Source organism: Dendrobates tinctorius, unplaced genomic scaffold (assembly GCF_039654945.1).
Source record: "Dendrobates tinctorius isolate UK_male_01 unplaced genomic scaffold, ASM3965494v1 ptg000039l, whole genome shotgun sequence".
Taxonomy (NCBI): domain Eukaryota; kingdom Metazoa; phylum Chordata; class Amphibia; order Anura; family Dendrobatidae; genus Dendrobates; species Dendrobates tinctorius.
The window spans coordinates 37,328,125-37,400,213 of NW_027361707.1; the positions used below are offsets into that span (position 1 = coordinate 37,328,125).

The 72,089-nt window shown below is 45.0% G+C and overlaps 2 protein-coding genes across 2 annotated transcripts; both read left to right on the top strand.

Moving 5' to 3' along the window:
• The first annotated feature begins 3,698 nt into the window (after positions 1–3,698).
• On the top strand, positions 3,699–30,227 carry LOC141088513 (cytosol aminopeptidase-like). Its single transcript, XM_073574638.1, is given in 9 exon segments — positions 3,699–5,792; positions 10,986–11,150; positions 11,479–11,637; positions 11,905–12,029; positions 25,465–25,538; positions 25,540–25,554; positions 26,965–27,067; positions 28,210–28,289; positions 29,373–30,227. Coding segments are annotated over 9 exon segments (984 nt in total). The 5' UTR covers positions 3,699–5,646; the 3' UTR covers positions 29,490–30,227.
• Positions 30,228–41,139: 10,912 nt separating this feature from the next.
• On the top strand, positions 41,140–56,781 carry LOC141088514 (mediator of RNA polymerase II transcription subunit 28). Its single transcript, XM_073574639.1, has 4 exons — positions 41,140–41,567; positions 47,359–47,425; positions 49,612–49,724; positions 56,493–56,781. The coding sequence occupies exons 1-4, from the start codon at positions 41,415–41,417 to the stop codon at positions 56,688–56,690; spliced, it is 531 nt and encodes a 176-aa protein (XP_073430740.1). The 5' UTR covers positions 41,140–41,414; the 3' UTR covers positions 56,691–56,781.
• Positions 56,782–72,089: the final 15,308 nt, after the last annotated feature.

Consider the following 72,089-nt stretch of genomic DNA (forward strand, 5'->3'; position numbering starts at 1 on the left):
CGTTTTTCGACGGATTACGCCGGATCCGGTTTTTAAAAACACCCCTTGTGGCCTTCCGAACGGGATTGGATACTGGAAAACTATATATAGCGTGTTCCTACAGCCCTTCTTTGACAGGTTGTAGAGGAGAAAGTGCAGGTTGGAGAGAAGAGCAAGTTACTGGCGAAGATGGATGTTGTCATTGGAAATATTTTGAAGAATTTGGCGGATTTTATAGCGGAGGCGAATCGTTTGAGGGTGATTGTTCTGGAGAAGGAGAGAGCGAGACAGCAGCGCATCAGGCATCGTAGACGACGTTTGTGGATCCACCCCATCACAGCCAAGAGAATGACGCGTGGGGTCTATTCTACACTCTGCATGGACCTTCGACGAAACCCGGATAAATTTTTTGGATATGTTCGGATGAAAATGGAGAATTTTGATTACTTGGTGGAGCGCATTGCACACCTCATAAGAAAAGCAGACACCTATTGCCGCTTCTCTGTTTCACCCGCAGAGCGTCTGATGGTGACTTTAAGGTAAGCCACATTTATTGGATGTGATCGCATCAGAGCACACTTTCACTGCAATCTTGTTGGTGGTAGTTTGTATCTCCAAGTGTTATAGCTGAGTTTTGGTATGTAATGCTGTGATTTAAAACTAATTGATTGTTTTTTAATTCTCCACAGATTTCTTGCAATTGGAGAATCCCTTTCGTCACTGCATTTCCAGTACAGACTCGGGATTTCCACCATATCTGGAATAGTGAAGTACACATGCCGTGCACTGTGGGACTCCTTAGCTGAAGAGTTTTTACCAGAGCCAACAACAGAGAGGTGGATTGAAATTTCAGAAAAGTTTCAACAGATATGTCAGTTTCCCAACTGCTTGGGCGCTGTGGACGGGAAACATATCCGCATTGTAAAGCCAGCCGGATCGGGATCGGAATATTTCAATTACAAGAAATATTTTTCAATTGTCCTCATGGCCATCGCTGACGCGGAATACAAATTTATTGCTGTTGATATTGGGGCCTATGGCCGCTCCAATGACTCTCAAGTTTTCAAACTGTCTGCCATGAGGTGTAAACTGTATGGAAACACCTTCCAGTTCCCACCCCCTAGACCGCTGCCGCAAACATCTGGTCCACCTATGCCATTTGTCTGTGTAGGGGATGAAGCCTTCCAGCTGAAAGAACACCTTTTGAAACCGTACGGTAGCAGAGGATTGTCAAGAACAAAACGCATTTTTAATTACCGCCTAACAAGAGCAAGAAGAATGGTTGAATGTACCTTTGGTATTCTGACAGCCAAATGGCGGGTCCTATTGACTGCGATCAACCTCAAGACAGAAACTGTGGACGAGGTGATCAAAGCGTGCGTGGTACTCCACAATTTTGTTATCTGCAAGGAACCCATTTCCATTGAGGACACCTCTGAAGAAACCACCTTGCAAGATTACCATGACATTACCACTAGAAGTTCTGTGACGGTTTCAGTAATGAGGGACAATTTTGCACTATACTTTATGTCACCTCAAGGCAGAGTACACTGGCAGGATGACAGAGTGTGAAAGATTTGTGCCCTTAACCAAAATTGTGTACCTTCTGTACCAACAGTATATACCTTTGCCAACCAAAGTTGGCTATCTTGTCATGGTCTTACTATTTTTAGCTTTAGGCCACAGGTGTGTACCTGGTTGTGTTTTATGCAAAGTATTTCACCTTTTAACAAAAGTTGTGTACATTGTTAGGAAATCGCCAACAATAAACACAACTTTTTAGGTGAAATACTTTGCTTCAAACACAACCAGGAACACAACTGTGGCAAAAAGCTAAAATTTACCCACAGTTATATACCTAGTTTTGAATACCTTTTTACCTTTTAAATACCCTGTATTTAACCTTTTTGGCCGCAGAAAGAAATGACAGATAACCAGTGTAAAATAATTTAACTTTTATTGAAAAATGTTTTTTATAGTAAACTGTTTTTAAATTTTAATAAACTTTTTTAATAAAGCTTTGAAACCATAAAACTGGTCATTTTTATTAAAATACACATATAAATCTGTGTAGTGTGGGGTGGAAATACTGCTGGAGGGGCTGCGAGACACTTCGACACTGGGAGTGTGGAGAGAGGACTGGGATCGTGGTGGGGAAGGAACAGTTAGAGGTGAAGGTGTGGAAAAAGCTACAGAATGGGTGGACATGTGGGAGGCAGAAGAGGTGGTGGGTGGTGGAGTGGAGGGTTGGGCAGGGACTGTAGGAGCAGATGATGTTGATGGCAAGTTGTATGGGGAAGGAGTTTGGTATGGGGCAGGTTGCTGGAAGTGTGGAGGTTGCTGGTACTGGGGAGGTTGCTGGTACTGGGGAGGTGGATGGTATGTAATAGGAGGGGGAGGATGGAAAGTGGCTGGAGGGGGTGCAGGTGGAGGAACTACTGGGGTGGGAGGAGGAGGTTGGGAGGTAACGTGCTGGAGAGCACCGTGGCATGAATGCATTACATGCATCTGCTGGGTAGGAGATAGCGTTTCCATGCGCTCCACAACAGACCTGAAAAAGGTGTGGTTTGGCGAAGATCTTGCTTCTGAATGCATGGTTTGCAGAAGTGTCTTCACCTCCAGAATGCTGGAGTTGATCTGCTGAAAGCCTGAGGAGATTTGCTCTGACAAGACTTTTAGACAGTTCTGGAAAGATTCATTCAGATGCAAGAACTCTGGCGCATAAGTCTTTTCCTGAACCCTCTGCCGCTGCCGCCCAGTACCCGCAGGTGTACTAGAGGTGGCAGGGGCAGAAGGGTGGGGTAAAGGGAAAGCGATCTCCTCACCAGCAGCTTCATGTAATGTAGGCGGCCACGATGCTCCTGTGCTGGTGGATGGGACAGAGGGGTCGAATGTGTTGGAAGGCTGTGAAGGTGCAGATGTACCGGGGCGGTCGAAGTATCCCTCGGTGCCGGTCTCCTCAGGGATCGCCTCAGAAGGGTCCAACCGTGCAGGCTCCCGAGTGCTGCTCACCGTGCTGTGGAATAAAGAGAAAAAAAAACAATTAAAATAGTGACATGGTATGGCCCTGGCTGAAAAAAAATTGTTACATCTAAACATTTTTTTTTCACATGTGGTGTGTAATATTTACCTTCTGGTGACCATTGTATCCTGGAGGAACGACAGGGCTTGTGCGTACTTGTACTTGCTCCTGCGTCCTCCAGATCCACTCGGGGCCCGCATCTCTTTATTGAACTCCTTCTTGAAACGATCCCTCACAGACCGCCACCGCTTCACAATTCTGTCCCCTGAAACGAGAAAGGACAAAGTGGTTAGTATACAACATCAGTGTTTCCCAAACTCCAGTCCTCATGGTCCCCAGGGGTCATGTTTTCAGGATTTCCATAGTAAATAGAAATCCTGAACACATGATCCGTGGGGACCACGAGGACTGTTGTTTGGGAAACACTGGTTTACATCAAGCAACCGGTACTGTATATACTTACGCTCTTTAATCTGGGCCCGAGCATCGAGGTCCTCCCAGCGGTCCACAAGGAGCGAACAGATTTCCTCCCAGAGTCGTCGGGTAACGATCAGGTCAGCGTGGCGTCGGTCAGCCATATTCCAGAGCGGCTCCCTTTCTCTGACGAGATCGATGAGGTGGTCCACATCGATTCCTCCATCCTCACCGTCAGAGTCGGGACCACGCTGTGAAGGCAGTTAAAGAAAAAGACAAAAATAACATAATTGGCCTCCACAAAAGAAATGAAATAAAAAGTGCAAAAAAACAAAGCAAAAATATTTATACTTACACGCTGGTGACCGCCGCGTTGCTGTCGCCGACGACCCTGGGAGGCACTGCGAGGACCTCTTGACCGAGCACCAGATTGGGAAGACTAGAGAAGAAAACAAAAAATGTTATTTCTTAGGATGTAGGCATTTGTTTGCTGTGTGTGGTCTGCAGAACATTGTTTTCTATGTGTTGTGTGTAGTGTGATGTTGTGTTTCTGCGTTTGATGCCAAAAACTTACCAATTGTGAGCCCACTCCAGGTGTCTGTCCACCCCTTCCTTCTTCTTCTGGGAGCTCCTCTTCAGCTTGTGATTCCTGTTTTGAAATAAAAGGCAATGAATACACATATATTCCAGAGATGATGGATTTTGGAAATAAAAACTTACCGTCAAACGCTGACGATGAGAGGGAGGGCTCCCAGAAGATGTGCTGTCTTCCTGCTGGCCAGACTCCATGGCTGTGGGTGGTGTTGCTGCTGCCAGTGCTGCTGCTGCATCTCTTGGGCGGCTGTTGAATAAAGAGAAACAAAGGGCCAATGAATATCTTGATATTCCATGGCCCTAGTTTGGAGGAATGGGGATTTGATAATTACCGTCTCTCATCTGCTGCTGGACTCCCCTCCTCAGCATGTTCCATTTGCTGCTCCATTTGGCGTGGTGGTGGTGCTGATGGTGCTGCTGCAGTGGTCTCCTGCCTTCTCCTGCGCCTGGTTGCTGTCTTGGGTGGCATGTTGGGTGTGGCTGAGGGTCCCACTGTCTTGCTTTTATATATTTGTCTTGTGGGCAGAGCTACTGAGCATGCTCAGACCAAAAAAAACGGATCCGGCCACCGGATCCGGCTGTCGCCGAATCCGGCGCATTGCGGCGCTCATAGGCTTTCATTGTGTGAAAAAGCCGGACGCGCCGGATCCGGCGTGTCCGGCTTTTTCGCCGGAGACAAAAAACGTTACAGTAGCCGTTTTTCCAGACGCCGGATTGAGACACATTGCCAAATCCGGCGAAAACCGGATGAAACGCATGGCCATCCGGCGCGATCCGGCGCAAATGCAAGTCAATGGGGGGAAACCGGATCCGGCATTGCATTTCGCCGGATCCGGTTTTTGTCAAAAGCGCCGGATCGCGCCTGACAGCGAAAACCTGATGTGTGAAAGAGGCCTTAGAGTTTTTTTTGTGCAGCGCATCGTGCCCAATACAAACGCATACAAAAAATGCATGATGTGTTTTTGCATGCGTTTGCGGTTTTTTTGCGCATTCGTTCTCTAGGGGTTAAAACCAGTGTCTACACATATTTACCCCAAAAACGCATGCGCACGAAAACACAGACAAACGCATGTCCATGCACACACCTGCATTCCCATAGACTGTAATGCGTTATTTTGTCACATTCTGTGCGCATGCGTGTTTTTACGCCTTTCGGCAGACCAAAAAATGCAACAGGTTGCGTCGGGCGCGCCTAGGCGCACACGGCGAAAAAACGCGTGTGCACGAAAATGCGTATGAACGCGTGCAAACGCAAGACCATGCGCGCGCCATGTTAAACATAGGTAGGCATGCCCATGGACACGCACGTTGTGCTGCGCAAAAAATGCTAATGTAAAACCAGCATAAAGTGGACTGACCCTGCCAATGTGTGAGAGGTCAGCAGTGAGTCCGTGTACGGGGGTCTATGACAGGTCAGACACCTGTTTAAAAGCATCAACCCTTTTGTTCTCCATGGAGATGAGCTGACGCTGGAGGAGTCCGACAGCGGCCCCCCCATAGAGAACACAGGAACACTCGGCCATGTAGTGAGGGGTCTGGTGCCTTAGCAGTCAGCCGGACATCTATTGCGTGTGGGGGCTTTACCTGCCCTGACTTCTGACTGTTTGTTGCTTTCCCACCCAGCGGGCTGTAGGCACATGCAGGATTTGGAGATTGCACATGTTGACGTTGACCCCTGCAGAGACGCTCAGGCCGCGGCAGAAGGGGCCGTTCTGGGGTTATATGAATATGATGAGCTTAAGGCCAAAAAGAAGAAAAAAGTCTCAACAATGCCATATGGAAGGTAGAGTTTATTTTATTCCACTATATAGCGCCATTAATTCCGCAGCACTTTACAGACATCATCCCTGTCCCCAATGGGGATCACAATCTAGATTCCATATCAGTCTGTCTTTGGAGTGTGGGAGGAAACCCACAAAAACACTGGGAGAACATGCAAGCTCCTTACAGATGTTATTGGCGGGATTCAACCCAGGACCCCAGTGCTGCAAAGCAAGTGTTACACACTGAGCCACAGAAACCTTTCCTGCAAAGGCTCAGTAAGCTCTTCACATCTACAGTGCCTTGCAAAAGTATTCGGCCCCCTGGAACTTTTCAACCTTTTCCCACATATCATGCTTCAAACATAAAGATATCAAATGTAAATTTTTGATGAAGAATCAACAACAAGTGGAACACAATTGTGAAGTTGAATGAAATTTATTGGTTATTTTGAATTTGTGGAAATTCAAAAACTGAAAAGTGGGGCGTGCAATATTATTCGGCCCCTTTACTTTCAGTGCAGCAAACTCACTCCAGAAGTTCATTGTGGATCTCTGAGTGATCCAATGTTGTCCTAAATGACTAATGATGATAAATATAATCCACCTGTGTGTAATCAAGTCTCCGTATAAATGCACCTGCTCTGTGATAGTCTCAGGGTTCTGTTTGAAGCACAGAGAGCATCATGAAGACCAAGGAACACAACAGGCAGGTCCGTGATACTGTTGTGGAGAAGTTTAAAGCCGGATTTGGATACAAAATGATTTTAAAAACTTTAAACATCCCAAGGAGCCCTGTGCAAGCGATCATATTGAAATGGAAGGAGTATCATACCACTGCAAATCTACCAAGACCCGACTGTCTCTCTAGACTTTCATCTCATACAAGGAGAAGACAGATCAGAGATGCAGCCAAGAGGCCCATGATCACTCTGGATGAACTGCAGAGATCTACAGCTGAGGTAGGACAGTCTGTCCATAGGACAACAATCAGTCGTACACTGCATAAATCTGGCCTTTATGGAAGAGTAGCAAGAAAGCCATTTATCAAAGATATCCATAAAGAGTGTCATTTAAAGTTTGCAACAAGCCACCTGGGAGACACACCAAACATGTGGAAGAAGGTGCTCTGGTCAGATGAAACCAAAATCGAACTTTTTTGCAACAATGGCAAACGATATGTTTGGCGTAAAGGCAACACAGCTCATCACCCTGAACACACCATCCCCACTGTCAAACATAGTGGTGGCAGCATCATGGTTTGGGCCTGCTTTTCTTCAGCAGGGACAGGGAGGATGGTTAAAATTGATGGGAAGATGGATGGAGCCAAACACAGGACCATTCTTGAAGAAAACCTGTTTGAGTCTGCAAAAGACCTTAGACTGGGATGGGAGATTTGTCTTCCAACAAGACAATGATCCCAAACATAAAGCAAAATCTACAATGGAATGGTTCACAAATAATCGTATCCAGGTGTTAGAATGGCCAAGTCACAGTCCAGACCTGAATCCAATCGAGAATCTGTGGAAAGAGCTGAAAACTGCTGTTCACAAACGATCTCCATCAAACCTCACTGAGCTCGAGCTGTTTGCCAAGGAAGAATGGGCAAGAATTTCAGTCTTTCGATGTACAAAACTGATAGAGACATACCCCAAGCGAGTTGCAGCTGTAATCGCAGCAAAAGGTGGCGCAACAAAATGTTACATTAAAGGGGCCGAATAATATTGCACGCCCCACTTTTCAGTTTTTGAATTTCCACAAAAATTTAAAATAACCAATACATTTCATTCAACTTCACAATTGTGTCCCACTTGTTGTTGTTTCTTCACCAAAAATTTACATTTGGTATCTTTATGTTTGAAGTATGATATGTGGGAAAAGGCTGAAAAGTTCCAGGGGGCCGAATACTTTCGCAAGGCACTGTATGTTCTCTGGGCGCTCAACACTGCGAGTCAAGTGCAGGAACATCATAATTGTGCTGCAACGTCTGTGCCGCTATAGGAAAAGCACCGGATTAACTGTACCCCACATGGAATGACACTTTTATAGCATTTTGCATAATGTTTCACAAGACGTTTGCAGTAAACGTGTTCCAGAATTAGCTGCATTGTCGAAAATCTATATATATTTATCACAGTATTAAAAGGGAATCTATCAGCAGGCTTTGGTATGTAATCTGAGAGCAGCATACTATAGGGACTGATTCCGGCGATGTGTCACTTGATCAGCTGCTTGCTGTAGTTTCAATACAATCATTGTTTTATCAGCAAAGAGATGATCATTGGGGGACTGGATGTAGCGTGCCAGGCAGTCCAGCTAATCTGTGTAATCTCCACCACTGATTGGCAGCTTTTTGCCTATACACAGTAAGTTGCCAGTCAGGGATGTGGGTGGGATTATACACAGCTCAGGGTTCACAGCGCTATTACATCTGCAGCAGAGACCAGGGATTTTATGAGGTAGTATGCTTATCATATCTTATAAATAAGATATCTAGTACTTCACACGCCTCCTGAGGAAGTACTGGATGAAACGTACGTTGGGGCGGTGGGAACGCTTTAACAAGTAGGACCTTTTATGTAAGTAATGCTTCCATGCTGTAAGCTATTTGGCTTGAACTGTTGGATGTTTTGCCCCTTGTACCGTTGTCTATGCTGCTTTATAAGATACAGTTAGGTCCATATATATTTGGACAGAGACAATATTTTTCTAATTTTGGTTCTAGACATTACCACAATGAATTTCAAACAAAACAATTCAGATGCAGTTGAAGTTCAGACTTTCAGCTTTCATTTGAGGGTATCCACATTAAAATTGGATGAAGGGTTTAGGAGTTTCAGCTCCTTAACATGTGCCACCCTGTTTTTAAAGGGACCAAAAGTAATTGGACAGAATAAATAATTGTAAATAAAATGTTCATTTCTAGTACTTGGTTGAAAACCCTTTGTTGGCAATGACTGCCTGAAGTCTTGAACTCATGGACATCACCAGACGCTGTGTTTCCTCCTCTTTGATGCTCTGCCAGGCCTTCACTGCAGTGGTTTTCAGTTGCTGTTTGTTTGTGGGCCTTTCTGTCTGAAGTTTAGTCTTTAACAAGTGAAATGCATGCGAAATTGGGTTGAGATCAGGTGACTAACTTGGCCATTCAAGAATATTCCACTTCTTTGCTTTAATAAACTCCTGGGTTGCTTTGGCTTTATGTTTTGGGTCATTGTCCATCTGTAGTATGAAACGACGACCAATCAGTTTGGCTGCATTTGGCTGGATCTGAGCACACAGTATGGCTCTGAATACCTCAGAATTCATTCGGCTGCTTCTGTCCTGTGTCACATCATCAATAAACACTAGTGACCCAGTGCCACTGGCAGCCATGCATGCCCAAGCCATCACACTGCCTCCGCCGTGTTTTACAGATGATGTGGCATGCTTTGGATCATGAGCTGTACCACGCCTTCACCATACTTTTCTCTTTCCATCATTCTGGTAGAGGTTGATCTTGTTTTCATCTGTCCAAAGAATGTTCTTCCAGAACTGTGCTGGCTTTTTTAGATGTTTTTTTAGCAAAGTCCAGTCTAGCCTTTTTATTCTTGATGCTTATGAGTGGCTTGCACCGTGCAGTGAACCCTCTGTATTTACTTTCATGCAGTCTTCTCTTTATGGTAGATTTGGATATTGATACGCCTACCTCCTGGAGAGTGTTGGTCACTTGGTTGGCTGTTGTGAAGGGGTTTCTCTTCACCATGGAGATTATTCTGCGATCATCCACCACTGTTGTCTTCCATGGCGCCCAGGTCTTTTTGCATTGATGAGTTCACCAGTGCTTTCTTTCTTTCTTTCAGGATGTACCAAACTGTAGATTTTGCCACTCCTAATGTTGTAGCAATTTCTCGGATGGGTTTTTTCTGTTTTTGCAGCTTAAGGATGGCTTGTTTCACCTGCATGGAGAGCTCCTTTGACCGCTGTTTCCTTCACAGCAAAACCTTCCAAATGCAAGCACCACACCTCAAATCAACTCCAGGCCTTTTATCTGCTTAATTGAGAATGACATAACGAAGGGATTACCCACACCTGTCCATGAAATAGCCTTGGAGTCAATTGTCCAATTACTTTTGGTCCCTTTGAAAACAGGGTGGCACATGTTAAGGAGCTGAAACTCCTAAACCCTTCATCCAATTTTAATGTGGATACCCTCAAATGAAAGCTGAAAGTCTGAACTTCAACTGCATCTGAATTGTTTTGTTTAAAATTCATTGTGGTAATGTCTAGAACCAAAACTAGAAAAATGTTGTCTCTGTCCAAATATATATGGACCTAACTGTATGATAAGCGTACTACCTCATGTCACCGGTACTTTATAGCGTCCCCACTATTGACTGTCCAGTAGTTCCTTTGTTCTTCTTTTGTTGTGTCAATTTTAACATTAATAATAATAATAATAATAATAATTAAACATTTTAAGGCTGGGTGCCCACGTTGCATTTTTGTATGCGTTTCCGCAGCATTTGTGCCGGCTCAGACGCTGCAGAAATGCTTACAAGATGCTTCTAATTCATTTGCATGCATTTTTGGCTTTTTGTGCCAATGCATGTGTTTTTAACCGCTCAGGAATCGCTTAGCGGCTAAAAACGCAGCATGCTCATTAATTCCCGCATTGCTCAGCGTTTTTAGCCATCCCCAATGATCCCAGAAATCGCGTGTCAAAAAACACGTCAAAAACGCGTCAAAAATCGCGGAAAAAGACGCGCGTTTTCTGGGAAAGGGGATCCTTTTCCTGAGCGTTTAAAAACGCTAGCGTGGGCACATAGCCTAAAAGTATATACTCCTTGGTTATTTTCCCGTATTTTTGTTTTTTGTGTGTGCGCAAATGTGATAACATTCAGCAAAATTGTCACATTATTGTACATATGGCACAAATATTGGGATAACAATATAATAAGTATACATTGGAAATTGTCCTAATGTAAAAATAAGGAAATATTGGTGGCAGATTAGTACTTCAGTTGTATAGTATTAGTGGTGATGTGGAGAATGCGGTTGCAATCTTACTCTTACACAGGTACATCTTTTGTTATTGTATCTTTTTTTTTTTTCTTCCCTTTTTTTGCGTATTTGCTGCATATTAGAAAATCTGTGGACGGCTTCCATAAAGTTGGAAAAAAAATCATCTTTGTATCTAGCCTGCAGTGTGTTTACCCAGAATGATTTGTTCTATTTAGTGAAGAACTAGATGCCTGGCAAAAAGGAGTTTCCTACGCGAAGGGGCAGAACTTGGCTCGTTACTTGATGGAATCTCCAGCGAATTATGTGACTCCGTCAAAGTTTGCTGAGATAATTCAACAGAAGACTGGAGCATTGGGGGACGGGGTTAAGGTGCTCACTAGGTAAGACTGCGGACATATCTGCTGTAAATATTGCAGAAAGGATGAGATGTGAGATGAAGTGTTTCGCAAGAAATGCTTCTTCCAGGGGATATTCTAAATGTATTAATACAACCACCCCATCATTCTCTGCAGTATACCTTTCTTGTATGTATTTCATGTTTTGAGTTTTTTCTTTTTTGGGCTTTTTTTGTGCAATTTAGAACTCTTGTAACTAGGACTGAATTTTGGTTATTTGAATACATACAATGTTGCATTTTTTTTAACCAGTAGACTATAGTTACAGCGACTGTATGCCATGCAGTGATATGCTTCCACTTTGGTTTCCTAGATCAAAGTCCTGGATAGAAGAGCAACAAATGGGAGCGTTTTTAAGTGTGGCCAAAGGATCTGATGAGCCGCCGGTGTTCCTGGAAATCCATTATACTGGCAGCCGTGATCCTAACGAGCCTCCTCTTGTGTTTGTGGGGAAAGGAGTTACTTTTGACAGGTCAGAGACACATCACGTACGGTATGACATTGGGTTGCACAACCTTTGAAAACACTTGCTGACTACTATTGGACAGTATGGAGGTTTTTTTACTTGTGTGTACCTAGATGATGGAAGCAATGTATTACTACTAGCACAGTCCCTGCCCCGGGCAGCAACTATCAGCTGGGCGCACATCCTCCTGATGAATATGTGCAGACTAAAACTACAGAGCATTTTGTGCCTTGTTGAAAGTACCACTGACCCCAAAATGTCTCTTTTTCTAAGTGGTGGGATTTCCTTGAAGCCATCATCTGGAATGGATGCAATGAGAGCGGATATGGGTGGTGCAGCGACGGTCTGTTCTGCCATCTTGACTGCTGCGACTCTCAAATTACCCATTAACCTCATTGGTAAGTAAGTGTGGTTATCCCCAAAAATTATCAGATGCACTTTTTAGTAAGAAAAACTTACTACTAAAAAGTGTGTGTCTTAAATTCCGGAGGAAGCTTCCTGTGATGGAGGAGAACGCAAACTCTAGTGGTTCACGAGCGACCCCGTACAAAGAACTGGCTCTGTGAACGAAGAGAGCCAGCATCCCAGTGAGGGCCACCTGAAGTCTCTGAATGGCTCTCACTGGGGGGTAAAATTACAGTGTTTGGTGGCTGAAACCCTGCCAGCAGTTGTATTGGTTGGCTACACGTTTGCGGGGTTTCGGCAGTATAAAGTCCATTTTAAATGTGTGTATGTGTCCTCTAGGGTGATCTCACATTTAATTGGGATCCAAAGGAGCCTGCTCTCTTTGAGCGAAGCCAAATTATCCAGGTCACCCGAAAGAGTCAGACTGCCCATTACTAGACACCGCATCCTTTCCAATCACTGTGTGTCTATAAATGTGCAAATGTAGCGAGCAGTGTGCATCTATAAATGTGCAAATGTAGCAGAGCTGTGTGCATCTATAAACGTGGAAATGTAGCAGAGCTGTGTGCATCTATAAATGTGGAAATGTAGCCGAGCTGTGTGCATCTATAAATGTGCAAATGTAGCAGAGCTGTGTGCATCTATAAATGTGCCCATGTAGCAGAGCTGTGTGCAACTATAAATGTGGAAATGTAGCAGAGCTGTGTGCAACTATAAATGTGCAAATGTAGTGAGCTGTGTGCATCTATAAATGTGCAAATGTAGCAGAGCTGTGTGCAACTATAAATGTGGAAATGTAGCAGAGCTGTGTGCAACTATAAATGTGCAAATGTAGCAAGCTGTGTGCATCTATAAATGTGGAAATGTAGCAGAACTGTGTGCAACTATAAATGTGCAAATGTAGTGAGCTGTGTGCATCAATAAATGAGCAAATGTAGCAGAGCTGTGTGCAACTATAAATGTGGAAATGTAGCAGAGCTGTGTGCAACTATAAATGTGCAAATGTAGCGAGCAGTGTGCATCTATAAATGTGATACGGCACAGACTTGAAAATCCACCAATAATAGAAAACAGCAAAAGAGCAAAAAGGTTTACCCGTCCAGGCATCCAGACAAATGCAGTCAGGATGCAGTGGACCCATATAATTAAGATGGCCAAAATATCAGCTTAGGATTTAGTGTTGGGTACCCGTAAACGTGGAGATTTTTGACGCAGGTTACGGGCTTGCGTATTTTGGCCAAAATGTCAGCCAATGCTCCACATTTTTTAATGTGTTTTTTGCACTTTTTATTCAGGGTGCAGTTGGGCCCATTTGGTCTTGTAAACTGCGGTGTCTGTTCACATGGCATGCATTTTGATAGCGCTGGGCCAGCCCGCCTGAGCTCATAGAAGGGTGTCTCTACTAGGCTGGCCTGGATGCTGTGCATGGCCATAGTGTGAACAGCGCCGCATACAAGTGTTTTGTTGTGCATTAACATACCAGGCAACCGCCCCCTCCATTTATTGGTAGGCTGCGAGCGGTTGTTTCATCGGTATTCTTGCACCTGTGTTGCCATCTTAACCCGTTCACGACCCCGAAAGTTGTGCAATTTTTCCTGAGTACGCTGATACCCATATGTGGGGGGTAAACAACTGTTTGGGCACACGTCGGGGCTCGGAATGGAGAGAGCGCTGTTTGACATTTTGAACGCAAAATTGGCTGGAATAAATCGTGGCGCCATGTCGCGTTCGGAGACCCCGTGATGTGCCTAAACAGTGGAAACCCCTCAATTCTAACTCCAACTCTAACCCCAACACACCCCTAACCCTAATCCCAACCATAACCCTAACCACAACCCTAACGCCAACACACCCCTAACCCTAATCCCAACTCTAACCCTAACTACAAGCCTAACCCTAATCCCAGCCCTAACCCTAATTCCAACCCTAACCCTAATTTTAACCCTAATTCCAACCCTAACCCTAATTCTAGCCCTAACCATAACCCTAATTCCAACCCTAACCCTAATTCCAACCCTAACCCTAATTCTAACCCTAATTCTAGCCCTAACTATAACCCTAATTACAACCCTAACCCTAGTTCGAACCCTAAATGGAAAAAAAAAATATTTTTTTTATTTTATTATTTGCGCCTGGCTATGGGGGTGATAAAAGGGGGGTGTATTTACTTTTTTTTCATTTTGATCACTGTGAGAGTTTATCACAGTGATCAAAATGAAAAATGAACGGGCAGCCGGCAAATTCATGGGCGCCGCCATCTTGAACAATGGCAGGCGCACTGCGCATGCGCCCGCCATTTTCCAAGATGGCGGGCCGCTGGGAGCCACGGCGGGACACCGGGAGCACCATCGGAGGTCCCAGGGGGGATCGGAAGGTGGGAGGGAGCGATAGGAAGGGGAGGGGGAGCAGATGATGACGGCGGCGGCAACCGGTTGTTTCATCGGTATTCTTGCACCTGTGTTGCCATCTTAACCCCTTCACGACCCATGACGCCTACGTAGGCGTCATGAAAAGTCGTGCCCAAACGACCTATGACGCCTACGTATGCGTCATGCTATAAATAGCCCCCCTGCGGGTCGGGTGACCGGGGTCACTGAAAGGTCACCCGACCCGCACACAGAGGACACTCTACGGTTAATCCCAGGGGGCGTGGCTTAACCCCCACGTGCCTACGATCGCTCTGATTGGCTGTTAAAAGTGAAACAGCCAATCAGCGATTTGTAATATTTCACCAATGAAATTTGGTGAAATATTACAATCCAGCCATGGCCGATGCTGCAATAGCATCGGACATGGCTGGACACCGACACCCGACCCCCCCCCACACCGACTGACCCCGGTCACCCGACCCGCAGGGGGGCTATTTATAGCATGACGCCTACGTAGGCGTCATAGGTCGTTTGGGCACGACTTTTCATGACGCCTACGTAGGCGTCATGGGTCGTGAAGGGGTTAAGATGGCAACACAGGTGCAAGAATACCGATGAAACAACCGGTTGCCGCCGCCGTCATCATCTGTTCCCCTCCCCTTCCTATCGCTCCCTCCCACCTTCCGATCCCCCCTGGGACCTCCGATGGTGCTCCCGGTGTTCCTCCGTGGCTCCCAGCGGCCCGCCATCTTGGAAAATGGTGGGCGCATGCGCAGTGCGCCTGCCATTGTTCAAGATGGCGGCGCCCATGAATTTGCCGGCTGCCCGTTCATTTTTCATTTTGATCACTGTGATACACTCTCACAGGGATCAAAATGAAAAAAAAGTAAATACACCCCCCTTTTATCACCCCCATAGCCAGGCGCAAATAATAAAATAAAAAAAATATTTTTTTTTTCCATTTAGGGTTCGAACTAGGGTTAGGGTTGTAATTAGGGTTATAGTTAGGGCTAGAATTAGGGTTAGAATTAGGGTTAGGGTTGGAATTAGGGTTAGGGTTGGAATTAGGGTTATGGTTAGGGCTAGAATTAGGGTTAGGGTTGGAATTAGGGTTAAAATTAGGGTTGGAATTAGGGTTAGGGCTGGGATTAGGGTTAGGCTTGTAGTTAGGGTTAGAGTTGGGATTAGGGTTAGGGGTGTGTTGGCGTTAGGGTTGTGGTTAGGGTTATGGTTGGGATTAGGGTTAGGGGTGTGTTGGGGTTAGAGTTGGAGTTAGAATTGAGGGGTTTCCACTGTTTAGGCACATCACGGGGTCTCCGAACGCGACATGGCGCCACGATTTATTCCAGCCAATTTTGCGTTCAAAATGTCAAACAGCGCTCTCTCCATTCCGAGCCCCGACGTGTGCCCAAACAGTTGTTTACCCCCCACATATGGGTATCAGCGTACTCAGGAAAAATTGCACAACAACTTTCGGGGTCTAATTTCTCCTGTTACCCTTGGGAAAATAAGAAATTGGGGGCTAAAAAAATGATTTTTATTTTCACGGCTCTGAGTTATAAACTTCGGTGAAGCATTTGGGGGTTCAAAGTGCTCACCACACATCTAGATAAGTTCCTTGGGTGGTCTAGTTTCCAAAATGGGGTCACTTGTGGGGGGTTTCCACTGTTTAGGCACATCAGAGGCTCTGCAAACGTAACATGATGCCCGCAGACTATTCCATCATGTCAGTATTTCAAAACGTCACTACTTCCCTTCCAAGCCCCGACATGTGCCCAAACAGTGGTCCCTCCCCACATATTGGGTACCAGCGTACTCAGGACAAACCGGACAACAACTTTTGGTGTCCAATTTCTCCTGTTACTATTGTGAAAATAAAAAATAGCGGGCTAAAAAATCAAATCAAAAAATCAAAAAATTTTTGAGGAAAAAAAAATATTTTTATTTACACAGCTCTGCGTTATACACTTCTGTAAAGCACCTGGGGGGTTCAAAGTGCTCACTATGCATCTAGATAACTTCCTTAGGGGGTCTAGTTTCCAAAATGGGGTGATTTGTGGGGGAGCTCCAAAGTGTAGGCAGACAGGGCCTCTCCAAACACGACATGGTGTCCGCTAACGATTGGAGCTAATTTTCCATTCAAAAAGTCAAATGGCGCTCCTTCCCTTCTGAGCCCTGCCGTGCGCCCAAACAGTGGTTCCCCCCCCCACATATGGGGTGCCAGCGTACTCAGGACAAACTGAACAGCAACTTTAGGGGTCCAATTTATCCTGTTACCCTTGTGAAAATAAAAAATATCGGGCTAAAAAAATCATTTTGAGGAAAAAAAAATTTTTTATTTTCATGGCTCTGCGTTTATAAACTTCTGTGAAGCACTTGGGGGTTCAAAGTGCTCACTACACATCTAGATAAGCTCCTTGGGGGTCTAGTTTCCAAAAGGGGGCATAATAGATGGCCATCTTGACTGGGGGCATAATAGATGGCAAACAGAAAAATATGATATCTAACATAGTATTTGACCAAAAAAGAGCGCCAAATGTTTTACCAGTATCTAGTGCATCACATAGCGACTATATTAGGCACCATGGATAAGTATCCAATAGCATAGGTGGATAAGGTAACCGCACATGCGCAAATGACCATAAAAAATTTATATACGGCCATCAAAGATGGAAACACACCTAATAGTAAGCGTAAAAAATACCAATGTATTTATATGAAAATTTATAGATTGTTACAAAGCATAAAAAATGATTAAACACAAGGGTTATAAGGATATAGGGTAACCCAACGTATTCCAGTCCTATACAGGTTTATGACAACAATATATATACCCCATGCATTAGTTTAGTCAAAAATTATAGCCATAAAAATGTACATAGTCCTATTATAATCTAAATGGAATAAGTTAGCCCAAAAATAATGCTATTACAATGAAATATAAAGAATAATCTCTATCAGCCGCATTATTATGCATTGCCCCCATATATATAACTACATATGCTTGTAAATAGAGGAGTATACAGCCATATATCAATGATCACCACATAGAAGTCCACCCATAAAAAATGGAAAAAAAATGGGCAACAAAGAGAACACATCTTCATCTTCTTGTATAGGAGAATGTTGATATATTCATAGAAGAGACGATCATATTTATCCAAAGCCTCCAGAAGATATTTCGGACCCAGACAACCCAACCAAAAAGATGCCAAATCTAAAAGACTAAAATAAAACAAAGTTAAAAAAGACACAACAAATGTCACTCCAGAAGTGTAACAGTACCACAACGGGGGAATAGGTGGAGGAGAAGAGGGAAAGATAAATGGAAAACTCACAAAAATGGAACGAATGAAAGACATTCGTTAAGGCCATATGGATGGACTGTTTTCAATTTCCAAATCCATTTAGCTTCTAATTGACTCAATCTTTTAGAGAGACCCCCACCTCGAATATCAATTTTCAGGGCCTCAATGCCCCATACCATAAGTGAGGTGGAATCACAGCCATGGTGCTCCTTGAAATGTCTAGGTATAGTCCTCAGGGTGGAAGCATCCGTGTGGCCACGAGCCGCCTGAATCCCCAACACGTGCTCCCTGACTCGGACCTTGAATTGTCGCGTAGTAAGGCCTACATAAATAAGGCCACAGGGACACGTAGCATAGTATACGACATACCTAGTCGTACAGGTAATGCGTTGTCTAATACTGAAGACCTGATCTCCACTCGAATTGTTAAATTCAGTACACCGCATAATGTTGGGGCAGGCGACACAGTGGCCACACGGATAACAACCAACCCCGGGAATGTGACCATCCAGAAAGGTAGTTTTAGAGCCCACAGCGTAGTGGCTCATAACCAGATGATCCCTTAAGTTTCTAGACCGTCGGAACGCCATGGCTGGTCTCTCTGTTGTGATCCTGTTAATGACCGGGTCAATGCGGAGGATAGGCCATGCTTTATCAAGGGCAGAACGAACAGCCTCTGATCTAGAGCTAAAAGTAGTAATAAACCTAACAGTTTGGTTACCCCTAGATGTATTGGACATCCCTGATCTATATAATAAATCCTGCCTAGTAGCATGCTTAGCTCGATTGAAAGCAATTTTGATGGATCTCCGGCTATATCCACGTTCTAGAAATCGTTGACGAAGCTCATCCGCCCGATGAAAGAATGTCTCATCTGTAGAACAGATACGGCGCAGTCGTAAAAATTGACCGATGGGTACCGCCTTAATGACATGTCTTGGATGTGCGGATGAGGCGTGCAGCAAGGAATTTGTTGCGGTAATCTTTCTAAATATGTCTGTTTGCACCATCCCATAGGGGTCCCTCCTTACGGTAACGTCCAAAAAGTCCAATTCATTAGCATCAGATGTGAACGTAAGTATAATATTACGGTCATTGCTGTTCAATTTTGAGATAAGCTGCGCAAGGTCGATGGAGCTGCCTTGCCAGATGAAGAATATATCATCAATGTACCGCGTCCAAAGGGGGACACGGCACATTGACGCATCCTCATCTGACAAAAAGAGGTCCCTCTCCCACAGCCCCAGGAATAGGCCAGCATAGGTGGGCGCAAAGGCCGCACCCATGGCGGTCCCCTGGAGCTGGAGGTAGAAGGACCCCTTGAACACAAAAAAATTGTGCGTGAGGGTGAACTCTAATAGTTCCAGCAGAAGGTCCCTAAGCCTGGGAGCCAAAGGAGAAGTCTCCAAAAAGAATTTCACGGCTCTCAGGCCATCCGAATGTCTGATGTTAGTATATAGGGACTCCACATCTGCTGAAACTAGAAGAGTGTCACCCTCAAGGCAGAGTCTGTTGACCCTGCGCAGCAGATCCCCAGTGTCACGGAGGAAGGAAGGGAGGCACATAACAAGAGGTTGCAGGTGGTAATCTATCCATTTGTTTATATTTTCCAGAAAGTTGCCACGTCCCGACACTATAGGTCGTCCGGGTGGCACCGAGGAGCTCTTATGTATCTTAGGGAGCAGATACAGAGTTGGGATCGTGGGTTCAGGAACCATTAATGCTGAAAATAATGGTTTGGTGATAACGCCATCCCGTAGAGATCTTTTCAGAATTGTTTCCAGCTGAGATAAGTATGAGAGGGGGTTATAGGTCAATTTTCTATAACAGGTCTACCTCCAGCTCCAGGGGACCGCCATGGGTGCGGCCTTTGCGCCCACCTATGCTGGCCTATTCCTGGAGCTCTAGGAGAGGGACCTCTTTTTGTCAGATGAGGATGCGTCAATGTGCCGTGTCCCCCTTTGGATGCGGTACATTGATGATATATTCTTCATCTGGCAAGGCAGCTCCGTCGACCTTGCGCAGCTTATCTCAAAATTGAACAACAATGACCGTAATATTATACTTACGTTCACATCTGATGCTAATGAATTGGACTTTTTGGACGTTACCGTAAGGAGGGACCCCTATGGGATGGTGCAAACAGACATATTTAGAAAGATTACCGCGACAAATTCCTTGCTGCACGCCTCATCCGCACATCCGAGACATGTCATTAAGGCGGTACCCATCGGTCAATTTTTACGACTGCGCCGTATCTGTTCTACAGATGAGACATTCTTTCATCGGGCGGATGAGCTTCGTCAACGATTTCTAGAACGTGGATATAGCCGGAGATCCATCAAAATTGCTTTCAATCGAGCTAAGCATGCTACTAGGCAGGATTTATTATATAGATCAGGGATGTCCAATACATCTAGGGGTAACCAAACTGTTAGGTTTATTACTACTTTTAGCTCTAGATCAGAGGCTGTTCGTTCTGCCCTTGATAAAGCATGGCCTATCCTCCGCATTGACCCGGTCATTAACAGGATCACAACAGAGAGACCAGCCATGGCGTTCCGACGGTCTAGAAACTTAAGGGATCATCTGGTTATGAGCCACTACGCTGTGGGCTCTAAAACTACCTTTCTGGATGGTCACATTCCCGGGGTTGGTTGTTATCCGTGTGGCCACTGTGTCGCCTGCCCCAACATTATGCGGTGTACTGAATTTAACAATTCGAGTGGAGATCAGGTCTTCAGTATTAGACAACGCATTACCTGTACGACTAGGTATGTCATATACTATGCTACGTGTCCCTGTGGCCTTATTTATGTAGGCCTTACTAAGCGACAATTCAAGGTCCGAGTCAGGGAGCACGTGTTGGGGATTCAGGCGGCTCGTGGCCACACGGATGCTTCCACCCTGAGGACTATACCTAGACATTTCAAGGAGCACCATGGCTGTGATTCCACCTCACTTATGGTATGGGGCATTGAGGCCCTGAAAATTGATATTTGAGGTGGGGGTCTCTCTAAAAGATTGAGTCAATTAGAAGCTAAATGGATTTGGAAATTGAAAACAGTCCATCCATATGGCCTTAACGAATGTCTTTCATTCGTTCCATTTTTGTGAGTTTTCCTTTTATCTTTCCCTCTTCTCCTCCACCTATTCCCCCGTTGTGGTACTGTTACACTTCTGGAGTGACATTTGTTGTGTCTTTTTTAACTTTTTTAACTTTGTTTTATTTTAGTCTTTTAGATTTGGCATCTTTTTGGTTGGGTTGTCTGGGTCCGAAATATCTTCTGGAGGCTTTGGATAAATATGATCGTCTCTTCTATGAATATATCAACATTCTCCTATACAAGAAGATGAAGATGTGTTCTCTTTGTTGCCCATTTTTTTTCCATTTTTTATGGGTGGACTTCTATGTGGTGATCATTGATATATGGCTGTATACACCTCTATTTACAAGCATATGTAGTTATATATATGGGGGCAATGCATAATAATGCGGCTGATAGAGATTATTCTTTATATTTCATTGTAATGGCATTATTTTTGGGCTAACTTATTCCATTTAGATTATAATAGGACTATGTACATTTTTATGGCTATAATTTTTGACTAAACTAATGCATGGGGTATATATATTGTTGTCATAAACCTGTATAGGACTGGAATACGTTGGTTTACCCTATATCCTTATAACCCTCGTGTTTAATCATTTTTGATGCTTTGTAACAATCTATAAATTTTCATATAAATACATTGGTATTTTTTACGCTTACTATTAGGTGTGTTTCCATCTTTGATGGCCGTATATAAATTTTTTATGGTCATTTGCGCATGTGCGGTTACCTTATCCACCTATGCTATTGGATACTTATCCATGGTGCCTAATATAGTCGCTATGTGATGCACTAGATACTGGTAAAACATTTGGCGCTCTTTTTTGGTCAAATACTATGTTAGATATCATATTTTTCTGTTTGCCATCTATTATGCCCCCAGTCAAGATGGCCGCGACCATTTTGTGGCCGTCTGCGCATGCACGGGTGACGCGCGCCTAACTCCACCCCCATCCGCCCGTGGTCTGGCGTCTGACGTCACGGGGCCCCGTGTATTGTCAGCGCCAGCCCGGACGTGTTGGTGGGTGGGTGGTTGGTCGTTCCCCTGATTGGCGCTCAGGTTTATTTGGACCCCTATTTATAGTACACCCGGTGGCCTTTTATGACACACCCCCTGAGGAAGGAAGCGGTGTAGCTTCCGAAACGTACGTTGGGCTGTTTTCCTTGCGCCGGTGGTCCAGTGCCCCCTTAGGTATGAGTATTATGTTTGTATTTTGATCTCTCATAACCCCCTTCTTTGGGGTTGCCTGACGGTCTGGGGATTTTACCCTTTATTTCACTATGACTAGTCGGCTTGTATATACCACTAATGGAGATACATTATACCATATTGATATACCTTAGGGAATCTCTGTACCTCTGTGCGTTCTGCTTGTGTCACTTCTGTCATGCCAATTTTTATCTGTGTCCTTAATAAAGATTCATGTTATTTCTACCTATTTTGGATGTTTATGCACTGTTTTTTCGGTTGCTTCTTTATAAGAGGTACAGGGAGTGGACTGCTGAGGACTGGGGTAAAGTCATTTTCTCTGATGAATCCCCTTTTCGATTGTTTGGGACGTCTGGAAAACGGCTTATTCGGAGAAGACCAGGTGAGCGCTACCACCAGTCTTGTCTCATGCCAACTGTCAAGCATCCTGAAACCATTCATGTGTGGGGTTGCTTCTCAGCCAAGGGAATGGGCTCTCTCTCAGTCTTGCCTAAAAACACAGCCATGAATAAAGAATGGTACCAGAATGTCCTCCAAGAGCAACTTCTCCCAACCGTCCAAGAGCAGTTTGGCGATCAACAATGCCTTTTTCAACATGGAGTACCTTGCCATAAAGCAAAGGTGATAACTAAATGACTCAGAGAACAAAACATAGAGATTTTGGGACCATGGCCTGGAAACTCCCCAGATCTTAATCCCATTGAGAACTTGTGGTCAATCATCAAGAGACGGGTGGACAAACAAAAACCTTCAAATTCAGACAAAATAAAAGCATTGATTTTGCAAGAATGGACTGCTATCAGTCAGGATTTGATCCAGAAGTTGATTGAGAGCATGCCAGGGAGAATTGCTGAGGTCCTGAAGAAGGGTCAACACTGCAAATATTGACTTGCTGCATTAACTCATTCTAACTGTCAATATAACCTTTTGCTACTCATAATATGACTGCAATTATATTTCTGTATGTGATAAAAACATCTGACAAACACACATAAAAACCAGAGGGCAGCAGATCATGTGAAAATATAATATTTGTGTCATTCTCAAAACTTTTGGCCATGACTGTAGATAAGTTCCTTGGAGGGTCTAGTTTCCAAAATGGGGTCACTTGTGGGGGAGCTCCAGTGTTTAGGCACACAGGGACACTCCAAACGCGACATGGCAACCGCTAAATATTACAGTATATTTTCCATTCAAAAAGTCAAATGGCGCTCCTTCCCTTATGAGCCCTGCCATGCGCCCAAACAGTGGTTTATGACCACATATGAGGTATCGGTGTACTCAGGAGAAATTGCCCAACAAATTTTAGGATCCATTTTATCCTGTTGCCCTTGTGAAAATGAAAAAATTGATGCTAAAAGAAAATTTTTGTTGGAAAAATTAAAATGTTCATTTTTTCCTTCCACATTGCTTTAGTTGCTGTGAAGCACCTGAAGGGTTAATAATCTTCTTGAATGTAGTTTTGAGTAGCTTGAGGGGTGCAGTTTTTAGAATGGTGTCACTTTTGGGTATTTTCTGCCATATAAACCCCTCAAAGTGACTTCAAATGTGAGGTGGTCCCTAAAAAAAATGGTTTTGTAAATTTTGTTGTAAAAATGAGAAATCGCTGGTCAACTTTTAACCCTTATAACTTCCCAACAAAAAAAAAATTTGTTTCTGAAATTGTGCTGATGTAAAGTAGACATGTGGGAAATGTTATTTATTAACTATTTTGTGTCACATAACTCTCTGGTTTAACAGAATAAAAATTCAAAATGTGAAAATTGCAAAATTTTCAAAGTTTTCGCCAAATTTCCGTTTTTTTCACAAATAAATGCAAACATTATCGACCTAAGTTTACCACTAACATGAAGCCCAATATGTCACGAAAAAACATTCTCAGAATCGCTAGGATCCGTTGAAGCGTTCCTGAGTTATTACCTCATAAAGGGACACTGGTCAATATTGTCAAAAATGGCCAGGTCGCTAAGGTCAAAATAGGCTGGGTCATGAAGGGGTTAATTGTATGGGTCCACTGCATCCTGATGGTGCATTTGTCTGGAGGCCTGTACGGGTAAACCTTTTTGCTCTTTTGCTGTTTTCCATCTATAAATGTGGAAATGTAGCAGAGCTGTGTGCATCTATAAATGTGCAAATGTAGCAGAGCTGTGTGCATCTATAAATGAGCAAATGTTTCAGAGCTGTGTCTATACGTAGCAGATCTGTGTGTGTATAATACACATTAACAATTGATCTATTACATTCCTATTCTACCCTAGTGCATTAAAATTAGTGATCATGACCTCTCCATTTTACCCGGGAAGTTTTAGTTAGTAGGAAAAATGTTTTTCCTATTTTGTGCTCTCTAAACCTAGAGTGTAGTGCAAAATAATACAGTATTTATCTTTCAATTTTAGTTATATAAAGGCTATATGAAAATGACAGTTTTATTCACTTTTACTTTTATGCCACCAATTGAACCACATACCGTGGTATGAGCTGTGTACACAAATTTGTGGAATATTTGAAAATTAATTTTGTTTTAAATGCAGTGGAACAATTTTTAAAAATCTGGCTGTAAATGTTTTCCCCTCCCAATTTAAGTACGGTAACTTCCGACATATCAACTGTTTTGATTAATGGTGTCAGAGTGCTGAAACCTTCGCAGACCACTTATATACTTTTGTGAGCATATACAATGCTAACCCTGCCCCTCCAAAAATGAGCTAAAAGGGCACAATTCTGATTATAGTGCCCCTGACCTTTTTGTTTTATGGATCAGTGGGGGGGTGCTAAACTCGCATACCCTCACTGATCAAAACTTAAAGCGTTTAAGTGTGACATATAAAAAGTTCTCTAAAATTGCTTTTTGTCTTCCATGGAGGGGGGGAGAATTGCCCAGAATTGTGGCACTTTTTTTTGTGAAGTTTCTCTAAAAGAAAAAAAAAACTGAAGAGGGAGATTGGAGTAGATAGCTGACCTGCATTTTTTTCTTTTTAAATCCATTGATGAATCGGACAAAAACTCCACGAAACCACCCAAACTCTGGCAACAATGGCGGGGACAGCAAAAACAGAAAAATAGACACGTAAACACACAAAAATAAACTTTAAAACAGGCAAAATGCGATAATGGATTACTTTCTTGTCCCATCCCATGGACCACTTTTTAGGACATTTTTTTTATATTTGATTATTCTGCAGTAAATTACTTAAAAAAATCAATTTGGTACAAAGTAAAACACCCGTCACGCAGCGGCTTATCAGAACAGTAGGAAGTCGGCCAAGTCTTTGGTCCTGTTGCCAAGAGGCTCCCAAACAGCGGCCATTGTAGTTACTCAGCATTGGTCCTAGGTTTTCTATGGCATCTCTACTCCTGTCTGATACTTTTTATCTTGTATGTAATATGTTTCTGTAAAACTAATGATGGTGTTAATCTCGTCCTGTAAGGTTTGGCTCCACTGTGTGAAAATATGCCCAGCGGCAGAGCTAATAAGCCTGGGGATGTGGTGAAGGCCAAGAACGGGGAAGACCATCCAGGTAATCTTCACCCATTGCCAGCTGTGGTGACGGCCATTATCCTGACTAGTAGGAGTTTAGTAGGGTGACGAATACAAATATCAGCTTTGCCCTAGGTTTCCTCAGCTTTTGGCTCCCTAGTAAACATGATATAAATGGAGATCTGGCCCCTGGGTTTATGCTCTTATCTCATTGTAACCCAAGGCAATGTGTAGCGGGGCCTGTGATGGGTTGGACCATTAGATGTACATGGTCAGTGTGAAGCTGGAAAGTGTTCTGTACCAACACCACCAAACAATGGAGAACCAGCTCAAAACTCGCCACCCTGAGCCATTGTTAGTAGTGCTATCCAGTTCAAAGTGGCACTGAGGAGTGGCCATACATTTGTCATGTATAGTCAATGGCGTAGCGTGTGTTGGGGGCCCCGGTAAGGCAAGTGTTTTCATTGTGCTGTGTAGTATTAGTATAGAGTCCCTTACACTAATCCAGTACTGAACCCCCAAACATATTATTGTTTTTGTTTTTTAACCCCTTACTGATATCTGTCGGCACCCTGTCTTTGATGCGAGCTCAGGAACTGAGATTGCATCTTTCCCAGCAGATGATGGCTGTGTTATTCAGCCATCATCTGCCTCTAACATCCTCGTGTAGAGCGGAGCTCTGTCCACAGGTGTTTACCTGTTAAACTTAGCTGCCAGTCTTTTGACAGCGGCATTCACAGCTCACGTCCTGAGGAGCGCGCTGTTCTAATTGGCTGTTGGCTCCAATGCGAGGTGCTCGCGGTCTCACAATGGGTTGTCATGACAGCTGGGGGTCTGCTGAAGACTCCTTATGGCTGTCATGGTGGTGCTCCAATGAGAGCGGGATTTTTTCCTATATAAAGCAACACTGGTATTGCTTAATCCTATATATCCAAGGAGGATAATGGTAGACACTTCACTATTCAATACACCACCTATATCTGTTCCTGCAATAGTCAGTAGCTGTCAGATAGGAAGAGATTCCAGCTTCATAATTAAAATATTGACTTTTTCGATGGATATATAAAAACAAATTACAATTGAAAAGACAAGGCAAGAAGCCTCCACAGAAGGGGGACACGAGCAAAATATAAACCCATCCCACAATAGTGGATAAATTGCTGTATTCAGTCCTTCAGGGTTTAGATTTATTACAGTGCAGGATCTTTCTAGAATAGACCACGATAGAGCCGGATTGTTCTCTAATGCCACCAGTTTTGTGACTATTATAGATAAAGTGCGAGTCCTATAATTCAATAGAATACAGATATCTAACCGCAAGATGAAGGGTTCTCCTCTAATAAGTATTGATCCCTTGCCCTGTACTGATCAGATCTGAACAGCAATTTAGTTTGTTTTATTTTATAGATGGCAAAGTAGTAAATCCATGACTGCTGCTGTTTCCTCACAGGTAGATAACACTGACGCGGAGGGACGGCTGCTGTTGGCGGACGCTCTGTGTTACGCACACAACTTTAATGCAAGAGCGATCGTAAATGCAGCGACATTAACAGGTATGGGAGCTGCGTACACATGATGGAAGGGGCTGGAAGAATGTACACATGGGCTCCGATTCATTAAGTGTGGGGTCTCAACGTGAGAGGCGCGCGCCACTTAGGATGCCCCAAACTCGTTATCACTGCTGTGCGGATCCATGCACCTCGCAAGAAACAGGACTGGAGTAACACTTGTAGAGTAAGAATCACCCCCCACTTTTGATGAATTTAATGGGCGGGTGTAGCCAGGCCCCATCCCCCTTCACCAGCTCAGAATAGATGATCCGTTACTGATCGGTGAGGGTCTGACCAGGGAATAACTGTCCCTGATTGAGCTTTTTTTTTAAATTCAAGTTACAAAATTGAGTGGCAGATTGGATACTTGATTACTGCTCCATACCTCCTCTTACAGGGCTGCCAGAAAAAGCCGAGTGCAGCACTGGGCAGCCCCCCATAGGATGAGCAGAGCAGCGGTCAGGTATCTGCATTGCCGCTCTATTTAACCAGAGATAAAAGTTCCAATTTTGCCGATCAATACGGTTACCGATCAGTAAGATTTCACCAGTAGACTTGGGCGACTTTGCAGAGGGAACCCGGGTTCCTGGATCACGCCTGCCCATCAGCTGATCGCCGCCGCAGCTGCATATGTCACATGCTGTGACTGACACAGGCGCGACACATGCAGCTGCAGAGCCGTTCAGCCGGTGTGATCCAGGAAGCCGGGTTCCCTCTGCAGCTTATTTGGTAAGCGCTTATAGCTTGCCGAATAAGAGGGAACCCGAACAAATTTGCTCAACTCTAATCACCAGTCCTATGGATGGGTAATAACTGGAGAACCCTTTTAATTTGGATTTCAAAAAAATATAATGTATGTCGTAGAGAAATAATGTTTGTTTTTTCTTTAGCTGTATATTTTATTAGTTTTGCATTGTCTGTCTGGTGGTCTGTGCTTTATGGCGGCTGCAATTGGGTGGAATATGAATGGTGGAAGAAGTGTCAGTAGACACAACCAGCTACCAGGATGTGATTGGTGCAGATGGAGCCCGGCTTTATCCGTTTCACTTTGTGGGATTGTACTGCAGCTGTATGCAGTTATTGTATGTAGATGTCTGCCTGTGTCTTCTCACGAGGAGCACGGCTCACCGGGAATTGTTGTGTAGGTGCAATGGACGTAGCCCTGGGATCTGCAGCCACTGGAGTCTTCACCAATTCTTCTTGGCTTTGGAATCACCTTCAAGAGGTCAGAAACATTTTACTTTCTATCTTCTTGTCATAACATGCTCTTCTGTCTGAATCATTGTTCATTTCACTTTATTCCCCCCCCTTTCCTTATTCCAGTAGCTCTTTATTTGTCCACTAACATAACTGTACGAGAGATTTTTTTTTTTTTTTTTTTTGGGTTGGGAGGAGGGTGTGTTCTAGTTTTGAAAGACACCATTCACTTTTTGTACTATATTTGTCTTTTTTTTTTTAATTTTTTTTTTTTATAGCGCTCATTGTGCAGTAAATGACCTGGAACACAATTATTCAGGTCAGTGCAATTACAACAGTGCCAAAGCTGCATAGGTTTGGGCTCCCCCCTTTGTTTGGTCTTAAAGAAAACATTTGGAACTTTTGTAATAAATAAAAAGAATAAAAAAATTTCTTCCATTCATATAGCTGTGCAAGAGCTTGTTTTTCACATGGCGAGATTTTTTTTTCTCTTTCTTTTCCTTGACCCAATTATGGGGTCCATGCAACGTTTTGATTTTTCACTGCATTTTTTGGAGGTTATGTTGACCAAAAAAATGGTCAGTTTGGCTTTATTTTTTGACTTTTCCAGTATTGTAATTCTTAACATTTTTCATTGTTTTTCCTTCATTTTGCAGCAATGCCAAATAGATTCAGATCAGGAAAAGGAATTCAATTCATACTGTCAGGGTGTGTTTTTCTTTACTTGAACTTGTTCTGTATACTGCAGCAATATATAGTAAAAATTACCAGTCGCCTATTAAGATAGGGCAAGGCTGCGTAGGAGCACAAAGATGGAGGCAATGAGGGCCTTCAGAAGGTGTCTGGCTGCCAACGAAACCATCAGCACCTTCCCATTCAGCACTATTTCAGCTGTCATACAGCGATCTGAGCTAGCTCCAGTTGTTGCTACTAGAGGCAGTTGCCAGCTGTGTAACACTGCCAGCATCTGTTCTGTATGGGGGCGGCTCAGCTCCTGAGAGAACTCCGTACACCTGCACCTTTTGTGGGAAGGCACCAAGTATGTATTCTAGACCTGTGGGATGTCCTCCACATTGCTGAATTTACTGCTGATGTTTCATGTTCCTTCCAGGCCAGCGTCGTGACTGGGGATCGTGTATGGAGAATGCCTCTCTTTGATCATTACACTAAACAAGTGACTGAGTCGGCCCTCGCAGACCTTAATAATGTCGGGAAGTACAGCAGGTAATGGATGTAAATATGGTGGTTGTAGTAGGTTTCTAAAGTATCTCATAGAGCGACCCCCGCCTCTGAGACCTCCATCCATCACCAAAACGGAGATCCAGATTTGCTCATCTGTTGGAATTCCTATAGAAATGATTGGTGAGATCCTAACCACATGGGTGCACCCCTACAGGATATGTCATCAATTTCTATCATGGGAATATTATTATTATTGGGTTTTTTTTTTTCCTTTTTATGTGGATTTTATTAAAAAATAAACCTACAATTTCCACATCAGTAGTATACATGAGGTAATGTATCTTGCTCCACAGAAACTAATGAAAGGTTTTCTTCTCGCAGATCTGGGGGTGCGTGTACGGCCGCGGCTTTCTTGAAGGAGTTTGTCACGTCCCCGCACTGGGCTCACCTGGATACAGCCGGAGTCATGTCCAACAAGGATGAGGTCCCTTATCTGCGCAAGGGCATGTCCGGCCGCCCCACAAGGACTCTGGTAGAATTCGCCGATCGGCTGAGTAAGGACAAGAAGCCCAAATAATCCGGACATCAGTTACCGGATCTGCTTCGTCCTATGTGGACGTAATGAACTAAAGCGCAATGACCTTGCTATGCACTTATTTTTTTTACTAACACGACCAAAGCAAATCTAGAATCTGCGCCTCCATCTTCAGATGATTCTGCAATTTTAATACATCTACGTGCTGAGTGGAGAAATGTCTGAAAATAAAGAAAAAATCAAAAATTGTATCTGCCAGTCATATCTCACACATTTGTTTTATAGGTGTTGAACGCTTTAGGCACGATTCATCATTGCATTTTGGACGTGACAAATTAATCAAACTATTTGTACTTTTTTTTTTTCCTCCAAGCGGTTTCTGATTTTTATGTCAGTGTGACTTTCCAGATGAATTAAACAGATTCATTAAATGCGACTATTTAAAAAAAAAAAAGTTGCAAAATTTGGCACAATTCTACTCTTCTAGTCCTCCCTGGAGTGAATATATCAGTTATTTGGCTGCAACTTTTCCCATTTAAGCACTCGCAGAACCAGTTAGGAAAAAGACAGCTTGAGGTTATGCTCAAAACTCGAGTCTCATGTGCCATTTTGATGAATCTAGTGCAACAAAGTCAGCAAAAACCACAAGTTGAAAGACTTAAAGGGTTCAATTCATCATGAGCTGGGTATATTTTACTATCTGCCGTACATGTACTGTGCAAGTCATATGTGTATGGAGCTGGGCCGCAAAGTGTAAATGATTAAGTCACGGGTTTCCCTGAATCTTCTATATATCAATCTGCTCAGCTCCTGGTCACGCTACAAAGCAGTTGTGGAGTTTCTCACTCAGGATGCTGTTTTCTCCTGATGTAGATTTACTGAATATATTAGTGGAAGGGATCTTCCTGGCATTTGTTCTCAGTAGATTCCTTTTGTATAGTTAATGGGGACCTGTCTCCTTGGAAAACGCCACCTTCAAGTCCACACTCACTGCAGCAAAACAAATCTGCTTCTCATATCTTATATCCTCCCTGTCTCGCAACCCTAATCAGCTATTCAGTAGTTTCAGTTGTCTCTTCCATCCCCCAGCACCCCCTCTCTCTCCTCTCATATCAGCTGCAGACTTTGCTTAATTCTTCAAGCAGAAAATTAACATCTGAGAAAGCTCAGGCCTACAGCCCTTCCTCATAACTCAGCCCTCCTCCTCCAAAACCAGTGTCTCTGCCATTATAGAAGACCAACTTTCCTCTCTACTCTCCAGATCACATCTCGCCACCTGTGCACTTGACTGATCCTGTCCCACCTCATACTAAACCTCACCAGTCTTCATCCCACCTCTTCAACCTCTCACTAACAACTGGGGTCTTCCCCCTTATGCTTTATATGTACCTTGATCACGCCCACCCTTGACCCATCCTCTGTATCTAGCTATCGACTCGTATCACTTCTCCCCTATGCCTCAAAACTACTGGAACAACACGTCCATCTTGAACTGTCCTCCCACCTCTCTTCCTGCTCCCTCTTTGACCACTTATAATCTGGCTTCCAGCTGCATCACTCCACTGAAACTGCCCTGACTAAGGTCACCAATGACCTACTAACTGCCTAAGCCAAGGGACACGACTGTCCTCCTCCTAGACCTGTCCTCTGCCTTCGACACAGTGGACCACTCCCCCTTACTACAGATTCGCTCATCTCTTGGCATCACAGACTTGGCCCTATCTTGGATCTTGTCATACCTAACAGACCGGACATTGTCTCCCTCTTGCACACCACCTCATCACCCCCTATCTATAGATGTCCCCAAAGGTTCAGTTCTAGGACCCCTGCTCTTCTCAATCTACACCTTTGGTTTTCAGTATCACCTCTATGCTGATGACACACAGATCTACCTCTTTGGACCTGATGTCACCTTCTTGCTTACCAGAATCCCAACATCTGTCTATTTCATCTTTCTTCTTAGCTAAATTTCTAAAACTTAACATGAACAAAATAGAATTTGTCACCTTTCCCCCATCTCTCTCAACCCGCCTCCCAACCGACCTGGCCATCAAAGTCAACGCCTGTTCACTCTCCCTAATCTCACTTGCTCGCTGCCTTGGGGTTATCCTTGACTCTCATCTCTCTTTCAAACAACATATCCAAGCCCTTTCCACTTCTTGCCAATTCCAACTCAAAAATATTTCCTGGATTCATGCATTCTTGGTTCAGGAATCTGCAAAAACAATAGTGCATGCCCCCATCATCTCCCATCTCAAAGACTACAATCTCCTGCTCTGTGACCTCCCTTCTAACACACTTGCATCCCTCAATACTATCCTAAACTCTGCTGCCCGACTAATACACCTATTCCCCCACCTCTTCTCCCTGTCAATCCCTTCACTGGCTCCTCATTGATTGACCAGAGACTCCAGTTCAAAACCACAATCATGGCATACAAAGCCATCCACAACCTGTCTCCTCCATACAGCTGTGAGTTAGTCTCCCAACATCTATTCTCACCCACCATGGGAACCTTCATAAGAAACCTAAAGACTCACCTCTTCAGACAACCTGCAGTAACCCTTGTTCCATCATACTGCTGCACAAACAGCTCTACCCTCCCTATTGTAGCCTCACACATCCCTTGTAAACTGTAATCCCTCACGGGCAGGGTCCTATCTCTCCTCCTGTACCAGTCGATGACTTGTATTCATGATTATTGTACTTTTTTTTTTTTTACACTCTTTTAACATGTAAGGTGTCATGGACGTAATGGTGCTAGAAGAATAATCTGCCCTTTAATAGCAATATAATGTTCCCTGTCCGCCTTATTGAACATTCAGATATAGGGAGAAAATTAATCTCCTGAGAGCTGCTGGATCATTTACCCCTTCATGACCTTTGACGTACATTTACGTCAAAGTTTGTGCCTGTCTTTGATGCGGGCTTGCACACCGACCCACAACTTTTCCCCGCACATGATGGCAGATTTAATCAGTCACCATGTGCCTTTAACAGCCTTGAGTGTAGTGGTGCTCTGCCCGTGGCTGTTATCCGGTTACATCTCGCTGTCCATTACTAACGGTGGGATTTAACACGTGCCGGCCAGAAGTGCGTCATGCATCTTGACCATCAATGCACCCGACACGTGATCGTGGGGCGCAATTGGATTGTCGTGACAGCCGGGGGTCGGCAGAAGACCTCTGCACCTGCCATTACGATCCTACTGTGAGCACCGGCTTATGGCTGGCTTTCATAGAAGACTGTGATCTCTGCTACACACAGCAATGCTGATGCACAGGGGTGGATTAAGGGTAGCCAGGGCCCCGGGCTGTTCAGACTCCATAGGCCCTCCGGTCATGTGACGGGGTCGGGAAGTCACTAGTTTTCATGACGCATACGTGGCGGGAAGGGGTTAAATACTGAGGTAAAAAAACTCTGCAAATACGCAACGTGTGCACGAGGCCTCACAAATACTGAGGTAAAAAAACCCAAATGCTCAGTGTGTCCATGAGGCCTTACAAATACTGAGTGAAAAACTCACCAAATACTCAGCGTGTGCACGAGGTCTTACAAATAGTGGAAGGCTTCCACCCAACATCTAGTCCTGACTCACCTGTACCTAACATCGAAACCAGCTAATAGCCTGCAATCACCTGCTGACCTGGACCCATGACCTGTCAGACAAGTTACTTCACATGAGTCACACAGAGGCTTCTGCTTCATGAACTTCCCCAGATAGAAGAAGCAGCCTCCGATGTGCAGCCTGTGGCCGGATACACAGGAAGAGACGCTCCTCGTCACAGGCTGTGTCCAGCATGGCAGCAGAGGGGTTAACGCCACAGACAAGTCGCCGTCTCCTCACACACTGAACACGACGCTGCATCTGGCGACGAACAAGCGCACATTGCGCAATGTTAGTCATGTCCCAGATGTTCAGCATGTGAAGGACCAAGGGGGACCAAAAAAGACCCCAGGATTGGAACAGGAGCATGGGAAAGTGGACGGCGGTTGGAGGGGCAGGGTTTATATAGGGGTCGGAGTAAGTATATATATATATACACACAGACACATATTACTACATGCGGGCAGTGCACACATGCACAATCCTCAGGTTGTACAACTTCCAACTGGTCAAAACATTTCAGTATGCCAAGAAATATAGCAGGAATAAAATACATCTCATAGTAACTTGTGTGAGGCACAGGTGACAAGAACCCGCCATCTCGTGCCCACCTTACTAGAGGTGCCCACATATAACAAAGTTGATGGAAACAGATGCCTTCCACTATGATGATTGGCTACCGGCCGCCCGACCACACCCATTTCACAACTAGTCACACCCATGTCCACGCCCCAACCACACCCATTTAGCACTGCTGATCACACTGACTGGTACTGAGGGCACAGTGGCTGGTACTGTGGGCACATTGACTGGTACTGAGGAAAAGAGAGAAAGAAAGAACAGAGAAACAAAAAAAGAACAGAGAAAGGAAAAAAGAACAGAAAGAAAGAGGGGATAGAAAAAAAGAACAGAGAGAAAAAAAGAAAGAGAAAGAAAGAGGGGAAAGAAAGAACAGCGAGGGAGAGAGAAAGAAAGGGGAAAGAAGGAACAAAGAGAAAGAAAGAGAAAGGTGAAAGAAAGAATAACGAGAGAAAAAAAGAAAGAAAGGGGAAAGAAAGAACAGAGAGGGAGAAAGAGAGGGGAAAGAAAGAACAGAAAGTGAAAGAAAGAAAGAAAGAACAGAGAAAGAAAGAAAAAGACAAGGAAAGAGGGGAAAGAAAGATTCTATAAAGATACTATACCAGCTCACATTGTAGTGCCCACCTGAGCCTCCTGGTGCAGGACATATCATGATCCACTCACATGGCCGACATCCCCGAGTCCAAGGCGATCCCGCTGTCCGCGCTCTCAAAGGAGGACATGGTGATGATCTGAAGCATTCCCTGAAGAGCCTCCATGGTTCCGTCACAATCTCCTCTGGTCATTTACATCTCATAGTAACTTGTGTGAGGCACAGGTGACAAGAACCCGCCATCTTGTGCCCACCTTACTAGAGGTGCCCACTGCCCACATATAACAAAGTTGATGGAAACAGATGCCTTCCACTATGATGATTGGCTACCGGCCGCCCGACCACACCCATTTCACAACTAGTCACACCCATGTCCATGCCCCAACCACACCCATTTAGCACTGCTGATCACACTGACTGGTACTGAGGGCACAGTGGCTGGTACTGTGGGCACATTGACTGGTACTGAGGAAAAGAGAAAGAAAGAACAGAGAGAAACAAAAAAAGAACAGAGAGAAAGGAAAAAAGAACAGAGAAAGAAAGGGGATAGAAAAAAAGAACAGAGAGAAAAAAAGAAAGAGAAAGAAAGAGGGGAAAGAAAGAACAGCGAGGGAGAGAGAAAGAGGGGAAAGAAGGAACAAAGAGAGAAAGAAAGAAAGAGAAAGGTGAAAGAAAGAATAACGAGAGAAAAAAAGAAAGAAAGAACAGAGAGGGAGAAAGAGAGGGGAAAGAAAGAACAGAAAGTGAAAGAAATAACAGAGAAAGAAAGAAAGAAAAAGACAAGGAAAGAGGGGAAAGAAAGATTCTATAAAGATACTATACCAGCTCACATTGTAGTGCCCACCTGAGCCTCCTGGTGCAGGACATATCATGATCCACTCACATGGCCGACATCCCCGAGTCCAAGGCGATCCCGCTGTCCGCGCTCTCAAAGGAGGACATGGTGATGATCTGAAGCATTCCCTGAAGAGCCTCCATGGTTCCGTCACAATCTCCTCTGGTCATTTTCCATCACGTCACTTCCGATAGAATGTCATGTGCGAGTTTTCAAGTGCTCCTTGGGGCTCCGCCATATACTCCTGTGTCCACGGGAAAAGTAAGCTCCAGGTCGGGGCAGTGGGGCAGACTCTCAAAATCTGGTCCGGTTGGGAGGTATGAATGCTCCCCATCATACAACTTGTACACACATGGCTCCGCACACCTCATTCACACACTGTTCCGCTTTGTATGCCTCGTACACAAGGCTTCGCTCCGTACACCTCGCACACACAGCTCCATTCAGTACACACATCGTAAACCTCGTGCACATGCGGCTCTGCTCCGTACACCTTATACACACACGGCCACACTCTGTACACCTTGTACACACATGGCTCTGCTCTGTAAACCTTGTACACATGCGGCTTTGCTCCATACACCTCATACACACATGGCTCCGCTCCGTAAACACATGGCTCAGGTCTGTACACTTTGTACACACAGGGATCCGTTCCGTACACCTCGTACACACGCGGCTCCTCTCCGTACACCTGGTACACATGCGGCTTCGCTCCGTACACCTCGTACACACACACGGCTCCGCTCCGTACACGCGTGGCTCCGCTCCGTACACCTCGCACACGTGCAGCCCCGCTCCGTACACCTCGCACACGTGCAGCTCAGCTCTGTACACACAGGGCTCCGTTCCGTACACCTCGTACACACATGCGGCTCCGCTCCGTACACCTCGTACACACACGCGGCTCCGCTCCGTACACCTTGCACACGTGCAGCTCAGCTCTGTAAACACAGGGCTCAGCTCTGTACGCCTCGTACACGCGCGGCTCCCCTCCGTACACCTCTCGCGTGCGCAGCTCTGCTCCATACATCGCGCGCGGCTCCGCTCCGCACACCTCGTACACACACGGCTCCGCTCCGTACACTTCGTACACACACGGCTCCGCTCCGTACACTTCGTACACACACGGCTCCGCTCCGTACACTTCGTACACACACGGCTCCGCTCCGTACACTTCGTACACACACGGCTCCGCTCCGTACACTTCGTACACACACGGCTCCGCTCCGTACACCTCGCACACACACGGCTCCGCTCCGTACACCTCGCACATTCGCGGGTCTGCTCCGTACACCTCGCACACACACGCAGCTACATCCATCCTGTAAACCCCTCCTGACCCCACACATACTTTCCTCATCCAGCACCATGACAACCAGCACAGCAGAGTCCCGCATACAATACAATGATGGCTGTGTGCACAGGACCTGTGATGAAGTCACAGGAGGGGAGGAGTCAGGGGTCACATGATCAGGGGCCTCTACTGAAACCCCTGACTCCTCCCCTCCTGTGACCTCATCACAGGTCGTGTGCGCACAGAGCAGGGATTTATCAGTGAGGGGCTGGCGTTGCGGTGGCCGGTGGGTCTGGGAGGGGGAGGAAAGGGTTGATACATGGGGGCGTGGCGCTATGGTGGCAGATTATAATGGGGCAATTTTCCCTGGGCTGGTGGGCCCCCCCACACCACTGGTCACAGACCGCTCCCGGCACTTTATCCCCCGGAATACTGTGATCGAATGCGATCACAGCATCCTGGGAGCAAGCAGAGGGCTGACAGCCCCTCTGCCTTTGGATCGGAGACCCCCGCGGCGTGACGATCGCTGCTATGGCAATCCGACAACACCCGGGTACCAGAGCTGAGAAACTTCCTGTCATGCGCAGTGCATGATCAGGAAGTCTCTCAGGTCAGTGTGCAGAAAGTGCAGCGCTGACAGCTTCTATAGCATGCAGATCTTCATCTGCATGCTATAGTCTAAGCGATCAGCCTGCAAAAAATGATTGTCCCATGGTGGGACAACATGTAAGAGATAGAATGAAGTAAAAAAAAAGTTTAAATAACTGTAAAAATATTTTTAAAAAATCTATATTCTATAATTGTAAAAATATTTAAAAAATAAAAAAAATCAATATTCTATCACTAAATAAATATTTGAATTAAAAAAATCTAAACAATAAAAGTACACATATTTGGTATCGCTGTGTCTGTAATGACCTCTCCTATAAAACTGTCTCACTAGTTAACCCCTTTAGTGAACCCAGTAAAAAAATAAGCAAAAAACAATGCTTTATCATCATACTGCCAAACAAAGTGTAATAACACGCGATCAAAAAGACGGATATAAATAAACATGGTACCGCTGAAAACGTCATCTTGTCCCACAAAAAAAAATAAGCCGCCATATAGCTCCATCACCTGAAAAATAAAAGTGATAGCTCTCAGAATAAAGCAATGCAAAAATAATAATTTTTTATATAAAAGTTTTTATTGTATAAAAGCACCAAAACACAAAAAATGATATAAATGAGGTATTGCTGTAATCGCACTGACCCAAAGAATAAAACTGCTTTATCAATTTTACCACACGTGGAACGGTGTAAACGCCCCCCCCCCCAAAAAAAAAAAAAGAAATTCACGAATTGCTGGCTTTTGCTCATTCTGTCTCTCAAAAAACGTCATGTGCCAAAAAATGGTCCCGCAAAAAACAAGACCCCACATGACTCTGTGGGCCAAAACATGGAACAATCATAGCTCTCGAAATGTGGTGATGCAAAAATTATTTTTTTGCAATAAAAAGCGTCTTTTAGTGTGTGACAGCTGCCAAACATAAAAACCCGCTATAACGCCTCTTTCACACTTCCTGATATTTCCGGTACCGGAGATGTCAGTGTCCATGTGTGTAATACTTATGGCACACGTGTGGCATGCGTGTGCAGCATCAGTACCACATGGACTGGCACCAGGGAAGAAGCGTTACAGTAAGCATTGTTCCCCGGCGCCGGATGCTGATCTTGTCATTCTCCCCTGCTCTGCGGGCGATCAGCACAAGAAGGGGAGACTGATGAGAGCTATAATCAGCACCCGGCGCCGGGGAACAGCACTTGCTGTAATGCTTCTTCCCCGGCGCCGATGCGTGTCGTATGGATGACATCCATGTGTGTTATGCGTATGCACGTGTGATGGATGTTTTGTGGCCAGCGACGACATTGAAAAACGGACATGTCAGCATGTTTTGCCCATGGACACATGGTCTGTGGAACACACTGACATGTGCACAGAGCCATTCACTTGAATAGGCAAATAGCGCTCCGTTCCTCCTGAGTCTCTTCGCATGGCTGTCCAATGGTATAAAATTCTGTGACATACCCATGGTGTCAATATGATCACTGCACCCCTAGATGAATTCACTGAGAGGTGTAAGTCATAAAATGGGGTCACTTATGGGGGGTTCTGCTGTTTTGGCACCTCATGGGCTCTCCCAGTGAGTCATGGCACCTTCAAACCATAACAGTAAAATCTGGCGCTGCTTCCCTTCTTAGCTCTGCCATGCGCCCAAACAGTGGTTTACCCCCACATATGGGGTATCAGCGTACTCAGGACACATTGCACAATAATTCTTGTGGTCCAAATTCTTCTGTTACCCTTGGGAAAATAAAAAATTGGGGTCGAAAAGATCATTTTTGTGGAAAAAATGATTTTTACATTTTTATGGCTCTACGTTATAAATGTGTGTGAAGCACTTGGGGGTTCAGAGTGCTCACCCCACATCTAGATAAGTTCCGTAAGGGGTCTAGTTTCCAAAATGGGGTCACTTGTGGGGGTTTCCACTGTTTAGGCACATTAGGGGCTCTCTAAACGTGACATGGCGTCCGATCTCTATTCCAGCCAACTTTGCATTGAAAAGTAAGACTATGTGCACACGGAGTTTTTTGCCTCTGCGGATTTTGTAGTGAAAACTGCAGATAAATCTGCAGGATTAAAGTCCTGTGGTTTATCTGCGGTTTTACACCTCATAATGGATGAAAAGAATTGACATGCTGCGGATTGTAAACTGCAGCAAAACCGCGCGGAAAAATCCGCAGCATGTGCACAGCGGTTTCCAGTTTACCATTGAAAGCAATGGTACTGTACAACGCAGCTAAATCTGCTGCGGACCAACAGGACCAGAAACGCTGCGGATCCGCAGCAGAATCCGCACCGTGTGCACATGGCCTAAAACGGCGCTCCTTCCCTTCCGAGCTCTGCCATGCGCCAAAACAGTGGTTCCCCCCCACATATGAGGTATCACCGTACTCAGGACAAATTGCACAACACATTTTGGGGTCCAGTTTCTCGTCTTACCGTTGGTAAAAAAAAAAAAAATTGGATTTGAAGTAATTTTTTTGTGAAAAAATGTAAATGTTCATTTTTTTGAACATTCCAAAACTTCCTGTGAAGCACTTGAAGGGTTAATAAACTTCTTGAATGTGGTTTTGAGCACCGTGAGGGGTGCAGTTTTTAGAACGGTGTCACTTTTGGGTATTTTCTATCATATAGACCCCTCAAAGTGGCTTCATATGTGATGTGGTCCGTAAAAATAAAATGGTGTTGTAAAAAGGAGAAATCGCTGGTCAACTTTTAACCCTTATAACTTCCTAAGAAAAAAAAATTTGCTGCTCCCAAATTGTGCTGATGTAAAGTAAACACATGGGAAATGTTACTTAGTAAGTTTTTTGTGTGCTGTGTCTCTGTGATTTAAGGGCATAAAAATTCAAAGTTGGAAAATTGTGAAATTTTCAAAATTTTTGCCAAATTTCTGTTTTTTTCACAAATAAATACAAGTTATATGAATGAAATTTTACCACTGACATGAAGTACAATATGTCACGAGAAAACAATGTCAGAATCACCGGGATCCATGGAAGCGTTCCAGAGTTATGGCCTCATAAAGGGACAGTGGTCAGAATTGTAAATATTGGCCGGTCATGAACGAGCAAACCACCCTTGGGGGTAAAAATATGGGGGAACCACAGAAGTTCGGATCTCCCCACTTCTCCCTATTGCTGCATTCCCTCTGGATCAGTCCGTCATTGTTACTGTCAGTGACATCTGTGATCTGTATGTCAGCCCTTCTCATGCACAGCACCATGGAACCAATGGTGCTATATAAATAATAATAATTCGTAAAAATACGATGTATGAAAATAGAAACTAATCCGCTCAGAAAGCAGCGGAACGAGATAAGAACCAAACCGCCAGGATTATGGGGTTTTTTGGTCGCTGCAACATTGGAAAGTGGCATCAATAAAAACCCCTGGGGGCAAAGAATAACCCTCAGCCCCCGAAAAATGAGAACTCTACAGGAAAATGGCGACGTGATATGTATCTTATCACAACTGTAGAATATAGACTCCAGTCTGGTTCTTTGACCCCTAAAAAAAGGAAAGGAAAAAAGTTCTGGCTGTTACATCTATGACTGTAGAGCAGTGACTGTCATCTTCTGCTCATGCGCACAAGTGCAGGCCGGGACGGTCCAGCCCTGTATCCATGACTCCCCACCAGTCTGAGCCGCTCGGGCCCTGCTCTCGTTTCCCTGTGCTATGGCGCCATCTGGTGGCTAAAAAAAAAACACGGCTGTAGCTGTTATTCCACGCTTTGCCGCTGTGTGGCGATTCCCAGCTCCGGACATACTTTGTTGTTGGGAAGCACATTCTCTTCCGAAAATAAAGCATTAAAAAAAATCAGTTACCAAATCAATGATGGCGGCGTAGGGCGCATGCCAGTAGTGGTTGTGCAGGAAGACGTCCGGTGACGTCAGTAGCCCTGTTCTGTTCTTCTGTCTCATGGCGTCTTCTCTCAGCGGGATGTTCTCCGGGCAGCCTCCCGGGCCTCCGCCGCCCATGCAGCCTGGAGCAGGGCCTGGCCTGATGTCCACTCCTCCCGGGGCGAAGAACACCAACAGCACCCTGGTGGACGAGCTGGAGTCCTCGTTCGAGGTAGGAACGTGCAGACTGGAAACTGGGGCCGTCCGACTACAACTCCCAGCATTCCCTGATGACGTCAACATGCTGGGAGTTGTAGTTCCACAGCAGCTGCACAGTCTGCACTGCAGATGATGGAGGAGGGACAGGTGTATATTAGTAGTCTGCAGCCTCACTACAAGTCCCAGCATGCACACAGGACACTGGTGCTTCTCTCCCCCAGCTCTGGAGCACTGCAGCCCCCCCACAGCAGCTCTGGAGCACTGCAGCACCCCCCCCCCCCCCAAGCTCTGGAGCACTGCAGCCCCCCCCCCCCAACAGCTCTGGAGCACTGCAACCCCCCCCCCCCCCCCCCCCCGAGCTCTGGAGCACTGCAGCCTCCCCCCCCCCCCCAGCTCTGGAGCACTGCAGCCTCCCCCCCCCAGCTCTGGAGCACTGCAGCCTCCCCCCCCCAGCTCTGGAGCGCTGCAGCCTCCCCCCCCCCCAGCTCTGGAGCACTGCAGCCTCCCCCCCCCCCCAGCTCTGGAGCACTGCAGCCTCCCCCCCCCCCCAGCTCTGGAGCACTGCAGCCTCCCCCCCCCCCCAGCTCTGGAGCACTGCAGCCCCCCCCCCCCCAGCTCTGGAGCACTGCAGCCCCCCCCCCCCCCCCAGCTCTGGAGCACTGCAGCCGCCCCCCCCCCCCCCCAGCAGCTCTGGAGCACTGCAGCCCCCCCGGCTCTGGAGCTGTATACCTAACATCTTGGTCTGAGGGAAGAGATGATTTGTATTTTGCCTCCTCTATGGCAGACCCCGCTGACTTCTGTAACGGCGGCTCCGGTGTATTACCGGGGAGTTAGATGGAGGGGTCTGCATGCCGCCATGTCGGGAACACTGGGGTCTATGCACCACAATAACCAGCATTCCCTCTGTTCTAAGGGTGTGCTCACATTTCGCTCTGTCACCGTTCCTTGTCCCTGTTGGGGCTTATGTCCGAACCTCCCCGAAAAACGGGTTTCGGACGCATGAGCTGACGGGGCCATAGACTATAATGGTGGTGACAGGGCGAGCGTGGGCTCTGACGTGCGTCATTTTCAGGTGTATGTGACTACTGGAGGCGGCCGCTCGGACAGAGGAGACTGTGTCTAGTAGGTGTACACGCCCGAAAATGATGGACGTTCGAGCCCATGCTCGCTCTGTCAGCACCATTGTAGTCTATGGCCCTGTTGGCGAATACGTCCGAATCCTGTTTTGTGGGGGACGGTGAAGTAACCATCGACAGCGCCGCTGACCGGGGGGATAGACGCAATGTGAAGGCACCCTAAGGTATGTTCACACTGAGTGAAAAACAATTGGAAAACTTCCTATTCATTTCTATGGGAAATCCTCTGTGCTGTTCATATGATGAGGGTTTTCCTTTTACAGTAGCTGCTGTTTTCATTTCTATGTCATGAATTGATAGGACACATGAAGATTAGACACGTTGTAATACATCAGAGAAATCTGCTTCTTTCTTATTCTCAAATCCCATTACTGAGACAGGAGAAGACAGTTCACTGTAGAGAGGAGGGGGGGAGGAGCTCTGCCTTTAGCTCCTCCTCCCTCATCTACATAGAATCTTATTGGCACCAACTGTCTTCCGTCTCATTAATGTAACAATGAATTCCGATGTTAACCAAGAATTGATTATTTTTAAAGTGATCAGTCCAGGAGGAGAAGAAATCAGATTTCTCTGAAAACATAGTTGTTGGACTTGTTTCCACTCAAGAAAGTATTGTGTGAACGTGTCCTAATGGTTTCCAGTGGTTTGTTAGGGTGATGCTGGGTGCGGCCACACAGACTTTTTCCATCACACAAGTTGGCGCAGTCTGAGATCGGTTACTGACTTAGTATAAAAGCCAAACCAGAATCTGTTTGCTGACACATGTTTGGAAGGTGTAACTCCACCTCAGTGCAAAGCATGAGATCTGATTTGGTGTATGAGAGGCATCTGACTTGGGTCTACGGGGTAACAATCTCCATGTTTAGAGTGACATGTCTAGAATGCCAGTGTAAGGAGACTTAAAGGCCATACAATGCTCCTGGGAGGTATGTCACTCTCCACAAAGAGAGATGCCACCCTTTAGACCTCAGTCAGAGGCCTCTCCATACAGCAAAATTAGATCTCATGCTTTGCACTGAGGAGGGGTAATATCTCAAAACACGTCTGCAAGTTGAGATTTTGGTTTGACTTTTATCCAAAGTCATATGGCAAGGCTCGTTAAAGGGTCGATACTTAATTTTAGGATCGCTACTTCCAGTAGATGGTGCTAGAGTTCAAGTCCTCTTACTCTCTGAAGAGACAATTTGCATATTTAATTTCCCAGAGGAGCATTGTATGGCCTATAAGCCTCCTTACCCTGGCATGTCGCTCTCCAGGAGGAGAAACAGGGCACTTACATGTAAGTGCAGCCAATTTACATCTATGGTGTCTAACCTGTTAGGAAATCACAACTCTCTGCATGTGAAGATCAGCTCTCCACCCTCCTGTCAAAATCATGGGCGGACATACCGCCGGTTCAACCTGTGCAACTGCACAGGGGCCCAGAGCCTCCAGGGGGCCCTGCAAGGCGGCTAATGAGGAGGGCAATTTGGCCGATTTCTCCAGGCCCGAGGGGCAATGATATGATGGGGTGATGGGGAGAAGGCCGTGATGGGGAGAGGGCAATTATGGGATGGTGGGGGAAAAATGAAATGATGATGGGGTGGTGGGGGAGAATGCAATGATGGTGGTGGAAAGGGCAATGAATGGTGGAGGTGGTGGAATGGGCAATGATGGGAGTGGTGGGGGAGAAAGCCAAAATAGTGGTGGGGGAGAAGAAAATGATGGAGGTGGTGAAGAGGGCAATGATGGCTTGGGGGAGAGGACAATAATGAGATGTGAGGGGAGGAGAACAATGAGGCGTGTGGGGGATTGGGATGGGAGGAAGGGGGACTTATAATTGCCTTAGGAACAGGGGGAGGTGGAGGAAGACATTATTATTATTACTTACTATGTCTAACACAGTCCCTAATTATATAGTGTACTCACTAATTCTGTATAACATCATCCTTAGTTACATAGTTTCCTCTTTTATTATGTATAACACCGTCCCTTATTACGTACCATCCTCTCTAGTTATATATGGTGCCGTCCCTTATTATATACATTCCTCTGCTGTTATGTACAGTGCTGTCTCTTACATAGTGTATTCTTGCCCTCTTTTATTACATAGTCCCCTCTCTTTTTAGATATAAAATGACTGCTGATCGAGGAGCCGGTGACCAGGCTACCAGTCCATCAGCTCCTCCATTAGAAAAGAAGCTTTCCCATGCTCCATCAGCCATCATTGCATTATACAGCTAACAAGACAGGACGGTAAGTAATAAAAAACAGGGCTCTATATAATTCAAAATGCAAGGGACCGTACTGTACATAACGAGAGGGCACACTGTAAGGGACAGCAATATACATAATAAAGGAGATTATGTAATATATATACATGTATGTGTGTGTGTGTGGCTATATACACACGTAGCTTTGACGCCATAAAAGGAGGGGGGCCCAGACACATTTCTTGCACAGGGGCCCCAAGCTGTCAGTGTCCGCCCCTGGTCAAGATCACACCTCACCACTTGTACGCTTGACCCACTCCCGTCCCACCTCATCCCTAACCTTGCCACAGTCTTCATCCCAACTCTAACACACCTCTTCAACCTTTCACTTACAAATGGTGTCTTTCCCTCTTAATGTGTACAAACTGTAAAGCGCTGCGTAATATGTTAGCGCTATATAAAAATAAAGATTATTATCCTTTAAACATGCCTCAATCACACCCATCCTCAAAAAGCCCTCCCTCGACCCATCCTCTGTGTCTAACTATCGCCCGATATCTCTTCTCCCTTATGCCTCAAAACTACTGGAACAGCATGTATATCTTGAACTGTCCTCCCACCTCTCCTCCTGTTCCCTATGTGATCGGTTACAATCTGGCTTCCGACCACATCACTCAACTGAAACTGCCCTAACTAAAGTCACCAAGGACCTACTAACCGCCAAGAGCAAGCGACACTACTCTGTCCTCCTTCTCCCGGACCTGTCTTTCTCCTTTGACACCGTGGACCACTCTCTCCTGCTACAAATTCTCTCATCTCTTGGCATCACAGGCTTGGCCCTATCCTGGATCTCATCATACCTAACAGACCGAACATTTAGTGTCTCCCTCTCACACACCACCTCCTCACCGCGCCCCCTGTCTGTTGGTGTTCAAGGCTCAGTTCTAGGACCCCTACTCTTCTCCATCTACACCTTCAGCCTGGGACAGCTCATAGAATCCCACGGTTTGCAGTATCACCTGTACGCCAATGACACGCAGATCTACCTATCTGGACCTGACCTGACCTCACCTCCTTACTGACCAAAATCCCACAATGTCTGTCTGCTGTTTCAGCCTTCTTTTCTGCTCGCTTTCTCAAAGTGAACATGGACAAAACAGAATTCATCATCTTTCCCCCATCTCACTCTACTCCTACACCAGACCTATCCATCATTGTGAATGGCTGCTCGCTTTCCCCAGTCCCGCATGCTCTGTGCCTTGGGGTCTTCCTCAACTCTGCCCTCTCTTTCAAACCACATATCTAAGCCCTTACCTCCTCATGCCGCCTCAAACTCAATTATTTCCCGGATCCGCGCATTCCTCAACCATGAAACCACAAAAACACTAGTGCATGCCCTTATCTCCTGCCTCGACTACTGCAACCCCCTACTCTCTGGCCTCCCCTCCAGCACTCTGGCACCACTCCAATCCATCCTGCACTCTGCTGCCCGACTAATCCACCTGTCTCCCCGTTATTCCCCAGCCTCCCCCCTATGCCAGGCCCTTCAATAGCTTCCTATTGCCCAGAGGCTCCAGTTCAAAACCCTAACCATAACATACAAAGCCACCCACAACCTGTCTCCCCCATACATCTGTCACATGGTCTCCCGGTACCTAATCGCACGCAACCTTCGATCATCTCAAGATCTCCTCCTCTACTCCCCCCGTATCTTTTTCCCACCACAACCACATACAAGACTTCTCCTGTGCTTCCCCCATACTCTGTAACGCTCTGCCGCAACACATCAGTCTCTCACCAACAACGGAAACCTTCAAGAAGAACCTGAAGAACCACCTGTTCCGACACACAACCAGCACGACCTGCTCTACCCTCTCCTACTGTATCCTCACCCATCCCTGTAGACTGTGAGCCATCGCGGGCAGGGTCCCCTCTCCTTATGTACTTGTGTGTCCCTTGTCTTACAAATGTTTATTATACTTGTCTATATTTCTCATTTCACATGTAAAGTGCCTTGGAATAAATGGTGCTATATAAATGTATATTAATAATGTGTTAGGGCGTGCTGGGAGTTGTAGTTTTGTAACAGCTGGAAATCACTGAAATACGGAAGAAATTGTTAGTGTTTCCAGTACTCGGCGCATTGGGACAACGTCTGGTCTGTGCGCCCTGAGCTATACACAGCATCCCTTACTACAATGTTTCTACTTTAGGGGTGTTTCACCCCAATCCTTCCCTGACTGCCCGGCCGTGCATGGAGATCAGACATGTCCCGTCCTCTTCTGGGTGCTTGCAGGGCAGCCATGTTCCTGCCCACTGTCAGTTTCATGGTTTTCCGCAGCTTGTTGGAGATGGCAGCTGTCACTCACACTTGCTCCACAGAGAAGGACTTCTAGTCGGGGCAACGCTGTAACATGGCCGCCTCAGAAATGGTATAATCCATTGTAGATGTAATTCGTTTTCCTCTCTATTACAGGCTTGCTTTGCTTCTCTCGTGAGCCAGGACTATGTGAACGGCACAGACCAGGAGGAGATCCGCACAGGTAACATACGCCGAGATGCTGAGTCTCTGTCGTTTATAGGGATTTTACTTCTTTTACCAAATTTATCCAAATAGCTCTCCATACAAACCAGGTGATGGCACCATGGCTCAGAGGTCGTTATTACTCATTATTACCTTTTTTGATGCTGCTTTGGCTTTTGTTGTCTAAATTACATAGTGGGGAAAAAAGTATTTAGTCAGCCACCAATTGTTCAAGTTCTCCCACTTAAAATGATGAGAGGCCTGTAATTGACATAATAGGTAGACCACAACTATGAGAGTCAAAATGAGAAAACAAATCCAGAAAATCACTTTGTCTGATTTGGCAAGAATTATTTTTCAAATTAAGGAGGAAAATAAGTATTTGGTCATCTAAAAACATGCAAGATTTCTGGCTCTCATAGACCTGTAACTTCTTCTTTAAGAGGCTCCTCTGTCCTCAACTCATTACCTGTAGTAATGGCACCTGTTTGAACTTATCAGTATAAAAGTCACCTGTCCACAACCTCAAACAGTCACACTCCAAACTCCACTATGGTGAAGACCAAAGAGCTGTCGAAGGACACCAGAAACACAATTGTAGCCCTGCACCAGGCTGGGAAGACTGAATCTGCAATAGGCAAGCAGCTTGGTGTGATGAAATTAACTGTGGGAGCAATAATAAGAAAATGGAAGTCATAAAAGACCACTGATGATCTCCCTCGATCTGGGGCTCCACGCAAGATGTCACACCATGGGGTCAAAATGATCACAAGAACGGTGAGCAAAAATCCCAGAACCACAAGGGGGGACCTAGTGAATGACCTGCATAGAAATGGGACTGCCGTAACAAAGGCTACTTTCAGTAACACACTATACCGCCAGGGACTGAGATCCTCCAGTGCCAGACGTGTCCCCCTGCTTAAGCCAGTACATGTCCGGGGCCGTCTGAAGTTTGTTAAAGAGCATTTGGTTTATCCAGAAGAGTATTGGGAGAATGTCATATGGTCTGATGAAACCAAAGTAGAACTGTTTGGTAGAAACAAAACTCGTCGTGTTTGGAGGAGACTGTATGCAACTCCGCATTCTAAGAACACCATACCTAATGTGAAGCATGGGGATGGCAACATCATGCTTTGGGGCTGTTTCTCTGCCAAGGGACCAGGACGACTGATTCGTGTACACGAAAGAATGAATGGGGCCCATGTATCGTGAGACTTTGAGTGCAAATCTCCTACCATCAGCAAGGGCATTGCAGATGAAATGTGGATGGGTCTTTCAGCATAATGATCCCAACACACACCACCAGGGCAACGAAGGTGTGGCTTCGTAAGAAGCACATGAAGGTCCTGGAGTGACCTAGTCAGTATCCAGGTCTCAACCTCATAGAAAACTTTTGGAGGGATTTGAAAGTCTGTGTTGCCAAGCAACAGGCCCAAAACATCACTGCTCTAGAGGAGATCTGCATGGAGGAATGGGCCAACATACCACCAACAGTGTCGCCAACCTTGTGAAGACTTACTGAAATCGTAATTGGATTTGTTTTCTCATTTTGACTCTCATAGTTGTGGTCTACCTATGATGTCAATTACAGGCCTCTCTCATCTTTTTAAGTGGGAGAACTTGCACAATTGGTGGCTGACTAAATACTTTTTTTCCCTCACTGTTTGTGAAGAACTACAGATCCAATGATTCCTCTTCCACCACACAGACATTTCTTATAGTTAAAAAGTAATTACTCACATAACACAGCTCCGGTACTGAAACTGTTCAGTCTGCTGCCCAGCTTGAGAAACACAATCCATTAAGAGACATGGAGGCTGAGGAGAGATGTGGGATCAGTGGAAATGAGAGGTTTATGATGTGTGACGGCCTGTACTCGATGGTGGGGAGATTACAGCGTACTGGACGTAATACAAGGAGGGAATAAATGCCAGGAGCGTGGAAATGTGACTGCATTTGTGAGAGAGTTTAGATAAATCACCATAAACTCATGTGAGCTCCATTTATACTTTTTTTTTTTTCTGAAAGTGTCCGTTATTCCAGATAGGCACAGAGACGTAGCAGACGGTCCCCTTACTGCTGAAATGTTTTGAAAGCGCTTTACTGCAAATGTCTGTCTACAGCCCCAGCCCAGGGGTCCATGCTGCGTCTGTTATGTGGTAGCACCAGTCTGAAACGTTCCCGGTCTTCTTCTCTCCTCCTCAGGTGTTGAACAGTGTATTCAGAAGTTCCTGGATGTGGCCAGACAAACAGAATGTTTCTTCCTACAGAAGAGATTGCAGCTGTCTGTCCAGAAGCCGGAGCAGGTTATTAAGGAGGTGAATATCCTACTGTGAGGACCATGTCATCTCCTCACTACTCCTAAGGATGATGTCTCCATAGCAAACTGGCTTATCTCAAAGAGGTCTCCAGGACTTAAACCCCATACACATTTGATTAATGTCAGCTGAGCCCACTGATATCTCCAGGATTGTCCCACAGTCTGTGTCTGGAATTCCTCTGACAGTTTGTTGGGGGGGCATAATGAAATGGAAGGTCTGATTTTTGGCCTGCCGATCGCATTGTCTCCCTGAGATAATCTGCAGCCAGACGAGCCAGGCGATGGCTCCCTCATAGAAAACGCGGGACGCGCGCCTCTTGTGTATGAGAGAGGCGGCTGGAATGTCTGCCATCTGAATGATTGCTCAGCCAACAGACATCCAATGTGTTAAACATGTTTAAAAGAGACTGTTGGCGCTGAAGGCTGTTCCAACCATGAACAGGCGCTTGGTGCACCATTGGTGTGGCCAAACAGTTCAGTGCACCTTTTCACATACTTGTTTTCACTTTTATCAGCGCCCTTTTACTGACTTTATAAAGCCAGAGCTGTCAATCAAAATAGAGGGGGTGAAGATGGGGGGGAAACTGCACGGGACTGTTTGCCACATCAGAATAGTCATTCTCTGCTGACAGATTCCCTTTAAACATTCATGACCTGTCCTTAGGGCCCGTACTGATTAGTGCTATGAAAGGGCCAAAGCTGCAGCCCCATTCACCGCCACACTTGTATGTACAGGGCTGCAATAAGGGAGTTGTGCCACTAAGTCTGAGTTCACACGTGGCGTTTTTTTCGCGTTTCCGCGGCGGTTTTAACCGCGAAAACGCGAAAAATAAGCATTCCTATGGGATTCCGCAATGCTGTACTAATGCTGCGGTTTTTACCGCGGCGGAATCGCTTCGTGGTAAAAACCGCAGCATGCTCATTAATTTGCGGAATCACGGCGATCCCGCACCCATAGGAATGCATTATTCCGTTTACTTTCCGCATGTGGCTGTGCACACCATGCGGAAAGTAAGCAGAGCATTTGCGGATGGTACCCACGGTCCGGAGGAGAGGAGACTGTCCTGTAAAAAATAGAATTTAAAAATAAAAAATATTGTTATTCTTACCTTCCGGCGTCCCGCGCAGTCTTCCCGCTTCTCTTCACGCTCTCGTTCCCAGTAATCCTTTGCGAAAATGCCCACGATGGCGTCCGTTCTCGCGGGATCGCGAAGTCTCGCGGTCATTCGCGCGACGTCATCGCGAATGACCGCGAGACGTCGCGATCCCGCGAGAACTGACGTCATCGCGGGCATTTTCGCAAAGGATTACTGGGAACGGATGCGAGGGACGTCGGAGGGTAAGAATAACACCATTTTTTTATTTTTTTTTTACATTTTATCTTTTACTACTGATGCTGCATAGGCGGCCTCAGTAGTAAAAAGTTGGTCACACTTGTCAAACACTATGTTTGATGAGTGTGACAACCTGTCAATCAGTTCTCCAAGCAATGCAACAGATCGCTTGGAGAACGCTAGCATTTTGCAAGCTAATTACGCTTGCAAAATGCTAGTTTTTCCGCGGGAAAATCGCGGGAATTTAAAATGCGATTTTCCCGCGGACTGGAATTCCGGAATTCTCGCGGTAATTTCCGCGAGAGTTCCGGTACGTGTGCACTTAGCCTTACAGGCATAACACGCTATATAAGACATGTGCGGCCCCATCCAGCCCTGCCCAAGAAATAAAACCGTATATCACTTTACCTGGAGGGTTATCTATCTACCTGTGTACCCTAACAGACCTTACTGTAAGACAACATGGTCGCTCAGGTGGCAATAGTATCCATTGTAAGGCTGATGGAGCGCTGTGGGGGAACTAAAGGTTATGTCCACACTTTGCATGTTTGTGGCTGATGTCCCGTGTGGATTTGCATGTGGAAATCCAGAAAGTAATACAGTACCAGCTAACTGACATGATAAATCTCATTTATACAGTTCGGTCCATATATATTTGGACAGAGACAACATTTTTCTAATTTTGGTTCTAGACATTACCACAATGAATTTTAAACAAAACAATTCAGATGCAGTTGAAGTTCACACTTTCAGCTTTCATTTGAGGGTATCCACATTAAAATTGGATGAAGGGTTTAGGAGTTTCAGCTCCTTAACATGTGCCACCCTGTTTTTAAAGGGACCAAAAGTAATTGGACAGATTAAATAATTGTAAATAAAATGTTCATTTCTAGTACTTGGTTGAAAACGCTTTGTTGGCAATGACTGCCTGAAGTCTTGAACTCATGGACATCACCAGACGCTGTGTTTCCTCCTTTTTGAGGCTCTGCCAGGCCTTCACTGCGGTGGTTTTCAGTTGCTGTTTGTTTGTGGGCCTTTCTGTCTGAAGTTTAGTCTTTAACAAGTGAAATGCATGCTCAATTGGGTTGAGATCAGGTGACTGACTTGGCCATTCAAGAATATTCCACTTCTTTGCTTTAATAAACTCCTGGGTTGCTTTGGCTTTATGTTTTGGGTCATTGTCCATCTGTAGTATGAAACGACGACCAATCAGTTTGGCTGCATTTGGCTGGATCTGAGCACACAGTATGGCTCTGAATACCTCAGAATTCATTCGGCTGCTTCTGTCCTGTGTCACATCATCAATAAACACTAGTGACCCAGTGCCACTGGCAGCCATGCATGCCCAAGCCATCACACTGCCTCCGCCGTGTTTTACAGATGATGTGGTATGCTTTGGATCATGAGCTGTGCCACGCCTTCGCCATACTTTTCTCTTTCCATAATTCTGGTAGAGGTTGATCTTGGTTTCATCTATCCAAAGAATGTTCTTCCAGAACTGTGCTGGCTTTTTTAGATGTTTTTTAGCAAAGTCCAGTCTAGCCTTTTTATCCTTGATGCTTATGAGTGGCTTGCACCGTGCAGTGAACCCTCTGTATTTACTTTCATGCAGTCTTCTCTTTATGGTAGATTTGGATATTGATACGCCTACCTCCTGGAGAGTGTTGGTCACTTGGTTGGCCGTTGTGAAGGGGTTTCTCTTCACTATAGAGACTATTCTGCGATCATCCACCACTGTTGTCTTCCGTGGGCGCCCAGGTCTTTTTGCATTGATGAGTTCACCAGTGCTTTCTTTCTTTCTCAGGATGTACCAAACTGTAGATTTTGCCACTCCTAATGTTGTAGCAATTTCTCGGATGGGTTTCTTCTGTTTTTGCAGCTTAAGGATGGCTTGTTTCACCTGCATGGAGAGCTCCTTTGACGCATGTTTCCTTCACAGCAAAACATCCTAAATGCAAGCACCACACCTCAAATCAACTCCAGGCCTTTTCTCTGCTTAATTGAGAATGACATAATGAAGGGATTGCCCACAAATGTCCATGAAATAGCCTTGGAGTCAATTGTCCAATTACTTTTGGTCCCTTTAAAAACAGGGTGGCACATGTTAAGGAGCTGAAACTCCTAAACCCTTCATCCAATTTTAATGTGGATACCCTCAAATGAAAGCTGAAAGTCTGAACTTCAACTGCAGCTGAATTGTTTTGTTTAAAATTCATTGTGGTAATGTCTAGAACCAAAATTGGAAAAATGTTGTCTCTGTCCAAATATATATGGACCAAACTGTACGTTGCTGATCATTTTTGTGCAGAAATTGACGCGTTAATCCGTGTTGTGGAATTGTAGATTTCACTTTCTGCAACGCATAGTCTGAAATCTGTTTCAATTTCCCAGCAAAACAGCTCATGTTACATACTGATAAGATGCAGAAGAATCAAATGCAAATCTGCTATTCATGGAGATATCCTACAGGGATTGTCCAGAAGGATTAGAAAACCATGGCTGCTTTATTCCAGAAACAGCTGTCCACGTTAATTTCCACGAAGCTGAGCTGCAGTACCAGACATTCCTGGCTGACAGATATGACACTTTCTAGAAGAAAGTAGCCATGTATTTTAGATCCTAGAAAACCCCTTTAAATATAACCATAGTAGACATCAGGGCTATGGAGTCGGTAAGCCAAACCTGCGACTCTGACTCCTCAATTTCCCTTACACCGACTCCAACTCCTCAATTTCCCTTACACCGACTCCACGACTCCGACTCCCACATATATTGCTTATATTTAAGTGAAAAATTTATTGTAGTACAATGTGAACATCAGACATTTAATCATTTCTATGATCCAATAATCAAGATATTTAGAACATAATATTTATTGGAATACAACTTTAGAACACAAAAAACTGTAATAAATTGTAAATATGTAATACACTGTATACATGTACATGTATACGGTACAGACCAACGTTTGGACACACCACCTCATTCAGAGTTTTCTTTTCATGACTATGAAAATTGTAGATTCATTCTGAGGGCATCAAAACAATGAATTAACACATGTGGAATTATATAAAGTGTGAAAGAACTGAAAATATGTCTTATATTCTAGATTCTTCAAAGTAGCCACCTTTTGCTTTGATTACTGCTTTGCACACTCTTGGCATTCTCTTGATGAGCTTCAAGTGGTAGTCACCAGAAATGGTCTTCCAACAGTCTTGAAGGAGTTCCCAGAGATGCTTAGCACTTGTAGGTCCTTTTGCCTTCACTCACCCCCAAACCATCTCGATTGGGTTCAGGTCTGGTGACTGTGGAGGCCAGGTCATCTGGCGTAGCACCCCATCACTCTCCTTCTTGGTCAAATAGCCCTTACACAGCCTGGAGGTGTGTTTGAGGCCGTTGTCCTGTTGAAAAATAAATGATGGTCCAACTAAACACAAACTGGATGGAATAGCATGCCGCTGCAAGATGCTGTGGTAGCCATGCTGGTTCAGTATGCCTTCAATTTTGAATAAATCCCCAAGAGTGTCACCAGCAAAGCACCCCCACACCATCACACCTCCTCCTCCATGCTTCACGGTGGGAACCAGGCATGTAGAGTCCATCTGTTCACCTTTTCTGCGTCGCACAAAGACACGGTGGTTGGAACCAAAGATCTCAAATTTGGACTCATCAGACCAAAGCACAGATTTCCACTGGTCTAATGTCCATTCCTTGTGTTCTCTAGCCCAAACAAGTCTCTTCTGCTTGTTGCCTGTCCTTAGCAGTGGTTTCCTAGCAGCTATTTTACCATGAAGGCCTGCTGCACAAAGTCTCCTCTTAACAATTGTTGTAGAGATGTGTCTGCTGCTAGAACTCTGTGTGGCATTGACCTGGTCTCTAATCTGAGCTGCTGTTAACCTGCGATTTCTGAGGCTGGTGACTCGGATGAACTTATCCTCCGCAGCAGGGGTGACTCTTGGTCTTCCTTTCCTGGGGCGGTCCTCATGTGAGCCAGTTTCTTTGTAGCGCTTAATGGTTTTTGCCAATGCACTTGGGGACACTTTCAAAGTTTTCCCAATTTTTCGGACTGGCTAACCTTCATTTCTTAAAGTAACGATGGCCACTCCTTTTTCTTTACTTAGCTGCTTTTTTCTTGCCATAATACAAATTCTAGCAGTCTATTCAGGAGGACTATCAGCTGTGTAGCCACCAGACTTCTGCACAACACAACTGATGGTCCCAACCTCATTTATAAGGCAAGAAATCCAACTTATTAAACCTGACAGGGCACACCTGTGAAGTGAAAACCTTTTCCAGTAACTACCTCTTGTAGCTCATCAAGAGAATGCCAAGAGTGTGCAAAGCAGAAATCAAAGCAAAAGGTGGCTACTTTGAAGAACCTAGAAAATAAGACATACAGTATATTCAGTAGTTTCACACTCTTTTGTTAATTATATAATTCCACATGTGTTAATTCATAGTTTTGATGCCTTCAGAGTGAATCTACAATTTTCATAGTCATGAAAATAAAGAAAACGCTTTGATTGAGAAGGTGTGTCCAAACTTTTGGCCTGTACTGTGTGTGTGTGTGTGTATATAATATAAACACACACACTATGACTTATCTCGGCTAAGATAAACCCTAGACCCTCAGGCTTCATTCACACTATGGGCGTAGCCAGGATCAAACCTAGCGGGGGAGGCAGAATCTCATACTGTTCCGCAGAATTTCATACTGCACACGTCAGCTGCTGCAGAACCTCATACTTCACACCCCTACACTTGAAAATAAAGCCTGCATCTTAAGAAGATGTGATGAATGCAGTCTATTTATTCCAACTATCAGTTGATGTTACTGAAGACGAGCAATGCCTGTCCTGGGCGTCCTTTTGGGCAGCTATGAGATGTACCTGACTGGTGCTAAAAAAAGGAGTGTTAGTCTGTGTGCTATCCAGCTTTCATTCTTTTTGGTACAGATGTGATATGGATAAATGGATATATAGAGCAGATTTCTAATCTACTTTTGCTATTGAAAACATTATCTATGAGCTCGTGATGCGGTTTTTTTAAAAAGCTGATCTGCTTTTGCAACTGAAAAACGTATCCTCAAAAAACGCTGGAAAAACGCTGTGTGTGAATGTAGCCTTAGATCAGGAATAGAACAGCCATTTATAGGACATTTCATAACTTTCCCAAATTCCTATGAAAAAATATTCAGCACATTCTGCATTGAACTACTGTACCCAATTTATTATATATTTTAGGAGTCGGAGGCGGTCCATTTTATACCGACTCCAACAAAATGAGCACCGACCACGACTCCGACTCCACAGCCCTGGTAGACATAACAGCAAACCTCCTCCTGCCAGGAAGCATTGTTTGCTGTTTGCCATCATCAAACCCTTGCTACAATATAAATTGCCTTTTTTTTTTTCTACATTTGCTCCTGATAGGATGTGACAGAACTGAGGAGCGAGCTGCAGAGGAAGGAAGCGCTCATTCAGAAGCACCTGGCTAAGCTACGGAGCTGGCAGCAAGTCCTAGAGGAGATTAATGGTCCGCCTAAGAAGCCAAGCGAAATGCCACAAGGGCCTCTGGCATTCCTGGAGCAAGCCTCTGCCAATATCCCTGCGCCAATGAAGCAGACGTGACCTGAAGGACAAATTGTAAAGAATATTTTTGTTTGTTTTTTTTTATACTATATTTTGGAAAGGGGAGTCAATTAAAAAATGCTTCTATAAACTGGTGTATTTCAGTGTTTCTTAATGTTTCCAAGTGTCAGATTCAAAAAAGCTAAAATACTCTGTCCTGCGCAGTAAGCGTCACATGTATGACGGGCAGAGAACTGAGGTGGTGCAAAAATAATAGAAGTGTCCATCTGAGTACATGATAGAGAAAGGAAAGCGTACCTTGCGCAGATCGTAGTAAGAAAAAACAGAGTTTGGGTTGTTTTTTACCTGAGCCTGTTGTGTCAGAGCAGGCACAGCGCTGAGGAATAATGAGGCGATTCTGATTTTCTGTTGCTCCACCTGCTGGACTCTGACATCCAGGCAGAAATCCAAGGAAGGGAGAAAAATCGGGGTTTGGTTCAGTGCTGCCATGGATGATGATGTCGATGGTGCCGTCAGCAACGATTTGGATTTCTGGATCACGGAGTGAACTACTTATACGATGGACTACTTGCTAGAGATGGGGTGCACCTTACGAAGACTGGAAAGCAGGTATTTGGAAGTCGCCTTGCTACACTTGTAAGGAGAGCTTTAAACTAGAACAACATGGGAAGGGAAGCAAAAGACCAGAAAAAGCCATACACCTGACAAATGCTATTGAGAACTCTGCTATTAGAAGTGGAAAGGAAGAACAAAGACGAAAGAATCTAATTAATAAAAATATTGGAGAAAGAGAAACCAATCACAAACTAAAATGTTTCTATACTAATGCACAAAGCATGGGCAACAAACAAGGAGAATTGGAACTACTAACACAGGAAAAGAAATATGTCATTGGAATCACTGAAACTTGGTGGGACAATACACATGATTGGAATACAAGACTAGAAGGATACAACTTATTTGCAAGAAACAGACTTGATAAACGAGGAGGGGGTGTCGCATTGTATGTTAGAAATGCGTATATCTGCACAGAGATTGAAGCTTCAGAGACTGGGAGTTCTGTGGAAACTGTTTGGGTAAGAATACAAGGACAGAACAATGGAAAGGACACCATTGTAGGCATTTACTACAGGCCGCCTGTGCAAGCTGAAGATATGGATGAACTCTTTATGCATCAAATGGCCAAGTTCTCCAAAAAATATGACATAGTTGTCATGGGAGATTTCAACTATCCAGACATTTGTTGGGAATCTCTCTCAGGCAAAACTAACAGGTCAAGGAAATTCTTATCCTCTCTTGCTGACAACTTTATCTTCCAAAAGGTAATGGAGAAAACAAGGGGAACTGCTACCTTGGATCTAATCCTTATAAACAGGGAGGAAATGGTTGAGGAGGTAAAAGTGGCTGGGACCCTAGGAGGTAGCGACCATGCTATTTTAGAATTTTGGATAACTAGAGGCGGAAGACCTGTGAAGACTCAGACGTCAAGGTTAGATTTCAGAAAGGCAGATTTTAAGGGATTCAGAAAGAGAATTGGAGGGATCCAATGGCTGGATATCCTTAAAGACAAAAATGTCCAGGAAGGATGGGAAATCTTGAAAAATGAAATTCTCAAAGCACAGTTGTTAACAATTCCGAAAAGAGGGAAGAATAGGAAGCATTTAAGGAAACCAGGATGGATGAACACAGAACTTAAGCACATGCTAAAAAGGAAGAAAAAAATGTTTGTAAAATGGAAAGAGGGAGGCATATCTAAAGAAGAATATAATGCTGTCTGCAGAACCTGCAGGGCACAAATCAGATTAGCTAAAGCTGAAAATGAATTGAGGCTTGCAAGAGATGTCAAAAGCAATAATAAAGGATTTTGGGGATATGTCAAAAGTAAAAGAAAAGTCAAAGATGCTATAGGATTTTTACAGGATGAAAATGATGAAATGGTAAGACAGGATGTTGAGAAGGCTGAACTTTTAAATTCCTATTTTGCATCTGTTTTCTCTCAGAAAGGAAATGTAACATCAACTGTTATTCACTGTCCTATTAAGGGAATAGAAGAATCCAGGATATCTATAAACAGAAAGATAGTGAGGAAACACTTAGCTAACCTAAATGAATTCAAGTCTCCAGGTCCAGATGAATTACACCCCAGAGTACTGAAGGAGATAGCAGAAGAAATTTTTGAACCCCTCTCCATAATCTTTGAAAATTCTTGGAGAACAGGAGAAGTGCCAGAAGACTGGAGAAGAGCAAATGTTGTTCCTATCTTCAAAAAGGGGAAGAAGGTGGACCCAGGCAACTATAGGCCGGTGAGTCTGACTTCTATACCAGGAAAGATCTTTGAACAAATTATTAAACAACATGTATGTCAATACCTGGATAAGAATGAAGTGATTAAACAGAGTCAGCATGGGTTTGTAACTAATAAGTCATGTCAGACTAATTTAATTTCCTTCTATGACGGTATTACTGATTGGGTGGATCAAGGAAATGCTGTAGATATAGTATATCTTGACTTCAGCAAAGCATTTGACAAAGTCTCTCATACAATCCTTATTGAAAAAATGACTAAGTATGGAATGGACAAGGCAACTGTTAGGTGGATTCATAACTGGCTTAGTGATCGGACCCAAAGAGTGGTCGTAAATGGCTGCACATCCAGTTGGAAGAATGTCTCAAGTGGGGTACCACAGGGCTCTGTCCTGGGCCCTGTATTGTTCAACATCTTTATCAACGATTTAGATGAAGGAATTGAGGGTAAACTGATTAAATTTGCTGATGACACAAAGCTAGGAGGGATAGCTAATACTAGAGAAGAGAGAGAGAGGATTCATAAAGATTTAAATAAACTGGAGAAGTGGGCAGCAACTAACAGAATGGTTTTTAACAGGGAGAAATGCAAAGTACTACATCTGGGCAATAAAAATGAAAAAAGCATATATAGAATGGGAGGAATAGGGCTAAGTGACAGCACATGTGAAAAAGACTTGGGTATACTAATAGATCACAGACTGAATATGAGTCAACAGTGTGATGCAGCAGCAAAAAAGGCAAATGCAATTCTAGGATGTATTAACAGAAGCATACAGTCTAGATCACGTGAAGTAATTATTTCCCTCTACTCCTCTTTGGTCAGACCTCATCTGGAATATTGTGTCCAATTTTGGGCACCACATTTTAAAAAAGACATCAACAAACTGGAGCAAGTTCAGAAAAGAGCGACCAGAATGGTGACCGGTCTGCAAACCCTGTCTTATGAGGAAAGGTTGCAGGATTTGGGAATGTTTAGTTTGCAAAAGAGAAGACTGAGAGGAGACTTAATAGCTGTCTACAAATATCTAAAGGGCTGTCACATTGTAGAAGGATCAACTTTATTCTCATTTGCACAAGGAAAGACTAGAAGCAATGGGATGAAGCTGAATGGGAGGAGACACAGATTAGATATTAGAAAAAACTTTTTGACAGTTAGAGTGATCAATGAGTGGAACAGGCTGCCACGAGAAGTGGTGAGTTCTCCTTCAATGGAAGTCTTCAAACAGAGGCTGGACAGACATCTAACTGGGATGATTTAGCGAATCCTGCTTTGAGCAGGGGGTTGGACCAGATGGCCCAGGAGGTCCCTTCCAACTCTACCATTCTATGATTCTATGATTCTATGATTCTATGAGGTGATGTACCACTGGGGTCATTGTATAAAAGCTTTCATCGTTGCTTCGTGTTTCGGAGACGGTCTAGCCCCTTCATCAGGCTGGACTATATACACGATGAATACCCATGATTTTATACGCTCCTATAGAACATATATCAAATGAATCCAACTTGTGATCTGTTGGCAAATTAGCTGACACCCAGACCAGAGGGTGCTACCGTTGAAATAGAAAGAACGGTCTTAGTTGCAACAGATCCTTATAATTGTCCATCTGGAAATGAGAGAACACAATTTCTGCATTAGAATCCAGGCTTGTGCTCACAGGCTCTGAGTTGTGCAAAGCTGCCGCACATCTGCCTGGTCCTTAACCCCTTTCCGACATTGGGCATAATAATACGCCAATTTCAGACAACCTCCTTTTGATGTGAGCCCACTTCTTTTCCAGCACGTCAGCTGTTTTGAACAGCTGACATGTGCCCAGAACAGCCGCGGTTGGAATCGCGATCCACCCTCGGCTATTAACCCGTTAAATGCCACTGTCAAACTCTTGACAGCGGCATTTAACACGCACTTTCGGCAAGCGAGCCGGAAATCCGCCTATCGGTGACCCCCGTCACGTGATTGCGGGTCACCGATGGGTTGGCATGACTACCATAGGTCTCCGGTAGATATCTATGATTGTCACTGCCGTATTGCTATGAGCGCCGCCCTTAGAGAAAGCTGGCCACCCCGGCGAAATGCACGTCAGTGACTTCATCCCAAGTAGAATATTATCTCAGACTAATGAAGGCACTATTCGTATATCCACCGCCACGCTACTCCCCGTCAGATCTCTGATTGAGACACGGGTAATGAGATTTAGGGACTGGCGGGCTGATATCAATCCTCACATGGTCTCCTGACACGAGACGTGAAGAAGAGCGATCTTAATTGCAGCGCAGACGATCCCCGTAGTTAACACCGACAGGTGGATCGGGGATCACCGGCATTCATACTTACTACACTATTGCCAGACGGCGGCACAATTGCCTATCTTCTTTAGTTTGCAGTTGTGCAACTAGCAGAGTGGTTTGAGTTGCAGTGCCGATGATACCCCCAGCCGACACCGATTTACTTCTCTGCCCACAGCTTTACAGTGCCACAATTATGTATCTGCAGGTAATACATAATAATAATTATCCAAGTGCTGCATAATACAAGCCTCTGAATTTAATACAATAACGGGAACGTTTAGGGTGTGACATCAATGATGGCAATCCAACATCAAGCCATTGGATCTTCTTAATGCCCATATTAAATTGAAACCCAGCTTATTATTATAGGATCAGTGGCTGGGATATCATATCATAATTCTGAGACAGTCACTTGGGAACTAGTGATCATAGTGGTGCTTATAAAATAAATACTATGATCCAATGTACATCTTATGTATGATAATTTCATTTAAATTTAATATTTTAATTTATGATTTATAATAAAGGACAATTTTATTAAAAACTCCCCTTCCCCTATTTCCCCCTTTTCTTCCTTATTTAAGGGTCAAGCCAGGACATGTTGTACAGTGCTGTGAAAATTAATTGGGACAAAGCATTTTTTTAAGTAAAATCGTAAGTTGGTTACCAGTCAGTGATTCAAACCAGTTTTAACTGCTTTGAGCAGGTGTGAGTGCCAGTTCAAAGCAGTTAAAACTGGTTTGAATCACTGACTGGTAGCCAACTTACGATTTTACTTTAAAAAAATGCTTTGTCCCAATTAATTTGCACAGCACTGTACATGTATTTCTGTCTGAAAGCCAAAGAAATATGGGACTGCTCAGAAGAACAGCATACTTTGATTAAAAAGTTGATTGCAGAGGGTTAAATTTATGAAAAAGTGCAATAATAGGCCATTCAGCTAAAATGATCTCCAGTGCTTTAAAATGGAAAGCCAAACCAGAGAGACGTGAAAGGAAACGGAAGAAAAGCCAGGAGGCAAAGACTCAGCCAATGATCAACTCCCAGATGATCACAGACAGTCTCATGTTACCTGTGAGCACTGTGACAGAAGACGCCTGAGTGAAGCTAATATCTTAGCAAGAAGTTTCTGCAAAGTCCCACTGTTAAAAAAGACATGTACTGAAGCGGATACAGTTTGCCAAAGAACACATCAATTGGCCTAAAGAGAAATGGAGAAACATTTTATGGACTGATGAAAGTAAAATTGTTCTTTTCCAGGACGTTCCTCCTGACAGCACCATGGAGGTTTTCCTCCTCCTGACAGGGACAGGAAAGCACACAAGAGGATAAAAGGCCCCTCTTCACCCCAATTCCCTCAGTGTTTTTCCTGTCTCTGCATGGAGGAATGCACAAGGGGAAGTTTGCTTACCGGATGGGCCCAGGGGGATCATGCAGCTTGTCCAATCCTTCCCCCTGTCAAGGAATCCGGGACTGACACTTCCCTGGGTGGGAGTCCCTCAGCCTCAGAGATCAGTGAGCGGACGAGGCTCCTCAGAAGAGCCGCTTCCTCCCACAGGGAGGCTCTCGGCTCCGATACTGGTCGGCAAGTCATCGCTACTACCGGAAGTTGCGCGGTGGAGAAGGCCGTCGCAATTCCAGTGACGTCAGAGCAAGACGTCGGGGCAAAAGGTCGGTGTGCGTTCCAAAAAGGAACACGGAATTCGGCAAGACAGGTGGTGCCTTCCCTGAATCTCGCGGGGGACAGAATAACAGCAGTGCAATGGAGAATCCGGGCAGGACTGAGCAGGAAGGGGTAAGGGCGCTGTGCGCAATCCGCTGCCTCTGATCACAGCCCCTGACTGGTTCCCTCTTTTGCGCAGAAAAAGACAGAAATCAGATTTCGCACCAGAGAGAAGGAAGATTTTCTAAGGGGTGTTGCTGGACTCCAGTCACAGAACATCTTTCTTGCCAGTAGAGAAACAGAAATCGGTGAGGAGCAGAATGAGAGAGCTCCTGAAAGGTCACGTTTCCATCATATCCACAATGAGAGTTTTGGGCCTCATGATGGCTTGTATCCCCTGTGTTCATTGGGCACAGTTTCACTCGTGCCCTGCTTAGAGAGGTCTTGTCAGCCTGGGATCGACGACAGTCTACCCTTGACAGAAAAACATCCTTATCCCCGGCAGAAAGGAGGTCACTACTTTGGTGGATTCAGCCAGGAAACGTAAAAGTGGGAATTCATTGGATTGCCTCTTCATGGGTGGTAATTACCACGGACTCCAGCAAGTAGCGATGCGGAGAGCACCTGGTAGGAAGTATTCTCCAGGTAGAATGGCCATCGGACATGCGTTCCAGGTCTTCCAACTACAGAGAACTCTACGCTGTGTCGGAATCCCTAAGATTTAATCGAGCACTGTTAAGGGGCCAGCACGTCAAGATTCTGTCGGACAATGTGACGGCGGTGTCCTTCCTGTGTCTCCAGGGGGTCCCAGACATTGAATGCTCCAGGATATGGCAAAAGAGATTTTTTTCATGGGCATAGAAGACAGTCCGACAGCAGTTCATCTCGAGGGGGTCTCAAAATGTTGTGGTGGACTACCTGAGCAGATGAAAGGTCTGGCAACGAAATGGGAGCTAAACGAGGTGTTCCTGTACTTCTGTCATCTCTGGGGAAGGCTTCAGATAGATCTGTTCGTGACCAGGAAAAATGCAAAGACAGACGGATTATACTCGCTGAACTCATCATACCATCCAGAAGCTGTCGACGCATTAAGTCAGAGATGGAGACGGTCCCTGTCCTACGCTTTCCCCCCCCATAGCACTCATTCCTGCCATCCTCCGGAAGATACAGGAGGATCAGGCAAAGGTACTTCTGATCACCACGTACTGGCCAAAAAGAAGTTGGTTTTTGCTGCTGCTAACTATGGCATTAGAAGACTTGGTTCTGCTTCCATGGAGTAAAGACCTCATCCATCCAAGCCCAGTCTTCCATGAGGATCCGGAAAGGCTTCATTTTTCAGCTTGGACCCTGAGCAGGACATCCTGAGAGCTTGGAGGCTGTCAGACCAGGTTATAACCACAATCCAGGCCAGTAGAAAGCCAGTTACTTCTGCAATATATTATAAGATCTGGAAGATCTGTTTTTAGAGTGCCAGTTCTGACTTTATTGCGGGGAAGCCCGATATCCCAAGCGTCTTAGACTTCCTTCAGGCTCGTTTTAATAAGGGGCTTAGACCCAGTACTTTAAAAGTCCATATAGCGATGTTAGGCCGGGGTCAGACTTGCGAGAAACTCGCACGAGTCTCGCATCTCAATACCCGACACTGCTACCGGCACGTGGGACCAGAGTCCTCAGCTACATGGAAATACATGCAGCTGAGTGCTCCGGTCCCGAGTACTGGTGGCAGTGCCGGATATTGAGATGTGAGACTCATGCAAGTTTCTCGCAAGTCTGACCCCGACCTTAAGCACTTTGCCTACTCTCTGGCCACTCACCCATGGGTAATAAGGTTTGTCAGGGCAATCCAGCGTCTGTGCCCCACAATCAGGTGGTCAGTTCCCTCCTGGGATCTTAATTTGGTCCTTATGTCCCCATGTTCGAATCCTTATGTCCCTGGGGAAAAGATGTCCATTTCACAGCATACCATAAAAACAGCATTTTTGGTAGCTGGTACTACAGGAAAACATGTAGGGGAGATTCAGGCCTTGTCCATTCGGGACCCATATCTTCAGATTTGGGATGACCGTATAATCCTAAAATTAGAGCGCCTTTTGTATTTACCAAGAAATTGTTCTACCCTCGTTCTGCGAAAACCCCTCAAATGAGAAGGAGCGGCCCTTCACAAGTTATATGTCAGACAGGTTGTCATTGATTATTATTTTTTTTTTTCATTATTATTTATTTATATAGCACCATTGATTCCATGGTGCTGTACATGAGAAGGGGTTACATACAAATTACAGATATCACTTACAGTAAACAAACTAACAATCATAGACTGATACAGAGGACCCTGCCTTTTCGGGCTTACATGCTACAGGATGGTGGGGAAGGAGACAGTAGGTTGGTGGATTGCAGCAGTTTCGGTGTTGGTTGAGGTGAGATCACCGGTAGTGGTGAGAGAGAAGGAGGTAGCGGGGTCATTGCAGGCTGTAGGCTTTCTTGAAGAGGTGGGTTTTCAGGTTCCATCTGAAGGATCCAAATATGGTTGATAGTCGGATTTGTTGGGGCAAAGAATTCCAGAAAATAGGGGCTATTCGGGAGAAGTCTTGGAGGCGGTTGGGTGAGGAGCGAATAACTGTGGAGGAGAGAAGGAGGTCTTTGGAGGACCGGAGATTACATGAGGGAAGGTATTGGGAGATTAGTTCAGAGACATATGGGGGAGACAGGTTATAGATGGCCTTGTAGGTCAGTATACGTAATTTGAACTGGATACGCTGAGGGAATGGGAGCCAGTGAAGAGATTTGCAGAGGGGAGAAGTGGAGGAGTAGCGAGGAGAGAGATGAATTAGTCGGGCGGCAGAGTTAAGGATGGACTGGAGAGGTGCGAGGGTGTTAGCAAGGAGACCACAGAAAAGGATGTTGCAGTAGTCGAGGAGGGAGATGATGAGGGCATGCACAAGCATTTTAGTAGACTGAGGGTTGAGGAAAGGACAGATTCTGGAAATATTTTTGAGCTGGAGGCGACAGGAGGTAGAAAGAGCTTGGATGTGTGGTTTGAAGGACAGGGCAGAGTCAAAGGTTACTCCGAGGCAGCGGACTTCCGGTACTGGGGAAAGTGTGGTGTCATTAATTTTTATTGCTAGGTCGGGTAAGGAAGATCTGAGAGATGGAGGAAAGATGATGAGTTCAGATTTAGGGAAAGGCCTTTGATGCCAAAGGAGGAGAGGATCTGTAGTAGGAGGCAGTGGTCAACTGTGTCGAATGCAGAGGACAGGTCTAGAAGCAGGAGTATAGAGTATTGTCCATTTGATTTGGCTGTAAGTAGTTCGTTAGTAATTTTGGTCAGGGCTGTCTCAGTGAAGTGATGGGGGCGGAAACCAGATTGTAGATTGTCAAAGAGCAAGTTAGATGATAGGTAGGAGGAAAGTTCAGCATGGACGTGCTGTTCCAGGAGTTTGGAAGCGAATGGGAGCAACGATATTGGGCGATAGCTGGACATAGCGGTTGGGTCGAGGGTTGGCTTTTTAAGGATATGCGTGATTGTGGCATGTTTGAAAGCAGAAGGGAAGGTACCGGACGTTAGTGATAGGTTGAAGAGGTGGGTTAGGGATGGGATAAGTGTGGTGGTGAGGTTGGAGAGGAGGTGGGATGGGATGGGGTCGAGTGCACAGGTTGTGAGGTGCGATTTGGAGAAGAGACGACTAAGCTCCCGTTCAGTGATGTTGGAGAGTGAGGTTATGGGGTTTGGGCATTGGTCTGGTATACAAAGGGGTTGTGGTGGTTGAGTGATGAAGACTTGCCTTGTTTGGTCAATCTTGTTTTTGAAGTGTGTGGCAAAGTCCTCGGCAGAGATGAGGGAGGTTGGAGGAGGTAGTGGTGGGCAGAGGAGGGAGTTAAAAGTTTTGAATAGCTGTTTGCAGTTGTAAGATAGGGAAGATACGAGGGTTGTGAAGTAGGCCTGTTTAGCAGAGGTGAGGGCAAATTTGAAATCGAGTGTTGCCTGTTTGAATGTGGTGAAGTCATCTTGCGAATTTGTTTTCTTCCGGCGCCGCTCTGCAATCCTGGACACTTGCCGGAGCTTTTTAGTGGTGTTGTTATGCCAGGGTTGTCTGTTGATACGTCGCATTCTGCCATGAACGAGAGGGGCAACCGCGTCAATAGCTGATGCGAGAGTGGCATTGTAGAAAGCAGTGGCACTGTGTGTCATGGAGTGAGGATATAGATGCCAGTGGTAGAATAGAGTCAGCACGTGGGTATCTAGGTGCGCAAGGTTTCAGCGGGGGTGCGCATGTTGCTGGACCTAGGTGCCTGGTGAGGAGGACAGGGATGAGAAAGTGAGTAGATGGTGGTCAGATAGAGGGAGAGGGGAGGTGGTGAAGTTAGAAAGAGAGCAGAGATGGGTGAAGACCAGGTCTAATGTGTGTCCGTCTGTGTGGGTGGCTGAGAAGGACCACTTAGTAAGTCCAAAGGATGAAGTAAGGGACAGGAGTTTGGAGGCTGCTGACTGAAGGGTATCAGTGGGGATGTTGAAGTCACCCATGATGATAGTGTGGGTGTCAGTTGAAAGAAAATGAAGAAGCCAGGTAGAGAATTGGTTAATGAAGGCAGTGGTTGGGCCTGGAGGTCGGTATATGACAGTCACTTGGAGGTTGGAGGGAGAGTAGATGCGGACAGAGTGGACTTCAAAAGAGGGGAGGATTAGGGAGGGAAGAGGTGGGATTGGGTTGAAGGTGCAGTTGGAAGAAAGGAGATGACCCACTCCTCCACCGTGTCTGTTGGCAGGGCGAGGAGTGTGGGTGAAGTGGAGGCCGCCGTAACACAGCGCAGCAGTGGAGGCGGTGTCAGAGGATGTCAGCCATGTTTCTGTGAGGCCGAGGAAGGCAAGATTGCAAAAGAGAAAGAAGTCATGAATCACATGGAGCTTATTGCAGATGGAGCGGGCATTCCAAAGTGCTCCCGAGAGAGGGAGCAGGGGGTTGAGTGTCAATGGCACAGGTTTTAAGTTGGAAAGATTGCGTTAGTTCTTATTAGATAGGGAGTGATAGGAAGGGGTAGTAATGGGGGGTATGAGCTGTGGGGGTCCAGGATTGGGAGATATGTCACCAGCAGTGAGGAGAAGCAGAGAAAGGGAGAGCAGATGGGAGAAGGAGAGTGGGCAGCTTGTTTTATGTTTCATTCAGACAGATTTGAGATTGAGTAGCAGTTCAGCAGAGGAGGTCAGGTGGGGAGGGAAGAGGGAAGGGGAGATGATTATTTGGTTAGAGGGTGCTGGGGTTTGGGGATAGTGAAGGAGAGTGAGGATTAAAGGAGCAAACAATGTGAGGGCATATGTAAACATGGTGATGAAATAAGATAGGTTAAGAAAAGCTAAGTCCAAGTAATAAGAAGGGCTTACTCAGCAGACATACCCAAAAGGGACAGGTAGATAGTGTGGGGTCCTGACTCCTGCCGAGAATAGCTGCCGTAGTAATAACTGCATGTTCAGATACTTATGCTCCAGGGAGACACACATGCCTGACCCGCACACATGCCCCCCTAGGCGGCATCTGAATATATAGAACTGAGTAGAGGATCAAGTGAGAGTGAAAATCAAAGGCACAGGGCCTGGCTACATCCATATGCTAGTAACACCTTACACCTGATAACATCTCTACTGGCCCCAACATGGCTGGACAGCAGTAAGTTTTGAGTTCAATGCAACAAATGAATTTAGCAAACATTCAGTAGGCACTGTTAGATACCATTAAATGAAAGGTTGCACTAGATGACAGCAAACAGGGAATGTAGCAGGAGCAGAGATTGTACCATTAAATGAAAGGATTACATAGAAGCCACTTGTAGTTGGAGGCAGGACTATAACTTGTTCCTCTTGTTTGGGGGAAAGAATAGAGAGAAGAAAAACTGGGCACGTGCAGTAGTTCTCTGCGGCTCCCATGCCCAAGATACTCAGCCCCGCAGTGTGAATAAATCATAAGCGACTGTGGGGCGGGATCTCTGAGAGCACGTCCACCTCAGGTGCGATAGCCAGGCCATGAAGTGATGTGAGAGAACAGGCAGCGCTAACTGCGCATGCCCAAGAAAATATATTACAGCGCAGGTGCCAGCATTTGAATTTAACACAGAGGAGGCGGAGCAAAGACATAAGGAGGAAATGAATGATGGATGCGAGGCATCGGTGTCAGAGGGGGAAAGACCTGCCCCCTGGTCAAAATTCTGGTATGTCTGACTAATTTTAAAAACTCTTATTTCGGCGGTGGAAGGGACGCTAAATAATGAGCCACCTTGACATAATGCAGCATTAGTGCTGCACAAGGTGGCTCTTTTACTTAAAAACGCCTGGGGGGGTGACAGGTTCCCTTTAAGAGCCCACTCGGCTAGAGTGGTATCAACCTCCTGGGCCAAGAGGGTTGGGGGCATCAGTAGACCAAATTTTTAAGGCTTCAACCTGGGCTAGGCTTAATACATTTTGCAGTCATTACAAATTAGACATGTTATCTAGCTAACAGACTGCTTTTGGGAGAAAAGTTCTCCAGGCAGTAATCCCACCCTGAGGAGGTACTTTGGTATTCTCCATGGTGCTGTCAGGAGGGACGTCCTGGAAAATAGGTATTAGACCTACCGGCAATTATGTTTCCAGGACAACGACGGTAAACACACCAGTAAACAAGCAAAATCTTGGTTCCAGTCCAACAAAATTGAGGTTTTGGAGCGGCCAGCCCAATTCCCAGACCTTAATCTGATAGAACATTTGTGGGGCGACATCAAAAATGCCGTTTCTGAGGCAAAGCCAACAAATACCAAAAAATTGTGGGACGTAGTCCAAGCATCCTGGGCTGGAATAACAGCTGTCAGGGGCCAGAAGTTGGTTGACTCTATGCAACATAGATGTGAAGCAGGTGTATAAAAGTGTGAGTATACAACTAAATATTAGGTTACTGATTCACAGGAATCCTAAATCCACAAAAACAATACATATTGTGACTTTGTAAAGACAATTGCAGACGCTGCTATTTTTTAGAACAGCACAATGTTCATTTTTTTGCTATTTTCAGTAAAGTTGTTAAAATTATCTACATTTCTCTTCATGTTTTAAATTAGAAAACAGTGTGCAATATTCCCTATGCTGGAAATAAAAACTAGTATGAAGATTTTGTGCATAACTCATGTTTTTGAACACACTGCTATTATTTTGAACACTACTGTATTGGGGTCGCTGACTTGGTGCAGATCTGCCCCTCTGGGAACGTTTTATACACATATTTTTTATATGGTCGAGATTGTAAGATTCATTTAAGAAATTATTAGTTTTAATCCAAATTAATTTTAACTACAATTTACATAAACATATAGTTATCAGAAAGTTTTTTTTAGATATACTGTCACTATTCAAATGGAAAAAATACTATTGATAAAATCTTACCATAAGACCTACAGACCCATCCTTATGAATGCCTGTCACCTGCCCGTTTGGTAGAATATCCCATGGGATCAATTTATGCTATTAAATCCATTACACTAAAGGGAATCCTACCTGATAGACCCCTTTTGACTTCTAGAAGGGGAAGAAATTTAAAAGACCATCTCGTGAGAAGTCACTATGTGGCTAAATCCACTAACCCTTTTTGTGCCAGGCCCCAGAGGTGGGGATGTTATCCATGTGGCTCATGTCTGGCCTGCCAAAATATTGTTAGGGCAACCACCTTTAAGGCGGCCGATGGTGGTATGGAATACCATATCACAAATTATATCTCTTGCAGTACCACACATGTGGTATATTATGCCACATGTGCATGTGACTTGATCTATGTGGGACTCACCTCTAGGGAGCTTCGCATGAGGGTTAGGGAGCATGTAAGGGACATAAGGGTGGCAAAGGAGATCTCAGATATTGCAATATTGAAGACTATCCCTCGGCACTTTAAGCAAGTCCATAATTGCGATCCACGGACATTTAAAGTGAAAGGGATTGACAAAGTACATATTGGGACTAGGGGTGGAGATTATAAGAAGATCTTAGCCCAGCTGGAGTGTCGGTGGATAGTCACTTTAGGGTCCATGACACCTCATGGACTCAATGAGAAATTATCCTTTGCCCCCTTTTTGTAGTGTTAATATGTCTTTCTGGCTTTTTATATATGTATATATAAGGTGTTTTTCGTTCTTGTTTTTAATTGCTGTTTTTATTTTAATTTTTTTAGTGTACAATTAATATGAATCCTTGTATGTATTGCGGGGTTTATCCTGGGTGCACGAATCGGAATCGTGGAGTGGAGGGTGGAGAAACTCTTATGTGGAACCCTTTTGTATGCTGGATATGGAGTTTAAGAAGAGGGAAGAAAGTTCTCTCAGGTTTTATACTGACCTTTTTCCATGCAGACCTTGCAGAGCCATTTGTGTGTTCTTTATTATTTTTTGTGTTTTAATTTAATGTTTGGATATATAGCATATTAAATGGTATCTTGATTAGATGAGATGACATGTTGCACCCTTTTGATATAAAGATCAGTAATGAAATTGATTATGGGCTATGCCCTAATTGATGTTATACTATTTATGAGTAAATATGTGCTTTGGTCACATTTGGATATCAATGTATGGTGCTTTTTATATTAATAGTTATAATTGCATATATCTAGACTTTTCTGTCATATGTTTAATATTGTTTTGTTGTTTTTTTCTTTCGTAAATCACAATGGCTGTTAAACATATTTTACGTGGGTTCGGTGAATCACGTTAATTTTGTTTGTGGAAGATTGTGGTTTTGTATGGCCATTGGTATCAGTGTTGAACTCTCCTCCTTTTTTCCTTCCTTCCCTCTCTCCTGTTTCCCTTCCTTTTCCCTTTTGTGCCTCCTTGTAGGCCGTGTTATTCTATTCTGCCCTTCCCTCTGCCAATATCAGAGATGGCCGCCGCGGGGTTGCGCATGCGCGGCTTGTCCTGTCTTGAGCGGGCGTCCCGGAAGGCGTCAGTATATCTGGGCTGGGACAATGACGTCAGGAGAGTGGCACCTCTCCTTGTCCCTCCCACAGATTATGATGGCCGGAAGTGACGTTCCGCGATTGGGGCCGGCCTCTCATGCGCTCACATCCTCCCGCGGCGATGCTAATTCCGGACACCTGTGCCATACATATTTTATCCCCCGCACACGCAACAGCACCACATATGCCCCCCGATGAAGCCCAGCGCGAAACGTGCGT

Coding starts and splice junctions, on each gene's coding strand:
- LOC141088514 (XM_073574639.1), top strand. CDS start 41,415: ATGGCGTCTTCTCTCAGCGGGATGTTCTCCGGGCAGCCTCCCGGGCCT. Junction 41,568..47,358: donor AGCTGGAGTCCTCGTTCGAG/GTAGGAACGTGC, acceptor TCTCTATTACAG/GCTTGCTTTGCTTCTCTCGT. Junction 47,426..49,611: donor CCAGGAGGAGATCCGCACAG/GTAACATACGCC, acceptor TCTCCTCCTCAG/GTGTTGAACAGTGTATTCAG.